General features: G+C 36.8%; 3 protein-coding genes across 8 annotated transcripts; all 3 read right to left on the bottom strand.

Moving 5' to 3' along the window:
- Positions 1–18,533: 18,533 nt before the first annotated feature.
- LOC104247289 (large ribosomal subunit protein uL4z-like) lies at positions 18,534–21,360 on the bottom strand. The gene is made up of 2 exons (XM_009803247.2): positions 20,102–21,360; positions 18,534–18,982 (listed from the first exon to the last, which is right to left on the bottom strand). Exons 1-2 carry the CDS (start codon positions 21,203–21,205, stop codon positions 18,869–18,871), a joined length of 1,218 nt encoding a protein of 405 aa, XP_009801549.1. The 5' UTR covers positions 21,206–21,360; the 3' UTR covers positions 18,534–18,868.
- A 1,143-nt stretch (positions 21,361–22,503) lies between these two features.
- Positions 22,504–29,331, bottom strand: LOC104247290 (protein REVEILLE 8). Of its 6 annotated transcripts, none has more exons than XM_009803249.2 (9): positions 29,076–29,330; positions 28,281–28,338; positions 27,560–27,683; positions 27,310–27,465; positions 27,087–27,203; positions 25,727–25,836; positions 25,027–25,086; positions 23,023–23,138; positions 22,504–22,941 (listed from the first exon to the last, which is right to left on the bottom strand). In XM_009803249.2, the coding sequence occupies exons 1-8, from the start codon at positions 29,222–29,224 to the stop codon at positions 23,037–23,039; spliced, it is 876 nt and encodes a 291-aa protein (XP_009801551.1). In that variant the 5' UTR covers positions 29,225–29,330; the 3' UTR covers positions 22,504–22,941; positions 23,023–23,036. The 6 variants fall into 6 exon arrangements, 3 of the variants coding, with proteins under 3 accessions (XP_009801551.1, XP_009801552.1, XP_009801553.1); XR_011404210.1 differs by lacking the exons at positions 22,504–22,941; positions 23,023–23,138 and adding exons at positions 25,213–25,255; positions 25,480–25,545; XR_011404209.1 differs by lacking the exons at positions 22,504–22,941; positions 23,023–23,138 and adding an exon at positions 25,213–25,545.
- A 10,328-nt stretch (positions 29,332–39,659) lies between these two features.
- On the bottom strand, positions 39,660–42,859 carry LOC104247291 (zinc finger CCCH domain-containing protein 11-like). The gene is given in 10 exon segments (XM_070165121.1): positions 39,660–40,146; positions 40,429–40,525; positions 40,646–40,776; positions 40,894–41,082; positions 41,303–41,403; positions 41,606–41,746; positions 42,418–42,471; positions 42,474–42,501; positions 42,581–42,651; positions 42,654–42,859. Coding segments are annotated over 10 exon segments (1,095 nt in total). The 5' UTR covers positions 42,742–42,859; the 3' UTR covers positions 39,660–39,951.
- Positions 42,860–72,089: the final 29,230 nt, after the last annotated feature.

Here is a 72,089-nt window from a genome sequence, read left to right on the forward strand (position 1 = left end):
ATACCATGCACACGAACAATCACCTGGTACACACAGGAATGAAGTATTCAAATTCTTGAACCGCTCCGAAGAATAAGTGGTACACACAGGAATGAAGTGCGCGGATTGGTCAGCCAATCCACAATCACCCAAATGGCATTGAACTTCCTCAATGTCCGTAGGAGTCCAACTACAAAGTCCATGGTGATCTGCTCCCACTTCCACTTCGGAATATCTATCTACTGAAGCAAACCACCCAGTCTCTAGTGCTCATACTTCAACTGCTGACAATTGAGGCACCGAGCTACAAACCCAACTATATCTTTCATCATCCGCCTCCACCAATAGTGCTGCCTCAAATCCTGATACATCTTCGCGGCACTCTGATGGATGGAATACCGTGAACTGTGGGCCTCCTCTAAAATCAACTCCCTAAGCCCATCAACATTGGATACACATATCCGATCCTGCATCCTCAATACCTCATTATAACCAATGGTCACATCTCTGGCTTCACCATGCAGAACCTTATCCTTGAGGACAAGCAAATGAGGGTCATCATACTGATGCTCTCTGATATGATCAAACAAGGAAGACCGAGAAATCACACAAACTAGAACCTGGCTAGGCTCCGAAAGATCCAATCTCACAAACTGGTTGGCTTAGGACTGAACATCCATCGCCATAGGCCTCTCCGCTGGTGGTAGATAAGACAAACTTCCCAAACTCTCCGGACTCAAAGTATCGGCCACCACATTGGCCTTGCCCGGGTGATACAAGATAGTGATGTCATAATCCTTAAGCTGCTCTAACCACCTCCTATGATGCAAATTAAGGTCATTCTTCTTGAACAGATGCTGCAAACTCCGGTGATCAGTGTAGATCTCACAAGGAACACCGTACAAATAATGACGTCAGATCTTCAAGGCATGAACAATAGCAGCTAATTCGAGATCATAGACTGGATAATTCTTCTCATGCACCTTCAGTTGTCTGGACACATAGGCAATCTCGCTCCAAGTCCTATCCTCGAGGCGTCACAATAGACAGTATAAGACCCCGAACCTGCAGGCAATATCAATATTGAGGTTATAGTCAAAGCTATCTTGAGCTTTTGAAAGCTCTCCTCACACTCTTCTGTCCACCTGAACGGAGCACCCTTCTGGGTCATCCTGGTCATAGGTGCTGCAATAGATGAAAATCCCTAAACAAATCAACGGTAGTAACCCGCCAAGCCAAGAAAACTGCGGATCTCTGTAGCTTAGGATGGTCTGGGCCAACTCTGCACTACTTCCACTTTCTTCGGATCCACCTTCATCCCGTCACTCGATACCACGTGACCCAAAAATGCCATGGAATCTAACCAGAGCTCACATTTCGAGAATTTTGCATATAATTTCTTTTTCTCAAGGTCTGAAGCAATGTCCTTAGGTGTTACTCATGATCCTCCCGACTCCGGGAGTATACCAGAATGTCATCAATAAAGACAATGACGAAAGAGTCAAGATATGGTCGGAATACACTGTGCATCAAATGCATAAATGCTGCTAGGGCATTAGTCAGCCCAAATGACATAACAAGGAACTCGTAATGACCATACCGAGTCCTGAAAGCAGTCTTCGGGATATTTGGCTCCCGAATCTTCAACTGATGATAACTTGAATGCAAGTCAATCTTAGAAAACACTCAAACACCATGTAACTAGTCAAACAGATCATCAATACGAGGTAAAGAATACCGGTTCTTCACTGTAACTTTGTTCAACTGACGATAGTCAATGCACGTACGCATAGAACCATCCTTTTTCTTCATAAACAGGACGGGAGCACCCCAAAGTGACACACTGGGCCGAACAAATCCCTTATCAAGCAATTCCAGTAACCGATACTTCAACTCAGGAGGAGCTATACGATAAGGAGGAATAGAAAAGGACTGAGTGCCCAGCAACAAATCACTGCCGAAATCAATATCTCTGTCGGGTGGCATACTTGGAAGATCTACTAGAAACACATCAGGAAAATCCCTCACTACTGGGACTGAATCAACTATAGGGGTATCAATATGGAATCTCTCACTTAGGTTAGATACGCGTCACACCCCTTCTCAAGCATTCACTGAGCTTTAAGAAACGAAATTACTCTACTAGTAGTGTGATATAAAGTACCCCTCCACTCTACTCGTGGTACACCTGGCATAACCAACATCACAGTTTTGGCATGACAATCAAGAATAGCATAATGGGGCGACAACCAATCCATGCCCAAGATAACATCAAAATCTACCATGCTGAGCAATAGTAAATCGACTTTAGTCTCAAAATCACTAAGAGCAATCAAACACGACCGATAAACGTGATCCACAACAAGAGAATCTCCCACAGGAGTAGAAACATAAACAGGGCAACTCAAGGAATCCTGAGATACACCCAAATACGGGGCAAAATAAGAGGACACATAAGAATAAGTGGAGCCTAGATCGAATAGAACCGATGCATCCCTATGACAGACTGGAACAATACCTGTGATGACAGAATCGGAGACAACAACCTCAGTACGGGCAGGAAGGGCATAGTAACTGGCCTGACCTCTCCCTCTAGGATGACCCCTACCACCCCGACCTCCACCTCGGGCTGGCTGAGCAGGTGGGGTGGCAGCTGGTGCTGTAATCATAGCCTGAGGACTTGATAGAGCACGTTGTGGCCGAGAATGCTGTAGAGGTGCACCCCTCCTAAGTCTAAGGCAATCCCTCACTATATAGCGTGTGTCGCCACACTCAAAACAAGCTTTGGGAGGGCATGGCGGCTGTGACTGGCTAGGGCCAAGTGTGAGCACGTGATTTTTGCCCTATGTGAAATACTCCTACAAATTAAAGAAGTAGATTTTTCCCCAATAGTTTGCAACTTTATAAGATTTTTGTAGGGTTTTTGTTAATTGTCTGCATTTCTTTGCATATTTACTTTGATTAAAATCATGAAAAAATACCAAAAATACCATGCATTGCATTTAGATTTTGTGTTCACATTTTAAGATTAATTAATTAATTTCTTTATTAAAAATGAAAATTACAAAAAATGGCTCATTTTTACACTCTTAACTTTTAATTTTGGATTATTAAGTTCTCTTTTAATTTAGGATCAATTAATTTTTATAAATATTATAGTTAGATAATTAGCTTAATTTTATAATTTAAATTAATTTAGAAATTTAATTTAGGTTTTTAATTAATTAAATAAAGAACAGAAAACAAAAAGAAAAGGAAATTGAAAAAGGCTGGTTTTTAAATGCAATTGGGCCAAACATTTTAGAAGCCCAAATTCCACCCCTCCCCCCCAAGACCAGACCGGGTCGACCCGACCCAACACCTAAGATTCGGACCATTCTTCTTCTTAAATTAACCTAAAACCTAATAGACCTAGAGAGCCTAGACCTTAGATCAGCCGAAAAATACAAAAAAAGATCTCTAGACTAAAAAAAGCAGGCACCATTTTTCAGCAAAGAAGAACACCTCCCCGTGAAACTTCATCTTTTTTGAACCCCTTCACCCTAGCCATTACACTCATCAACACACACCATCAGAAACTCAAAACTCACAGACCTTGAAGCAAACAGTCGTTTCCCTGGTCATCCTCTCCAAACAACACCCTTCATCTTCTTCTTCTTCAATCAAGAACCAAAGTCATTGTATTCATCCATTTTGTACCGACTGTATAGCAAAATACATCTCCTTCAAGCTAGAGGACAACGTCGGGGACATTGTGTGTCCTTCTCTGGACTGTAACCAATTTTTTTATCCAATCTATTGTCGGAATCTCGTTGGTCAATAGCTGTTTGTTACATGGTGCGACGTATTGCGTGAGTCTGTTGCGTTAAGGATTGAGCAACTTTGATTCTGGACGTGAGGAGCTGAGGGGTTCAGAGCAGTTTTTTCATTGAAGTTGTGCTATGGAAGTCGCCGATTTGAGGTTCCGTCCACGTCTGTCTGTTATTCGAGCTTCAAAATAGTCTTGTAAAGGTGTCCATATCTCCCACTATTTCTCTGTTAAGATAAATTTCCTGAATATATTATCTTTTCTTATTAACCTTTGTGAAGATTGAAATTATATCTCTGTTAATTGTTAGGCCTCATTAGCTTTTTTGGTTAAATGTGTTACTTTCCTGTTGATTGATGAGAAGGTTAATGTTTCGGGTGTGAATGTGGAAAATATTGATGGTGAGTATTTCGCTAAGCAGGTTGAGAAGCTGGGTTCTAGGCTTCTACTTGTTACTGGACCTTTTAAGCTTAATGGCGTTCCTTTAAGACGTGTGAATCAAGCTTATGTTATTGGTACCTCGACTAAGGTTTGGGTGCACATTTCATGTGACCTAGCCGTAACTTCGAATAATAATAAAATAGACATGTCATAAATCACGGGTGCATTTCATGTAGCACGGTTTGCAACGTGTACCAAAATTGCAAGTATATTCCAATTGTGCCTTGTTCCGAAAATAAATTCCACAAATACTAAGCGGTTAAAAATTTTAAAATTCACAATAGGTTTTAAAATGTGTAATTATCAGATAATAGGCCAGTTATTAATAGTTAAGCGACCGTGCTCGAACCACAGAACCCGAAAATGCCTAACACCTTCTCCCAGGTTAACAGAATTCCTTACCCGAATTTCTGTATTCGCAGACTATAAATAAGAGTCAATTCCTCGATTCGGGATTTTAAACCGGTGACTTGGGACACCATAAATTATCCCAAGTGGCGATTCTGAATCTTAAATAAAATTACTTAAATTGGAAAAACTCCCTTATAGCCCTTTTCGGGGAAGAAAAATGAGGTGTGACAGCTCTGGAGACTCTGCTGGGGGCAAGAACCCACAACTTCTAGTTCAGGGTTCAGAATTCGAGCTTAGAATAATTGGTATAGTTAGTTTTAATTTATTATCTGATTTTTATATGTTTGAGCTTAATGTGCTAATTGCTACTTTTACCGCTTTGATATTGTTTGGACTATATATAAATTGTTACGAAACCCTCTCCTCTCTGAGTGTTCTAAATTATCTGGGAAGTGTGCACTTCGAGTGACTTCTCTTCTGTTAGAGTCATATCCCAATTTTTGAACGAGGTTCGGACAAGTTGCAAAGTCGGTGAAGCTACTGTATTCCCGGTACGATGCCCCCTTGGCTTGAGCTGTCCGCTCGGATAAGCCAGGTCTAGAACAAATAAACCTAGAGTTTTAAACCTAGAATAACATAGCCTCATGCCTGATCCCTAGTAGGAACACTTGTTTGCATCACGTGCATATGACTTTGGGGACTCAACACAGGGGTTGGGTCCGTCTAGGACAGGTGTACCAAAAAAATAAAAGTTTATCCCGTTGCATCTTACGTGCTACATGTTGCAATTTTCAAGGGTAAAAGGGGTCATTTGGCGGACCAATGAGGTTCGAGGATAAATGAAAAAAAAGAGGGTAAAGTGTAAAAAATAAAGCAAGTAAGGCCCAGTTATAATTTTCTTTCACGCTTTTTCAAGAAAAGACCAAAAATTGAAAATGAAAAAAAATCCAAAAAGATTTTTGCACTTTCCCATCATTTTTTTTCAAAAAAAAAATTAAAAAAAAGAGGAAAAAGAAAATTCAAAAAGATTTTACATGTTTCATCATTTTCAAGGAAAAGACAAAATTTTCTCTAAATTAGTTGTTTTTTTTTATTTCTCACCCGTATCCAATCTGGCCGAACTACGCATACATGATTCTCGTCTTTCGGGGCGTGATACGTTGGCAACCCACATAGGGTCCGGTCTTCCTAGTGAGTCTTAGGTTATTGGCTTCGCGGGGTCGTAGCCAAATCTTGCATTTTTAGCCACTTTTAGCCACATAGGTTAATTTTAGAAAAATAGTCACAATCATGTCTTGCATGTGTCCAACAGGAAGGCTTATTGTCTCACATAGCGTTCTAGGTCTTCAACATTATTTGGTCTTCATTTTCTCATACAGGTATGGATCTACTTACTGGAGTTTGAGCATGACAGATGCCCCGGAACCATCCAGTAATGATCGCTCATTTAGGAGTTTGCTTAAGGAGATTTTCTTTTTTTTATTATTTTTTTTATTTTAATGATTTGAGTTTGTTTTTCTTTTTATGTTATCTTTTACCTTCTAGTTTTGTACAGTAACATCGAGTCTTTTGTTAAGGTGCTTTCTATTTTGTATTTGAAAAGGTGTGTTATAACTCTAAAATCCAAAAAAAAAATTGCATTTTATATTTCCGTTAGAAGTTTTCTTTAGAATACTAATTCTAGAATTTAAAAAAAAAACTTTTGAGGTGGTTCTCCTTAGAAAGTTAATATCTAGAACTCAAAATAAAAAAATTGTTTTTATATTTCCTATAGTATATTAAGACTAAAAATTCAAAAAAAAAGAATTTTCTTTTAATACCTCATTAGAAGTTTTCTTTAAGAAATTAATTCCAAAAATTCAAAAAGATTTTCTCTTAAGGTTCTTCATTGGAGAAATATATATAAAAAACAAAAAAATGTATTCTTTTATTTTCACTAGAACTTTAGGATATTATAGATAGAAGAAAAAAAACATGCTTCATCTTGTGTTTATCTTCAGAGTTTCTCCCTTAGGTAATCAAAAACTAAAATCCAAAAATATTTTGTATTTTCCATTTCTTGTTTCGAAATCTTTCTTCGGGATATCAAATGAAAATTCAAAATATTTTTCTTTGGTTCATTCTTTAAATTTCCTTCCTAAAAAAAGAATCAAAAAATATTTTTCTCTTCTAGGATTTTTGCCTTAATAATTTCCCATAGAGTATTTGTTTCAAAAAGAAAAAAGAAAAGGAAAAATAATATGCTCGTTTAAGCTTGAGTTTAGAATAGGATATATAACATTAAGTCTAGAAAATTAAAAAAAAAATTCTGCTTCTTTTATTTCTCTGTTGTCATAAGAATAGTCCTTAAGGTAAAAAAAGAAAAAAAAAAGAACGTTAGTTTGTTTACTTTATTCCCGATCTTCCCGAACTACGCAAAGATCTGATTCATGCGGCGTCATGATACGTAAGCAACATACATAGGGTTCGATTGAATCATTTTTTTAAAAATTAAAAAAAAAGGAAAAAAACAAAAAAAAAAAGAGAAAAGGAAAAAAGAAGATGAAATTATGGGATGTGAGAAATGAGAGGAAAGAAAAGAGCGATAATTAGAAAAAAAAGGGAGGAAGGAAAATGAGCAAGCCAAGAAGTGCTAGAAAAGAAAAGAAAAGAGAAGAATGAAATGAACAAATTGGGATGATGCCAAGTGACCTTGTGATCTTTGAAGTCATTCGTTGGACCGTTAATTAGTGCTAGGTGCATTGCACACAATGTGATATTTTTAGTTGTTAAATGCCCTAACGCTAACATGATGACTTCATTTTGTTCCTCTTTGTTATCCTCATTATAGCAGAAGGGTGGTTGGTTTGTAGTTCTTAAACTGGTAACTTTTCCATACAACACAAGGTCAAAAAGCAAGGTTGTCATGGCTAGCAAAGACTTGGACACAAGAGTTGTTGACCCGTCGAGGGAGTTTGTCGAGTTGGAGTCTGAATTGAAAGAGGGGGTCCAAAGGGTGAAACAACAGATGGCAGAAATGTATCAGTCTTGGATCAGGGGGCATCCTCCACCTTCATTCCCCACTAACTACATTGAAAACCCTGCAACTATCCCACTACTATCACAAGCCCAGGTTCCCACTGCTGTTAATATCTCCCCACAACCTTTTCACACTCCACTACTCAAAAGCACATTATATCCCGTTGTTTTGGCCACTCATGCTCTTGTAGCTCCTCCTCCAGCTACTTTTCCTCGATCCTCTAACGAGACTGTGTTCAAAGTCCTCGATGCCCAACACTATGCTCCAGAACCAACTTTCAAAGTCTCGGATCCATACTCTCACGCTCCTCATTTTGAGGCTCCTGGTGAAACTGAAAATCCTGCTAAGATAGTAGAGCAAGATGAGATATCCAGGAAGGTGAAAATCTTAGAGCAATCTTTAAGAAACATGCAATGGATAGGGAGCCGGAAGAGCGTGGATTACAAAGACTTGTGCTTGTTTCCTGACATCCAACTGCATGTTGGGTTTAAGATGCCAAAGTTTGATTTGTATGATGGACATGGAGATACCGTGGCCCATTTGAGAGGCTACTGCAGTAAGATGCAAGGCACCGGTGGGAAGGATAAATTATTGATGGCGTATTTTAGTCAGAGTCTGAGTGGGGAAGCTCTGGTGTGGTACACCCGCCAAGATGCTGGCAGGTGGTACACATTGGACGATATGGCTCAGGCCTTTGCCAGGCACTTTCAGTACAATATATAAATTGTCCCGGATCGCATGTCCCTCGCCAAGATGGAAAAGAAGCCTAATGAAAGCTTTAGGGAATACGGGCTCAGATGGAGAGAGCAAGTTGGCAGAGTCAATTCCCCGATGGAAGAAAAGGTCGAGTAATTTCTTCAAGCTCAAGAGCTAACTTACTTTGGGAATTTGATCTCGGTTGTGGGTAGGCCTTTTAATGATGTGGTAAAAATGGGAGAAATGGTAGAAGATGGGCTGAAGTCGAGCAAGATCATGAGCTATTCTGCTTTAAAAGCCACAACACAAGCAATTCAAAATGACACATGAAGCTTGCTGGGTCAGAAGAAACATGATGATGTTGCCATAGTTGTCTCAGGATCACGACATGGTCCAACGGATCCGCCTCACCAATATACTCAGTCTCAACCCCAACCCCAAACCTATCCCCAAGCTCCACATAATCCACCTCAGTATTATACTCCGAACAATGTCCGGTCATCTGTCCAACCACCATGTCACTCCCTATGGCGAGCTCCAACATCGCATAATGCATTCTTGCCTTCACAACATTTTCGAGCACCCAACAACCCTAGAAAATAGGGGCAGGGAGGGGAACAAAGGCAAAGAAATAGTTTCACGCCAATCCGGGAGTCCTACACAAGCTTGTTTGAAAAGTTAAAGCATTCTGGCCTGATTGAGCCGCTCCTCGGCTATACTCCATAACCATATGCAAAAGTTTTTTATCCTACTGTACGATGCATGTACCACTCTAATGTCCAAGGGCATAACATTGAAGATTGTCGTGCTTTGAAAAGGGAAATTAAAAGAATGATTCAAGAAGGGATAATTGTGATCAAGGACAGTGACAGGGAGTATGCGAATCCTCTAGGGAACTTGCTGACTGAAGCTAATGATATTGAAGTTGGTAATGGTCTTGATAATATTGATGTGGAACTCAGTGGCTAAGATGTCGTGCTTGGTAATTGGAAAGACGCTCCATCTCTTGGTTGGGGAGGAGTCTTGGTGGTTTATTTTGTTGTCATTTCTGTTGTCCGGGTTATTTTCAGGGTTGTAATCCGGATATTGTCTTGTGACTCAAACCCTTCTATTCTTTTATTTTGCCTAGTTTGTTTAGTCGTAGTAGCTCATTTAGTGTTGTCTGGTTTTGTTCCAGGGTTGTAACCCATCTTATTTTACTTGTTTTGTTGTTCAAACCCTTTCACCATCTGTCTAATGCAATTTCCTATTTTATGTTATTTTTAGTCAGTATTTGTTTAGTTCTTTTTTCCTTTTATAGTTCTTTTCCTGATGACTCTAGTGACATGACATGCACGCGTAATTCTCAGCCTGGTCTTAAAAGTTAGTTTAGTTATGAAGCAATGAAACAGTTTTGAAGATGATAGGAACATTTGAGGGAAATAAGTGAAGGCATTTTTAGATCACTTAAAGCCCGAATTGTGTGAAACTAGGGTAGATAGAACATAAAGAAGATACTTCGAAAGATGGTACAAGGTTCTAGGCAATGGCATGAAAAGTTGCCTTTTGCTTTGCTGGTTTACCGCACTACTGTCCGCACTTCAGTAGGTGCAACTCCTTATTTGTTGGTATATGGTACTGAAGCAGTGACACCCGCGAAAGTTGAAATTCCATCCCTTCGGATTGTTTTTGAAGCTGAAATTGATGATGATGAGTGGGTCAAATCCCGTTTGGAGCAATTAAGTTTGATTAATGAAAAAAGACTGGTGGCAGTGTGTCATGGTCAATTGTATCATAAGAGAATGGAAAGAGCACACAACAAGAAGGTGCGTCCCCAGAAATTTGAAGTGGGTCAGCAAGTATTGAAACGCATCCTGCCGCATCAGGCTGAAGCTAAAGGCAAGTTTGCCCCAAATTGGCAGGGGTCGTTCGTAGTAACGAGAGTGTTGTCCAGTGGTGTTTTGTATCTAACAGATGTAGAAGGAAAATGTGTTGATATGACTATCAATTCTGATGCAGTCAAAAGATATTATGTATGATTTCTTTGATTTGTTTAATTGTGTTGTTTATATTTGGCATGCTTTAAAGATTGGAATGACGAAGGCATTTTATTCTGCTATCTAAACACTTTATCCTTAGTTACCCCTTTGAGCCTTATTTGTTTTCTTTCATATTCCTCTTTTGGAATCAAAAGCAGAGTTTAGAAATACAGATACAGAATAAAAAAAGAGAAAAGAGGAAAAAGAGAAGAAAAGAAAAGAAAAGAAATTGAGAAAAAACAAGTAAAGCAAAAGAAACAGAAGAAAAGAAGAAGAAAAAAAGATTAAAGAAAAAGAAGAAGAGAAGAAAAGAAAAGAAAACAGGAAAAGAAAAGAGAAAGAAAAAGAAAAGACAAGTAACAAAAACAAAGCAATTCTTATGCCATGAACTACGTTTGGCCTGATTTCTTTTAAGGATAGGTAGGCAGCCTCACGGTTCGTTCCCATCAAAATAAAAAATCAAAAGTCCCCAAGCAAAGAAACTGGGACAGAAGTTGTGGTTGTTGTAAGAGATCTAATTCCAAAAGTTGTAATTTGGAGCCCTTTTAAGCTATTTTTGAGCTTTTATGATACCCTTTCTTTCTAATCCTATCTAAAAGTCTACATTACAGTCCAAAAAAAGACCTTCCGATCAATCTTTGAGTAGTGCCAAGTCAAGCGAGTTAGAGGTATGATTCACATCAGGGGCAACACTCCGTTCTACACAAGGAAAACAAAAATGAGATAGCCTTATCGGTGAAAACCTTCACAGGCACCATAAGGTGACGGTAAGTTGAGAGAAAGAACAAAATGAGAGAGGCTTAATGATGAAAACCCTTCGGGCACTACAAGTCGAATAAGGATCGTGAAGCAGATGGGATAATCGGAGCATTGAAGCCCAGTTTCACGACTCAGAGGTACAACAAGAGTTGAGCACTAGACTTGCTTGACAGATTAGGCCACTTAATCAAAAGGTGCATGTCATGGTCATTAGAGTTGTTGTCCACATCTGATAGGTTTCTACTTTGTAATTTTCTTGTTAGGTATCATTTCTTTCCATTGTCCCTTACTCTATTCCTTTTGTCTTGTTTACTTCCTCTTCTTGAGTCTGTTTGGTCAAAACAAATGAGAAATGACTTCAAAATTTGCTACCATCTTTCCAAATGCATAAAACGGAATCTGTCTTGCACGTCAAAGTGGCATAAGTCAGGAAAGAATAGTAAGCGCACTAAGTTGACAACAAATAACGTAAATGAAGCAATACAATATTTGAGGAAGATTAGAGGTGATTTGGACTATTTTGGAGTCAAAATTTTTCGTTGAAATCGAGTTTAAAAATTTCGGACACGTGTGTCTAACATGTATCTCACACGTAGATTTATATGGATATACACAAGAAATATACATTTGATAAATAAGGAATACACAAATGGTACATGGGGATATAGATCTCATCTTCTTCCATGTTCATCTTTTAAATCGAATATGGCTCAAATTTCAATTCAAACCACCTCAAATACCCATCAAAGCGTCCCAATACTGAGATTCAAACTCCTTGAGACTTATCCAATCAATTCCAACAACATTCACTCAAAATAAATCAAATTTCGAAAACACAAATTTCCAAATTCAAGCTTAAACGAGGTTTAATTGCTTTCAATGAACTTCTACCCATATTTACTTTTCAAGTAACCAAACAATCAAATAAAAATAAATAGAATTCAAGGAGATTAGAGATATATATATATATATATATATATATATATATATATATATATATATATATATGCTTTTTACATATATGATTCATGCATTTGTACCATAAGGCCTTCACATATTATACTTTTCTAAGCAAGGGCAGATATATAGGCTAAAATATGATGCACGTAAACCCGTGATCTCTCCACTAAATTAGGTATATTACATACTTATTTTCTAAAAAAGTCTAATAGTATCTGTTGGCGGCCTGAACCCATGCTCTAAAAGGGTTGAACGGTATACTTGGTTGGATCCTGAATTATTTGCTCCAAAGAAACAAAGATCAATTCTCACTTACTATATTTTTTTTCCTTTCTTTAGGCATGACATTCGAAGCACCCTCTAATCGAAGGAACTTTTGATGTCTTTGTTGCTGGGCATGCAAAATGGACTCACCAAAAAACAAAAAAACTAAGATGACGAAAAGGAACAAATTTGTTGACAAATCGTCATTATTGAATTCTATATATCTTGATAATTGTATTATAACTTGCTTTACTACTGCCTCGAACGAGTTTAATAGTTCTAATATGAAGATTTCACAAATTCTTCTACTCCATGATCTTAAATAACTTTGTTTGATTACTCGAACTCTGCAATAAGGTTGTATTCTGGGCCGGGCCCGGACCTAAATGGGCTAAACGGGCCGGGCCAAACGGTCCCGGGCTTTGGCGGGCCGGTCTTTAGCGGGGCCAAACGGTCCTGATGGGTAGAACCGGCATAAAAATAGCACGGTATAACTAGTTTTCGGACTGGTCATTCAAAAATAGCCAGCGTTTACGAAGTCAATGAAAAATAGCCACTATTTTGCTGCAACAGAGACCGGTCCAGCATAATATACTGGAGTTTGGTGCACCTGTGTATGAACTCCAGCATATTATGCTGGACCAGTATACTTTACTGACTCCAGTATAATATACTAGAATGGAGCACCGGTGCTCCAAACTCCAGTATATTATACTGGACAATTATACTTGCTGGAACTCCAGTATATTATGCTGGAGTTCTAGTGTACTTATGCTGGAACTCCATCATATTAGGCTGGAGTTCCAGCATACTTATCCTGGAACCCCAGTATAATATGCTGGAGTTCAAGCATACTTATGATGGAACTCCAGTATAATATACTGGCGTATTTTCTGGGTTTTGAACAGTATTTTCGCTCAAAGTTATCTTTACATGAAAAGTGGTTAAATTTCGATTACTTTTGAAACTGGGCTATTTTTGAATGATCAGTTGTAAATCTGGTTATTTTTGAATTTCTCCCAGAATCGGCCCACTGTGGGCCTAAGCCCACATGGTCCCGGGCTAAATGGGCCGGGCCCACGGGCCTAAATGTTTCGGGCTATTTTTTTAAAAAAAAAATTTATCTAAGGCAATTTCTTGTAAACTATATATATATACTAATATAAATTGCTTATATATATATATATATATATATATATATATATATATATTGCCTTATATATAGCTTAAATATATTATATATAATATATCTATATTTATATCTATAATATATATATACTATATCAAATTTAAACACAAAATAAATTGCAAAGAAATATTCAAGGGAATGTCTTATAATTTTTATTATTACGACATTAACAAAATGGCAATATCTTTCTTAGTCTTCCTCTCCCCAATGGAAAGAGCAAAACAAGGTACTAATATCACCATTAAAAGGAAAAAAACTAAGGAAGATGTGCCAAAATACAAGTTACATATTAGTCTATGTATTATCTCTAACAAATTTCATAAATCCTTCAAGGTCCGGAGGAATTTCCGTTGGTGGTGGCGAAAAAGAAGCTTGTTCATCACCGCTTCCGGGCGAAGCAGCATCCTGCGCAAGTTCCGCTAGCATTTCTTCATAAGCTTCGTCTATCTCCGGTTGTGATTCTGCAAGTCCAAAATTTCTTCTTTCCGAACGGATCCAATCTATGAAAAGTACTGATTTTTCCAAGCCCTCCCTCATAGACGCTCTATGATCACCGATTTGAAGTCTCGCTTGACTGAAAGCGCTCTCTGATGCCATTATTAAAGCTTGAACACTTAAAATATCTCGAGTCATCCTTGAAAGAACTGGATAGTGTTTTTGTTTGTCCTTCCACCATTCCAAGACATCAAAGGAGCCGTCGGGATTCTCTGATTCAAGTCCCTGCAATAAATAAACTTGAAGCTCATTTAGTTGTGAACTATCACCAATATTATCACCTTGAGAACCCCTAAACTCCGTCCAAGAACTAAGTGTTTTTAGGCCCGCAGTTCTTTTAGATGATTACGAACTAGACGAACTAGGAGTTGGAACATTTGGTCTAGCATGATCTAAGACAAGTTGATAAGCATTATAAATTGTTCGAGCATTTATTTTGATTGAGGCTTTTGCATCTCCAAGTGTAGCAAATTCCTCATCTGAAAGTGATAAAGCCTTATAAATTTTTGTGTACTAAAAGTGAGGACCTCCTGATTTCATGGTAGGATTTAACATGGCAGCAACACCAAAAATAGGGGGGATAGGAAAAAAATATTTTTTTAAAGTTATCTTTCATAGAATTAATAGCAAGTTGATAAATTACTCCACCCTCTGAAAATTGAGTAAATAAATCTGCAAGTATTGCAATATAAACTAAATAGTTAGAAATAGTAGGATAATATTGCCCAAATAATTCATTTATAGCAACATGAAATTGTTCTAAAAAATCTACAAGCATTTTAACATTAGTCCAATCTTGATTTGTAAGGTGCCCATCATCATCATCATCACCACCACCAACACGAGTATTAAACGTTGCGTTTATTTGGTTTCTATATTCATATGCAACAACTAAACTTTCATACATGCAATTCCATCTAGTCGGACAAGGTTTAGGAACCTTTCTTTCTCTAAGGCCAAATTCATCACATTTTTTAAAATATTCTCTAAGTCTACTTTTACGGTTTGAATAAAAAAGCCAATTAAGAGCCATTTTAACCTTTTCAATTTTCACATTTAAAATTTTCATACCATCACCGACGATAAATGGTAAATATGACAAAGACATATAACATGGAAAATATTACTAAATGCAGGATTTAGTGTAGTTGTAAGCAAGCCTATAGCATTAGTGTTACTAGAAGCATTATCCATTGAAACTGACATTATTTTATCTCTAATGCAAAAATATCTACAAATATCTGCAATTATGTTAGCAATAAACTTACCTGTGTGGCGTGAATTAATTATTCTATAAGCAATAATGTGCTTTTGCATTATCCATTCCTTATCAATCCGATGACTTGTAACAGTTAGATAATCATAGTCATTACCACTTCTACCAATATCAGTAGTAATAGCAATGCGACAATCTATATGAGTAAATAAATAGCGCAAATATTGTTCATATTCATGTTTATATTTATAAATATCGCTCTTTACGGTTGCGCGAGGCCATCCTTTATAAGTAGGATTAAAAACTCTTCTAATATAATGCACAAAGTGAGGGTTAGAAGGAAACTATAGGGTAAGCACATAACAGTAACCATATTTGCCAATTCTTCACGATCTTTATTTGGATCATAATATAAAATGTCACTGGTAACAGTGTTAATTCCCGGTTGAACTAGATTTGACCCTGTACTAGGTTTAACCTCAGTATCTACACTCCTCCCCTCTTGCGCATCTTTCATTTGTAAATATCTAGCTTTATCTCTAGGGTGTTTCTTTATGTGTCTAGTCAAAGTACCCGTACCGCTACGGTTTTCAGTATATTTATGAGCCATCAAATATCCACAAGTTTTACACTTAGCCTTATTTTGTTCTCTTAGTTGAATAAAAAAGTGTCAAACAAGAGATGTTTCGGTCCGTTTAGAAGGTTGTCTATTAAAAGTAGGAGTTGTTATAGAAGGGTCAGGCGATGCATCATTTGGATTATTATCAGTTGGGTTATTAACATGACTAGTAGGTGTATCATCTAAATCTGGTTGCGTTTCATCTAAATCATCATTTTCCTCATCATTTTCAAAGATAGTTTGATTAGGATAAAGAGCATTCATAACTTCATCTTTTAATTGTTGACCTAGTGCAATATCATGGCAAAATTGACTATCGGAAAATTAGAAACAAGGGTTATCACTATCAAGAATAACGGGTGGAGGAGGACGGGTAACATGTCTGGGTCGGGGAGCCGGGGGAGGAGTAGTAGCTTGGCGACTAGATTCACTAATTTTAGATTTTTCCTTCCCACCAAACATTTTTTTCAAAGAAAAGACCATATTAATTATAATTATACAAACTAAAATAAACAAAATTATAATATTAAAACTTAAGAGCTGGAACGAGTTTACCGAATTGACGAACAACTTCTTGAAAATTGTATATCGTTGAAGACTTGAATACTTCAATTCACCAACTTCACCATTTTTCACAAAATTGCAATAATAAAGTAAGTAATTATAGAAGAAAATTAGAGAGAGATTGATGAATTTGTGAGTAAAAATGAAAGAATGAGAGGGTATTTATAGTTGAGAATAGGGAAAAGTGTAATTATAAAAAGTTTGGGGTTAAAACAAAGTTTGGGAGCCAAATGGCTATTTTTTTAAAAAGCCAAACGGCTAAAATTGCAGGCCAACGGCTAGTTTTTAAACTTCTAACCGTTGGCCTTTTTTAAAAAAAAAATAAAAAATAGCCGTTGGGCCCGGTTGAACTGGCTCAGACCCGCCTACCGGTCTCGGGCTAAACGGTCCCGGGCTCGCGGTCTATTTGGGGAGGATCGGCCCATAGTGGGCTTTTAGGGTTGTTAGGGACCGGCCCATTTGCTAGCGGTCCCGTGGTGAGCCCGGCCCACAATACACCCTTACTCTACAAAGAGAAAAAGAAGGGAGGGGGAGGGTAGACTAAAGAGAGGGAGAAACATACAAATAGCCAACTGGACTAATATTGATAGCATTTTATGAATTGGCTAATATTGATAGCATTTTTCCTCTGAAAGGTCAAACTAGATAGTTTTCTTTTCTTCTTTGTTTTTTGGAAAATTGATTAGGAAAGAATTGGGCCAATCCTGCTGTTAAATGTCTGTCTTAGTCCGGTCCCCAATCTATGTAGGGATCTTTACATAAATAGCCGGTCAAATTCATTATTTACCTTTTTTAGCCGATATACATAAATTATACACTAATTACACACAATTATATACATATTATATATAAATTATATTTATATTATACATCCCTTGACTATTTATAGTTTAAGTATTTGGATGACGGTTATTTGGGTTAATTCTTCATCTATTCTATTGTAAGATATGGAAGGCCCAACGCTTACCTTATTGACTGGGCAATACCAGGCCGGTTAACTTGTGCCACTGGACTCACTTTGATTAGGTTGGCCTGCTTGGTTCTAGGCACACCTGACCCAGATTGACATGGATAATAGGGTGATTTGTCTAAAAATGACACCAGGTAGTCATTCTAAAAGGCCGTTATTTAAGAATTAACCAGTACGTCACGAATTTCAATTTTTCAGTTTAAATTTTCGGGACGAAAATATCCTGAATTGTCCTGCAGTAAAAATTTCAAATTTAAAATTTCAGGATAAAAGAATGCTATCTATGCACTTGCCCCATGATTTGCAATATCTTTTAATGACAATGTTAATGTTTTGACCACGTTCTAAAAGTTGTGCAAAAATAGCTTTGCGGCAAAACTTGGCAGCAAAATCCTAACAAAAGTTAAAATTTCTGATTGATTGGCAAAACTTGCCTTGTTACAAGTCCTGGTGATCCGTCAACAGTCAACTGATAGTTATCTAATAATTCACATATTAGTCTTAAGTGATAGTTAAATTTTAAATCACATGACATTTACTTCTTGATGTTAAATTCGTCAACTATAAGATTGCTTTAACCAATTTGCTTATTTCATTGAGGTAGTACATTTTGATTCGATCGTAAAAACAAGAACAGTGAGAGCCACATTTATGTAGCACAAGGAATATATTCTTCTGCCACACTTATCTCCAAGAGTTGTAACAACAAAGTTGCAAGAATTGCAACAATGCAACATTGCTTAAACACTGGCCAAAATAAGGATAATAACAGCCTTTGCTACAGTTAGTTACCAGAATGATGCCAGGCAGAGAGGAGGTTATGACAACATTGATTTGAAACCAAGAACATTCAAAACACACATTTAATGTAGCAGGAGGAGCATATTCTTCATTTGTATTCAACAATTATAGCATCAAAGTTGCAACAATGCAACATTGCTACCACTGGCCAATCAGGATAACAATAGCCATATCCTACAATTTGTGACCAGACGACTGCCATCCTTATGTTTTCTTATATTTTTTTGGCTACAAAAAGTAAGGTTATGTTCTGGCACATAACAGTGAAAACCACTTTTCTTGTAGCATGATTACTATCTGCCCATCAAAGTTTTCTTTCCTTTTTTTGGAGAAAAGGTTATGTTTGCCGTCATGTTTGTTAGCTTTAGATAGACAAAACCAACAAAAACCAAATACTAACAAACATCTTATTATCATCTTCAAGTGAACTGCAGCATCAGCATGAGAAGGCGAACAAACCATACCGATTGATCAGACAAGCAGTGTAGAAATATCATCAATAACAAGCTATTCTATAAAATATTCAATACCATGCCTCAGCAAAATTCTCCAACTGAAAAGAAAACTGACACCAACTGTGGGCACTGAGAAGCTTCTCAGAGTAACCTAAGGTAACTTGAGCATGCAATTTCCTCCCACTTACCGTTTCTTGTCTTGAACAACCAAAGTTACAAATGTAAAAAGAACAGAAGCTTGTGTTGAAAACAAAAAAGATCCCTTCACTGAGAAACTCCAAGCCACTTTGTGAAAACATCAAACTCTGTGTAGTCGGAATCTGAAATCATGGTCTTGTACCAAGCTGTGCTTGCAGACCTGATAGCAGATGCCTCCTCCTGTGATAAATAAAGCAGAGTTAGTAATACAGTACAGCTATTCTCAAGTATACAACTATTCTCAAGTATAAGATAATCAGAAATAAGTGCATACAAGTTTGTCCACTTAATCTTTTTTGTTTTCTGAACACAAAAATTATGAAAGAGTCGGGATCTTTTTACCATCATTGAAGACATTTTCACCTACGGTGAAATAACTAAAGTGAGAGTTCCTAACACTAATCCTGTTTTTATCAAAAAAACACAATGTTATCCACAAGTCATCAATAGGGCCAAATGTCCTCAAGTGACATGGTTCACATCTCAGGATAAGACCAAAACATATCCCTACTCTATCATATTAATCAGGACACCATTTCTCATCACCACAACTTAAGAACTTCTTGCCAACTGACCCATCACGCTGTAATTCACAACCACTCCCTCTGTTTCACTTTATGTGACAATTACCATTGGAGAGCTAAAGAAGATTCCTTGACCACATTTTTCATAAATATTTTCTATATATACTTAATCACTAACTATTTGCGACTTAGCGTATCTTTTACGTAGTTTCTAAATATGTAGATTTTATTTCAAAATTGGAAATTCTACGTCCGAATTTCACACCAAAAATTATTCAGCTTGACTCTTGTACTCCGATCACATAAAGTGGAACAGAGGGAGCAACTCATTTCCTGAAGTTATTTGCTTCACTAGTGGTTACCAGACACAATTTAGTTTATATTTGTGATATAAAATCTGAGGGAGGGAAAAGGATTGGATTTTAATGGCATAACAAAACACTCAACATAAGTAGATTATATAGAAGCAGTCAAACCAACCATCAACTATAGCAGGTGTCAAAAGCATCATTATTTCCAGCACACCACATTAGGTTAAGAAAATTAAGATTGCAAGCAGTAAGGAGATAACAAATATCAGACTCTATCCCAATAAATGAAACCCCATCATGCGGCAAAATACAGACACATTTTTACCTTTCTTCGTATATGACTAGACTTTCTTTACTATTTACTAGCTAATCATGAGTTAAAAGCAATCATTTTCTTCTACTATCACGAAAACATTTATCAGGTAAATCAAAGATTAAAACTACACAGATCTTGAAGAATATACCTTAGTAACTTGATGTCTCTTCTTGTCAAGTTTCTCCTTCTTAGCCTTCACCCTTTGGGCCTCAGCCAAAAGGGACATTCTCCTAGCAGTTTTCGCATACGGATTAAGCTTCAGCAACACATTCAGATTCTTCAATGGATTCTTCTTCAATGTGGCCCTCTTCACATCCTTCTTAATAGGCCTCACAACAGACTGCACCTCATCAGAATTAATAATCCTAGCAATATCGGCATTCGCCATTTTCGCCCTAGGCAACACGTATCCCTTCTTCTTCTCAGATGGCTTGTCAAACGAACCATAAATCTCATCCAATTTCTCATAGGCTGATTTAGTCCACACAACAAACCTTCCTAAATGACCTCCAGGAGCAAGCTTTAGTAAATTCAATCGTTCCACATGGCAAATTTCAACACCAGGAATGTTACGAAATGCTTTTACTAACTTAGCCCCTTCAGTACCATACACAATGAGTGGTCCTTTACGAGAAACGTACCTACGGTTACGCATTTTACCCTTTCCGGGGCGAATAGCGTGACTTTCCTTAGCTTTTTCAGCATCAGGATAAGCGCCGATTTGCTTTAAAGCTTTGATAGCATTAGAAGTTTTTTCAATGCTCTCAACTGAATCTGAAACAACAAGAGGGAGCTCAGGAACTGACTCGATACGATGGCCACGCGCAAGGACCAGCGAGGGTACTGCAGACGCAGCAATAGCTGAAGCAACAGCGTAACGCTTTTGGTTAACGGGGATCTTTCGGTGCCAACGGCGCCAGATTTTGGTCGGGGCGAACATTCGACCGCCACGGCACATGTTACCGAAAGCAGCTTGACCAGCACGATGGGTTCCACCACCGGAAACACGTGGGATACGTGAAACGGCCCGACCGGTACCCCATGACTCGGCGGAGGTTTGGTGACCGGCTTTTTTGGAGACGGCGTAAGGTTGTCTGGAGTTTTTGGAGATGTTGGCGTGGACGTAAGTGACCACATCGGGACGGATCGGAGCTTTCATCACGGCGGGGAGAGGAACGGCACTGCCGTCAGTGGCCATGTCATTTTCAAATGATTGAACGGTGGTGGTCGGAATGGCGGCTGCGGTGGCCATTGGTGATTTTGGGGGTTGAGGGGAAGGGGAGAGGATGCTAGGGTTTCTGGAAAGGAGTAGAGCAGAGTGAAGCTTAGAAGGAGCTAAGTTTTAAGGAGCTGGGTTGGAAATGGGCCAGTCAGCCCTCCAAGCCGAACACAGAGCGTTATTGGGCTTAAGCCCATTATTTCTTGTTCACCTATACACACATGTATAAGGATTGAGTAGTAGGAAAGATTCAATTTACAACAGACAACAGTAATATAAGTGTAACATGATATGTGTCTTTTAGCATGCTATTTTATAATGTAATTATAGTTAATTAATATGTAGTTTTATCTCATTTGTTACTTAAGCATGGTAAAGTATATTTTTAGTGTAAACATTAGACGTGAATAGAAAATGCACAAATGTACAATTTTGTTTAGGGAAAACAGCACAATATAACGGCTCTATAAAATAATAGCCAGTAAATATATGTTTTTGATATATTAATGTATAATATACATATTTATATATTATCAGTGTCTGATTTGTATATGAGAATGAGACTACTGGATGTTATTACCAGCCAAATAGCTTGCCCTATTTTCACACCAGACGCATGGTTTTGGATTGAAGACCAACTCTTGTGAATTTAAGATTATCTTAGTTCTCTTCTTAGACCTCCATTGGATTACTCATAGTTAAGTATTCTTGTATGAGTTCTTTTCCGTTACTCCTTGGATTATCTTATGTAATTGAATGTTAATTTGTTTTTTCAGTTAATATAGGTACTAGGGGTTTATGAATTACAGTAAGAACTTAATTTGATCCTTCCTTATTGATTATCTTTGATTAGTGTTTATTATTGGCATTTCAACGGTTAGCCAGTTCATAGCAAAGTTTTTGTTATTTCCCATATTTTAAACCCTAATTCCCTATCTTTAATTGCTTTCTATGCCAATTTCATGGTGCTCTTGTGGAATTGACTAATTCATAACCAATTCACATAGTCATTGATTTCGCGCGACCAAGTGATAGATATTCACTATGCAAATATAACGCATAAATTATCATTGTTGCACAACGTCCACAAGAGAATCTGATGGACACAAAGCAAGTATATCAAGAATTATTAGCAGCTGAAACAGACTACAACAACAACAACAGTCCAGCGAGGTCCCACGAGTGGGGTTTGGGGAGAGTAGTGTGTACGCAGATCTTACCCCTACTCCGGAGGAGTAAAGAGGCTGTTTTCGGTAGACCCTCAGCACAAGAGGAAAGAGACAGTGTAAAACAGACTATCAATACTAAACACAACAAATTTACAACAAATAGAAAGACGAACTGCTGCTTTAACTTTAATCTGCAACAAGGCCAACTAAAGCACGGCCCGAGTGTATTTCCTAAATCCATACTTCAACAGGCAATGCGGTACAAGAACTTTTTCCTCCTTATTATTGCTCTAAAAGCTACAAGTTTTACACCACCTCCAAATATTAAGCTGCACAAAATTGAGGGAATATACATTTTAGGGGTAAAAACACATGATATCAAGGCTTGGGCACGCTTCTCACTAGGAGAAGCTCAACTTCTAAAAGGAACATTCTCCTTGACCACTGAGCATCAAGGAGAAACCAGGGGAAGATGCTGTAACGCTGTTATCCATGACACGACTCTTGAGACTTTTCCAGTGATGAACATTTTTTCAAGCTCTTAGAAAGCAAGAGCGCATAGACTCACCGTTGTTGGAGAAAGTCTCACCGACGAATATACTGATAAAAGAGGATTAACTCTTAGTATGACATAGGAATAAAAAGAAATTTTTGGAAAGTGAAGTAGGAAAAGATACTAACAATAACTGTTTTTATCATATTGTCTGACATGATAAATCATTGTGGTTCTTGACAGCACCACCTGTAGGAAGGCCCGCGACTTTTGTACTGAGATCATATGTTGACAATACATTTTTCTGCACAAAAAATGGCAACAGAAGGCGCGTTATGAAGGACTTAAAAGGTAGAGAATGTAAATTGGTGTAAACTGCACAATTCATCCAGAAAAAAGGTCCATGACTATGCTCCGGCATTCATGTTAATGTAATCACAAACTTGAAATAACTTCCGTGAGGGAACCTCTAGAAAAAAGGTTAGGGACCAGAACAATATCTACGGCTCCTGGTACTTCAGCCAAATGATGCCGATGGAGGAGATGAAAAGAGGTATACCCTTAGGACTAACTAGAATGCAAAATTCAACAAATTTGTGAACCATTTACAATCTAGTGGACCTCGTATTTCAAGGCCACTGTTCTCCTTGAATAACATAAAGAAAAGGCTGGTGAATATCCAAGGAGGAGTCGACAGAGCCTGTCACATTAACAGGCTGAGGCACCCTGAAATCATCATTAGTTATTACCTTTCTACGGTGATCTTTCATCACCTGTCTCTCTTGTTGTACATTAGGTTGAAAACAATATCCTTTTGAGCCTTTTCTCTTTTGAAGCGTGTGGACAGAGCATGCTGATTTTCAAAACGTGGAGGTGCATGGAACTTGCCCTCAATTTCGATTTGAATGAGGATCGGTACATAAACCAAAAATGCTAAGAGTTCAAGTATAGTTTCTCTGGGGGTACGTCTAAAAAGATAAGCAGAATTCTTACTAAGCTTACTGTACCCTGAACCTATCATCAAAAGCATCATGATTTCCTTGATGGTTGAAAAAGAAACCGATTTAGGGATATATCCAATAGGAGATTTTCTGGAATAGATGAAATATATTTCTCGAAGTATTCCAAATGCACCATGGTACAACATTTCTTTTAAATGAAGCATATTCTTTCATTGATACAGAGTGGGAGGAGGAAGGCAATGGGCAAAAGGGGGAGTGTATGGTACTTCTAAGCTTTGATGCCTCCACCTACATCTTGGAGGTAAGCATGTTCACCAAGTGAGCTGGCCCTCAACCCCAATATTGCTATAGGATTGTTTGGCTACAAAACGAGATTATAGAGAAAGAATTTACAAGTACTACTCAATACGCTGTGATTCATTTATCAAAAGCTTTCCATCCATTTGAACTACCTCCACTAGTTCTTTCAGTAGCTTAATAGCTGTAGAACAGCAATAAGATACTTGCACAAAGTCAGAATCCAAATCAAACTTTGTTTATGGGAAGATAAAAATCTTTAGCCTCTCAAATTTAACAGGAGGCGGCCTAATAATTCAATGTTGAAAACTAATGGACAATGGTGCAAAGCAAGATTGCTGCAGAATCATGTGAAGGGAAAATTTCAAAGTTCTCTCACAGCCAAGGTAACTGGTGCTGACGCATAAATTTAGTATTGGATACAAGCTGACAGATAATGACAGCAATTTCCTTATAAGACCAATGCTTTTGCCTAAGTTAATAAAGCTGTGAAATGCATATAGGGCCTCAACAGCCCAGGACCCAATGAATTTCAAGTGCTTTACTAACATTAAGAAGACTGCAAGCAAATCAATATAATGTAATAGTGAATGATATATTTAGGTTTGGGACTTATAAACCAGGAAGTGAACTGAGGCATGATAGCCGCCTTATTGGACAAATAATCTGGTTAACACCTAAGCAAGACCAAGGAAGACAACTGGTTGAGATATACTCTATTCTCGTCTTGCCTTTCCCATCACAAATTAAAGTATTAAACACTTAATTCAATGTTGAACAGGTAGACCTGTTCATTTTCGCTTTATGAAAATGAATAAAGCGTCTCGTCTTCATGTAAAAGCTTGCCTTTAGAGGAAAGCTTGCCTTTAGAGGAAACAAGAAATCTAGCATAAAAAGTAGCTATTCAGCGTATAGTGAAAGGAGCACACTCACAATGGGCTCAAAGTCAGGGCTCGACAAGTTCATTGTAAGATTTCGCATCAACAACAAAACCTGCAAGTCCAGAGAAAACAGATGAACATGATTTGCAAATCCACCAATTTAGATTTCTTCAAGGCAAGATAGAAGAAATTAAAATAGGGAAGGTGGGAGGGGAAAGGAGACCCAGATGAAATTTACATTGACCCCCATCTAAAACTCCCCAGCTGAAACTTTCAAATCCCTGCAAGTGCAGATAAATGCAGTGTCTTGACATATGCCTCTAGATTTTGAAACGGATATCTGGCTGAACATAATTGACATAAAAACTTCCCTAACGAGAATTTACATGTATTCTTCAGAGAGATCAACATTTTTCTACTTCTTTGATTCTTTCAGCTCCTTTAGAAAAGGGTTTCAATTAAAAAAAATGAAATTCATCCAAACTAAATTCTGTGACGATCTTACCCTTTGCCATTTGTTCCCTCTATTGCTTGGAGGCGAGTTAAATTAAAGAGTTCCACCCAATAATAACTAGGGAATACAGAAAATGGAATCAATTAACACAGAAAAAATAATATTACAAACTTCACCTAGCATAAACATTGAATAAACCTGACTCAGTAAGTTACAGTTAGCTGCAGGAAAGCTGAAGAGTTCTCAGGAAGCAGAAGCAAATGTAAAATGCATAATTTACCATGCATCCAAAACTCACAGTTTCAAAGTTAATAGGGTCCATCTCCTTCAGCTTCTGTACATGACCTTTAGTGTCTGGGTCAAAGACACTCCCAATAAAGCTATAGACTTCTGCAAAGTCTGGTATGCCTGTAATGGAAGTACCAATACACACTTTATACACTTCCATTTGATCCAGACGAAACATTTAAAACCAAAAGAAGTACGACCGCTATCGACCTAGAGAAACAAAAGTTCCCTCCATGATGAAGATGCAAAAGAGAGAAATGAAAAGAAAGACATAAAATATATAAGGAAGAAAAAAAAACCATTAGCGCAATATCTCCATAACCCCACCCCATCCTTTTCCTTTCTGCAAAGTAGGTGGAATCAATAAATATGGTAGAAAAAAAATCAAATAACACGAATTCATTTCCAATAGACTCCAGGGACATTCAAAATCATTGATTTCTCACATAATCAAGCAATATAAAAGTGATACAATGATTTCATGATCTGAAAATGATGAAAGCTTCTCAAATACAATTTCTTTCATCATTGGCACTCAAAACTGGAAATTCTACTGTTATATTGAATTTGACATTTCATTGGCACTCAAAACTTAATATAGAGCAAATAAACATCAACATGGAAATTATACTGATAAAATGAACTTTGTCCTGATGTTTGGCATTCAGAAATTTATATGAGCAAGAGAAGACACATTAACTTATATTTCTAGCTACCCCTAAACTACCTAATTTCTTATAAGATAAATTACATAACTTTGTTTCTTAGTGTCTAAAGTTATCTTTTAATTTAGAAAGTTAGTGATGTTTTTCTCAATACCAAAAGCGAACTGACAAAAGAAAACAGAAATACCATTTTAACCTAGAAAGTTTGTCCCCCTTTGGCAAGCTTTGTACAAGCAACCTTAAAGGAACTTTTCCTTTTCTTGAAAACCATCCCTTCTATTATTTCACCTTAAGTATGAAATTTGCATGATGAAAAGTTTATTTCCAAAGTTGGACAAGCCGAGGCCAAAATTATGGAATTGCACCAAGCGGTGGGATCAAAGTTGCAAGTTTCCTTTGGAACTAGGATTTGGCATGTGGATGGAAAATTGTTCTTTTCTGGGTTGAGCTGGCGACACATCAAAGACAAGTAATGTTTCAGGCATGAGCAAGAAAATAAGCCATGACAAGATTAGCTGTGCATACTACTGGGAAATGATGTGTGGTACCAAATAAAAGCTAAGAAAGAAAAGGCTATATACTGCAGATATTGAATAGAGAAGCCTAACATGACGGAAGAGCCTAAATGTATGGAAACCATACAGTGTTTCCCTCAAACAATGAGTTGTAGGGCTAAGTTCAAAATAATATTCTAGAGAACCTTACCATGAGGAACAGAACCTAGTTTGCTCTGCTCTGGTAGTTCAGAACTCGGCGCCGTTCTGCTGGAACTTCTAATGCCGCTGTTACTAATCAATGTAGCTCCCTTTGATCCAATATCAGCTGAATCAGTAATGTGTACATTGAAATAAGTGCAGAAAATTCAATCAGGAAGAAGATTTATAATGTATGCAGAAAAAAAATACCATGTTTACAGACAATTACACACCCTGAATTCTTTGAAAATGGTATTCATCTTGTGATGGCATTGTTCCGCCAGATGGAGAATTTAAGAGTACGGAAGTGTCATCCCATGATGGATATCCAGGTGGAAGGGAATTCATTGAAGAAGGGTAACCCATAGAGGCTTGCAATGGTACTAAAACTACTCAAAGTAGTTCAAAGAAAAAAGCAAGAGACTATATGAGACAGAGATATACCAAATGAGCCGTAAGACAACTTTGTAAGTGCAAACCAACCATTTTTTGGTGCCTTCTGGGGATAAGGATGAGCTGCTTTACGCTTGGGCCGAGGTGGTGGCACGTGTGCTGTTGTACCATTCTTCTGGACCTTCAAGAAGTACTTTTGAGCATGACTGCGAATCTGCAACCAAGAAATTAGGCAAATGTCTTGTATAGATGAAAGCAATTCATAAAAAGTTATCTTTTTCTGGCAGTTGTTGGTAACTTTACTAATAAAACTTTACCTTATCAAAAAAAAAAAAGATTTGTGAAAAATTCTCTAAATCGAACAAAAGAAAGGGCCTAAAAAAATAGTACTTAAATTTCGCACATTAGCACATGCTCAAATAAATTCCCATGGAATAGAGGATCTAAACAGGATTAAATTAAGCCAGCCCTACATTTTACACCAGGTACCTGCGAACGCATGTCATACACCAAGAATTAACTCCAAAAGCGAAAGGTTGCAAATGCACCAGGCATCATACAATACACATTAAGTATATTCAAAAGCCTGACTAGCATTTTCATGATAGCAGATCCAAAGAGAATTGGTACTCGTCCGGCGTGTACATGATTAGGAATAAGTCAATCACAGAAAATTACTACAAATAATTAATTGGAGAAATACAGCATACTCCACCATGATGTCTCAGCAGAACAAACAAAATACAAACAGAATAAAACTAACTATTTCTCTCTGTGAACTTCATCAGAAAGATGAAATCGAAGTGAGCACCTGAATTACTGTCTTTGAGCCTACAAAATCCTCAATTTTCTTCCAATCACGGTCAAACCTGAATAACCCAAATGAAGAAGAAACACCAAAGCTTCAGAAAAAAAAAATTCTAATGCAGCTTTAAGATTCAGTACACACATGTCACAAAGGCAACACAAAGGAGCTAACTGACCATAAAATATCCAAATTAGTACTACAAAAATGGAACTTTCAAAATAAAATTCAAAATCAATACTAGAACAGGCCAATTATACAGCTTTCTAGTTTCTTCCCGTATAGCAGAAAAGAAAAGAAAAAAGATGAAAAAATACTTGCCTCATGTTGAGAACAAAATTAAATAAAATAAAAATGTGCTCTTTCTAACAACTCAAGCTTTTTGTAACACCGGAATAACATCCAAACATCTACCCAGCAAATTCTTCAATTGAGCACAAACCTCTGATACTGCCAACATAGAGACTGATCCAAAATTATGAATTACTATTAGATGCAGAGTACCACTGCATCAACTAATATTCCATTACAAAATTGTTCCACCGTAAATACAATTCAGAAACCAACAACAACAACATACTAAGTGTAATCCCACATACTGTATATATAATTCAGAAACCAACATACTAAGTGTAATCCCACATACTGTAAATACAATTCAGAAACCAACAACAACAACATACTAAGTGTAATCCCACATACTGTATATATAATTCAGAAACCAACAAATATCTCAATTATATGTACAAACACACATTTCTTCACAATTAAAACAACTAAAAAAGGGAGAAGAGACATAACAGTTGAAGAGCTTCAAGGAACTTGTCGTGTTCTTCTTCAGTCCAGCTTTCTCTAGACTTAGTTATGGTGTAAGGTTTCCGAACCTTTTTGCCAGAAGAGTCGGTAGGTGTTGAGTTGTTGTTAGCCATGGAAGGAGAGCTTGAGTTCATGGTTTCAAACGATTCAAAAGAGTTTTTGTGGAGGAAATATAGAGAGTACAGAGTGGGTGGGTAATTTTTGGGCGGGGAGTGGGGACTACTGTCTCCTGGCCAAATCAATTGAAGCCGATCAATTAATCGCTAGATCCAAGACTATTTGTATTTGCCGATTTATAGCCTGTTTGGCAAAAAATATTTTTTTCAAAGTTGAAGTATTTGGCCAGGCTTTTAGAGAAAAAAAGTTCTTTTGAGTAGATGCAATTTTGGAGAAGTATAAAAATGTAGTTTCTCTCTGAAAACACTTTTTTTTAAAGTACTTTTATGAAAAATAAATGTAGAAGCCAAACATTAATTGTTGTTCAGGAGTACTTTTTAAATTAATTAGCCAAACACTAACTGCTTCTCATTAAAAGTATTTTTTTTTTAAAAAACAATAAGCTGATTTTTTAAACTAGGCCGAACAAACTATCAATCGGATGTTGGTGGGTCTTTTAGACTTTGAAATAGACTTCAAAAAGGCACTCTTTATTTTTGACACCTTTTCAAGCTTAATTTAGTAGTCTTATTTGTTTGGTACCATAATTACAAGATATTTCTTTCTCCTAGGAAATTTGATTGATCATTGTACACAATAACAATAATATATTCAGTGTGATTTCATAAGTGAAGTTTAAGAATAGTAGTATATACGAAATCTTGCATCTACCTTGTGTGAGGTAGAGAGACCTTCCACTCGAGAAAAGCATTTTCAAAATAGGATTAAAAATATAAAAGTACACAATATATGTTGAAATATCGAAGAAAAAAAATTTTGACAGCAAAAACAGTAAAGATAAAAAAACAAATACCGATAAAGAATAGTGAACAAGATGTTTCAAAATAATATTTTTTAAAATTTATAGTCTAAAATTATTTATAAATAATTTTTGTTTTATAAATAACTTCATTAATAATAAAAATTAAAGTTTAATATTAAATTATTTTAAATATAAAAATATTTTTTGTGAATTTTGTAAATGAGTTTCATTTTATAGACGAGTGTTACCCAGAGACAGAGAAACGTAAGCAGCGATTAATTCAAAATTTTGGCGAGGAATCGGGAGCAATGAAAGTAAGATGGGACCCACAATTAATTTTCCGTGACGCTACGTAAGTGTCGTTTGGTGTCCACTAGTTTTAAGGTAGCCTTTATGCTTTCAAAATGGGGTGTCATTTCCTACTTGCAGTTGCAGATAAAGATTGTGTTTTTCTTAATGCCCTCTGATGTGTCATTTGTTAGATTTGAATCAATACCTGCCACTACTTGTGTGGTAAACAATGAAATGCTTTTTGGCGACACTTGTCAACAGATCATCCATTCAATTCTCAACATGGCCAAACATTGTTTTGTTGTCTGAGAAAGTTTTATTTTGTGTTTCGTACAACTTACAATAGTTTGTATGAGACTCCTTTTTGTCTTACAAATTTGTGGACCTCAATCTTACACTTGTGGGTCCACAGAAATCTAGGTCCACAAAACTATAAGACAAGAAAGTTGTCTCATATAACTAGTGTGAATTGTATGAGACACAATAAAATTTTCCCTCCTCCTTTGTTGCTTATCCCTTCTTGCCTGCCAACCACATGCAAAAACATATATTATTTTTAATGAATTTTCGACATACGAAAAATAACTGCAATCACAAAATAAGAGAAATATATTTTTACTAATCAATTGTGAGTATAATTTTGTTTTTCCCTTGATTTTTCTTTCCTGATTATTTCCGTGATTCAAGCTTGAAGCAGCGTATTTCTCGAATGTAAGATGATGCTGGGAATGTATTTGATCTCCATCTTCTTGAACTATTTGATTGTCAAGAAGTATCAGGCCATATTTTGATCTCTTAGTAAATATTCCAAAGAGTTTATGAGATTTTCGAGACGATCTCAATTTTTGAAATATTTTTTAAGGGATCACGTCCTGGAAACAGCCTCTCTACCCTTTGGGGTAGGGGTAAGGTCTGCGTACATATTACTCTCCCCAGACCCCATTTGTGGGATTATACTGGGTCGTTGTTGTTGTTGTTGTTGGATCATGTAACCCTTGTTATAGGAGTGACCTAGGGTTAGGGTAGAGTAGCCTCCAAGTTGGTGTTTTGTTAGAGTAGCTTTTAAGCAATCCTGATAGACTCCTAGAATTCCAAGAGTTGTATTGTAATATTTCGAATTTTGGATTTAGCTTGATCTGTTAAAATTTCGATTTATATATCCTCTTAATTTCTTTGAATATTTACTTCTTTATATTTTGATACTCTTTAGTGAAATTTCTGATTTCATTATTGGGGTCACCGGTGGTGTTCTAATATGCCTCAATATGACCTCAGCAAAGCTAGCTTAAATCAACAATACAACAATAACAACAACAATAAATCCAGTGTAATTCCAGCTTAAATCGACAGTATGTGATTCTCTAATTTTAGCCTCTTCTTTTGGATGACAAGATATGTAGGCTTGCTTGTTAATTTTGAACTTGTCAGATTGTCCACTTTTACTAGTTCATCGGATAATTTGTCTAGCCCACAAGCACGGATCATCAAGGTGTTTATTCCAAAGATTGGAGTAGATGACTCACATCAAATTTTGTAGCCGAAGTCAAATGTGTTTCTAAATCATATTTCACTCACCAAATATTTGTCCATTGTGTTTCTTCTTACCAAGATGTCGACTTTTTAAGTCAAATGATGGTGGCTAATCAAACATATGTGTCAGTGTGGGATACAATCAGTTTACCAGGAGGATCGTCCTCTCAATTCGATGGTTTTTTCAAGAAATTCTTACCTTACTAACTATGATAACAATAGCGACTCTAAATAAACTTAGATAAAGAATCCACCCTCTAAAAGCTAATATTCTTTTTATCTAAATGCAGTTAGGGAGAGTCATGTAATTCATTTGGAAGAAGCAATTCGGACATCCACTTGAATCTTCCGTTTCAATTTACATGAGATATAGTTTAACTCGGCACAGAGTTTTAAAAAAAAAAAACTTTTAAAACATGTGGTTTTAAAAGCTTAAGGGGTAAAGCTTTGTGAAGTCATAACATTTGTTTGGTTATAAAAGTTTCTCATTAAGAGTAAAACTAGTATTAGTATCAGCGCGATGCGCGGACAAATCATTTTAAATTGCGATGTATGTTATTTGAATCATGTACAAATAACCTTAAAATATATATCTCTCAGATAAAAATTATATAACATGAGAATTTAATTAAGAAGATGATATGAAATTATTGATCAAATCTCGTAGTAGACAACCAATCTTTTTAACATATATTTGTAGCAACCTAACCCCTTGATTTTAGTACTTGCATTTCGTTTCGTTGTCGATATTAAAAAATTCTAAACATGTCATATTTTGATCTGTCTTGTTCGAGCACATTATATCATATTATTTTAACAAAATTCTTACGATCACTTTATTTTTATCAGGAAGTCAAATATGTCTTATTCATCACATCATTTTTTACGTAAATTCTTTTTTTTTGTTCTTCTATTATAGTTATTGTATTATTTAATATTTCACATTATTATACCATCATATAATTTTTTGTTAGCTTATAATTAAATTAATGTCTTGCTTATTATCCTTTTAATAGTATGTGATAAAAATAAATGTTTTATTCTCGAAATTTGATATATTTTTATGTCTTTATCCTCTTATTCATAATATTTTAATCATTTAAATTTGTCAGTAATATTTTTAAATATAATTAATTATTTTATTTTATCTATGTTAAAATTAATTTAAAGTATAAGTATCCTCACACTACCTCTATATTCTTTTTAGTATACATTCTCTTTCCTACTATAAATATTAATTAGTTTTATATTAATATTTTACCTATAACCAAAATTATATCATATTTTGTTTTAAATTGTAACTTTTAATTAGTCTAAAATATTAATACATAAGTTATTTGATTATCATGTTCCAAATGTATTGAGTTCTCTTATAATTAATTTTGTATTAGATGTAGTTAAAGTTTTTTATTAGATGTAGTTAAATTTTCTTTCTTTTTTAGCTATAAGATAAAATTTAATTTTGATTATTAAGATTACCAATATTAGAAATTTATTTTGTATTTTTAAAAATTTATTTAATCATAGAAAAAAATTCTTAATTTTATGAACACATTATTTCTAAATATTGTAATAATATTTTTACTATCATTTTAATTCTTTAAATAATATTTTTTTTAAAAAAAAAATCATCTCAAACTCAAATAATTCTTATCATTTTATTTTCTAAACAGGACCACATTTTCAAAAAATTATGCTATGCATTCAAATTCAAACTAACTGCACTCGATTCAGATATTAATCATAAGTTTAAAATATTAATACATAAGTTATTTGATTATCATTTCCAAATGTATTGAGTTCTCTTATAATTAATTTTGTATTAGATGCAGTTAAATTTTGTTCTTTTTTAGCTACAAGATAAAATTTAATTTTTAATTTTCATTATTAAAATTACCAATATTAGAAATTTATTTTGTATTTTTAAAAATTTATTTAATCATAGAAAAAAAATTCTTAATTTTTTATCACATTATTTCTAAATATTGTAATAATATTTTTACTGTCATTTTAATTCTTTACTTAATATTTTCAAAGAAAAATCTCATCTCAAACTCAAATATTCTTATCATTTTATTTTCTAAACTGAACCGCATTTTCAAATAATTATGATATGCATTCAAACTCAAATTAACTACACTCGATTCAGACACTAATCACAGAAAAATATTTTCTTAATTGTTTGAACATATTATATCTAAATCTTGTAGTAATATTTTCACTGTCATTTTACTTCTTTACATAATTTTTTTTCTTTCTTAGTTTTAAGATACAAATTTAATTTTTGTAAAATTACCTATATTAGAAATTTCTTTTGTAATTTAAAATTTTATTTTTTATTATTATTTTATTTTTCATAAATAAGACTTCAATTTCGTGGTATTATTCATAATTTGAGCATTCGCATCATAGTTTTAAGAACTTTCTAATCTTAAATTCAAATAGTCTTTTCTTTTCATTTCTAATTTCTAATAAGTTAACATAATTTTCCTATTTTTTTAATCTAATATATAGTCTTATTACGTTTTACGTGGTTTTTCATTAACTCGTAACTTTATTTAATATCATTCTCAACTACTTTTCTTTAATCATATAAGATAAATATATAATTTTTTAATTATAAATAAATATTTATTTTGTTTCAAAAATATTGCTCGAAAATTTTAAATTATTTAAAATTTAATAATATTTTTAAGTATTGTATATTTACTTTATTTTATTTTCTAAACTTATGATTTATAAATGTCCTTACATTATCTCTAATTTATTTTTATTGTTCAATATTTTTAGTTTTTTATTTTACTATTAGACTTGAGTAATGTGGACTTATATTATGACTTTTCTTATCATAATATAAAAAAACTTTCTCATCTCAAATTTAAATAAATTTTACACTTTTTCTATGATAAAAAATCTTAGTTTTTTTTTCTATTTATTCTTCATTATTGATTTTATATTATTCAATACCTAATATTATTACATTGTCATGTGAATTTTTATTAGCTTGTTTGAATTTAATATCTATTTTTACCACACTCATTCTAATATAATATAGATAAAAATTAAAATACTTTCTCATTTCAAATTCAAATAATTTCTATCATTCTATTTTCTTAATTGGACCATATTTTCAAAAAATTATGGTATGCTTTCACACTTAAACTAACTAAACTCAATTCAAATATTAATCATAGAAAAATATTTTCTTAATTGTTTGAACACATTATATCTAAATGTTGTAGTATATTTACGTATAAAATATCCGTTTGTACGATTTATCAATATTAATATGAATTTATTTTTCTTGTTATTAAAATATCTTTTGTTGATTATTTAATTTTTCTCTTACCTTATAATTAATTTGTATACTTTATGTAAGATCTTATTTTGCTGCTTGAATTTATTTAGTTTTTAAACTCAATAAATCTTTAATATCTTAAGTAATTTTTAGTTTTATTTTATATTTTAACTTACTCCAAAGTATAAATAGTCATAGGTTATCTCAATTTACGTCTTTATATATATTTTTTTCTATTATAATTTTTAATTAATTTTTCACCTCCATATTTCTAGCTAACATAGAAGAAAATCTACGAGTGGATCAATATATAGATATAGATATAGATATAGATACAAATATACATATAAATTTAATTATAAATATATAGATTAGATTTGTCTAAGATCTAGTTAGATTATATATAAGATTCATTAAACTACTTCCATTAATTATGTTTCTATATATAATTTGTAGTTATTAATGTTGTCCTAAAATTGCCAAGTGGCTTCATTTTAGCTTGCCACTTGGCTTAATCACAATGCATACTACTCTCCTTTTAATATAATATAGATAGATAATTTGTATACTTTATGTAAGATTTTATTTTGCTGCTTGAAATTATTTAATTTTTAAACTCAATAAATCCTTAATATCTTAAGTAAATTTTAGTTTTATTTTATATTTTAACTTACTCCAAAGTATAAATAGTTATAGGTTATCTCAATTTACGTCTTTATATATTTTTATTTTTCCTATTATAGTTTTTAATTAATTTTTCACTCCATATTTCTAGCTAATATAGAAAAAAATCTATGAGTAGATCAATATATAAATATAAGTATAGATATAGATATAGATACAAATATACACATATATTTAATTATAAATATATAGATTAGATTTGTCTAAGATCTATTTAGATTATGTATAAGATTCATTAAACTACTTCCATTAATTATTTTTCCATATATAATTTCTAGTTATTAATGTTGTCCTAAAATTGCCAAGTGGCTTCATTTTAGCTTGCCACTTAGCTTAACCACAATGCATACTGTAGACAATAAATTTGCATCGAGAAAATAAGATCAAGATCGAAAAATATTGCAACAATCGTAGTATTTTATTTCGAATATTTGAGTGTACAATCTCTATGAATCCTCTGATTCTTCCTTCCAATAGTAAATAAATTCAAGGGCCTTTGAGCTTGATCTTGAATATGTATTTGTTGCCACGAACGATGATCTTGTTCTTGAGCTTGATTGTTTAAATTGATCTTGATTCGTTCTTGAGCTTGATTTGTTCCTTTTGAACTTGACTGCTTGAAGTTTGAAACTTGTAGAGAAATTTGCGGCGTTTGATCCACGAGCTCTCTCTTGCTTCTTGTTATAACTTCTGGTCTCTTTTCTCAGTTATGAAGACCCCTCTTTATAGTTGTGGAAGGGAAGAGTTGTGATAAGAACAATCTCTTTCCGACCAATCAAATTGAAGTATGACATGGCCACATTTGATTGGCCAGAACAGGTCACTTGCACACGTGGCGCGATTTCATTGGCCTTTTAGCGTGATTGGACATGCCTTGTCATTTTGACACTTGGCATGGTCCTATTGGCTCTTCCGCCTGACTTGGCGCGCCACGTCATTTGACACGTGGCACCAAACTGGGCCTCTACGAAGATGACATCTTGAGCTTAGTAAAGTGGGTTCATCACTTTAGCCCAATTAAATGGGCTAGCCCAATGGATTAAGACTTATTTATTTAATCCATATATATTGGACTTATATAACTAATTCAATTATATTAGCCCAATAATATTTATTTGGACTAGCATATTAAAATATAGTCCATATTATTTTATCGATTTAAATTTGATAAAATTTTAATGCTTACACATACTCTCTCCTTTTAATATAATATAGATATAGATAGGTAGTAAAATAAAAAGTTTAAAGTTGAATTATTTCCAATTGTAAAAATGTGTTATTTTTTATGGAACGGACCAATAAAAAAAATGTGTAATCTAAATTAAAACAGATAGAGTAAAAAACAGGCATTGCCATCAACTTGACTAGAAGATCCAAATTAAAAAAGTAAACTAAACTTCTCCTAGCGCCCAAGCTAAATAGAATATATACTCGCATGCCTCAAACACGAGTCCGAAGGAGGTTAAATATAACTAAGTACTACTTTATGGTAATGACTAATGAGTAATGTTAGTGTTGTTGTGGTGGTGGTTAACATCAAGGTTTTAAAGGTTAATATTTAATTCCAAGCGTCTCTTTTTTAATCTAGCTTAATGCATAAATTCTCGATTAGGAAAGCGGCACATACTAGCGAATATTAAAAAAAAAAAAAACTCTACCAGGTGGTAAGGGTGTATTGTGGGTCGGGTTCAGTCCGGAACCGGCCCGTGACCGTGGGCCAAACGGGCCGGTCTCTAATGGTGCATAAACCCGTAGCGGGCCGATCCAACCCAAATAGCCCGTGAGCCCGGGACCGTTAAGCCCGGGACAGGCAGGCGGGCCCGGTTCAACCGGGCCTAACGGTCCCCAACGGCTATTTTTAAAACAGGAAAAAAAATTAAAAATGACCAACGGTCAGATTTTTAAAATCTAGCCGTTGGTCTTCAATTTCCAACCGTTTGAGAGTTTAAAAAATAGTCATTTGGCCCCCAAACTTTATTTTAACCCCAAACTTTTTATAATTACACTTTTTCCCAATTTTTAACTATAAATACTCCCTCATTCTTTCATTTTTACTCACAAATTCATCAATCTCTCTCTAATTTTCTTCTATAATTGCTTACTTTATTATTGCAATTTCGTGAAAATTGTGAAGTTGGTGAATTGAAGTATTCAAGTCTTCAACGATATTCAATTTTCAAGAAGTTGTTCGTCAATTCGGTAAAGTCGTTCCAACTCTTAAGTTTTAATATTATAGTTTTGTTTGTTTTATTTAGTATAATTATAATTAATATGGACTTTTCTTTGAAAAAAATATTTGGTGGTAAGGGTAAGGAAAAATCTAAAATTGGTGAATCTATTCGCCAAGCTACTACTCTTCCCCCGGCTCCCCGACCCAAACCTGTTACCCGTCCTCCTCCACCTATTAGTCTTGATAGTGATAACCCTTATTTTCAATTTTTCGATAGTCAATTTTGCCATGATGTTGCACCATGTCAACAATTAAATGAAGAAGTTATGAATGTTCTTTATCCTAGTCAAACTATCTTTGAAAATGATGAGGAAAATGATGATTTAGATGAAACACAACCGGATTTAGATGATACACCTACTAGTCCTGTTAATAACCCAACTGATGCCTCGCCTGACCCTCCTGTAGTAACCCCTACTTTTAATAGACAACCTTCTAAACGGCCCGAAATATCTCTTGTTTGGCACTTTTTTACTCAACTAAGAGAACAAAATAAGGCTAAGTGTAAAACTTGTGGGTTTTTGTTGGTTCATAAATTTATTGGAGACCGTAGCGGTACGAGTAGTTTGACTAGACACATAAAGACACACCCTAGAGATAAAGCTAGATATTTGCAAATGAAAGCTGCGCAAGAGGGAACAAGTGTAGATAGTACAGGTTCAAATCTAGTTCAACCAGGAATTAACACTGTTATACGTGACATTTTATATTATGATCCAAATAAAGATCGTGAAGAATTAGCAAAAATGATTATTATTATGTGTTTACCCTATAGTTTTCCTTCTAACCCTCATCAGTACTCTTCAGATATTGGATCCGTTCGAAAAGAAGAAATTTTGGACTTGCAAAATCACAACCGGAGATAGATGAAGCTTATGAAGAAATGCTAGTGAAACTTGCGCAGGATGCTACTTCGCCCGGAAGCGGTGATGAACAAGCTTCTTTTCCACCACCACCAACGAAAATTCCTCCGAACCTTGAAGGATTTATGAGATTTGTTAGAGATAATACATAGACTAATATGTAACTTGTATTTTGGCACATCTTCCTTAGTTATTTTTCCTTTTAATTGTGGTATTAATACCTTGTTGTGCTCATTCCATTGGGAGGAGAAAGACTAAGAAAGATATTGCCATTCTTTGTTAATGTCGTAATAATAAAAATTATAAGACATTCCCTTGAATATTTCTTTGCAATTTATTTTGTGTTTAAATTTGATATAGTATATATATACATACATATATATATATATAAGGCAATATATAATTATATATACACACAATACACCCTTATATATACATACTATATATATTTATATAGCTATATATAAACAATTTATATTAGTATATACATATATAGTTTACAAGAAATTGCATTAGATAAAAAAAAAAAAGCCCGAAACAAAAAATGCCCGTTATGCCCGTGGGCCCGACCCATTTAGCCCGGGACCATGTGGGCTTAGGACCACCGTGGGCCGGTTCCACCCATTGGGACCGTGAAGACCGGGAGCGTTTGGCCCGGCCCGTTTGGTCCGGACCCGGCCCACAATACAGCCTTACCAGGTGGTAGCGCGAGGTACAAAATTTAACTCCATTCCGACTGAAACGTAAGAAAAACTGTAATAAGCTTATCACAAAGCCTTAGTAAGCAGCGATAATAACTCTAATTGTTCTAAATTTGTTAACGCCCAAAAAAAAAACAGAGTCAACAGTACAACTCGTTGCACTACCAGCAAGCCTAACAACAACATAGTGATTTACTATGAATAGCATCGTGACACATGCAATTGTATTTTGCCTCGGCCTTTTGAATGTGGTAATAAGACTGGTATTCTGCATTATGCAGAGAATGAAAGAGCATGCACCTAAGAGTTATGCGCATAGACTTTTAAGCCACTTCTTACCCAGGATCAATCAATACCAGCAGGTTCATTGATTTGCAATGATGTCTTTGAAAGGCTTGCTTCCAGTTCATTTAACTCGTCTACATCCAGGTCATCATCATCGTCATCCATCTCATCATTATCGGGAATGTCTTTACCATCATAAATGTCCTTGGATGTTGTTAAGGTGCTCGGCTGGACTTTAGCAGAATTTTGATCCGTCTGGAAAAGATCAACGTAAGTACAAAGAAATTAATGAACATGCTGTAGAATGGAAAGGTTGGCCTAATAACTTCAGCTGAACACAAAAAAATTGCTCAAATTCCTTAAACATACAGAAAATAACTGCGAAATTCCACTCATTTCATCCTATCCTATGCAAGGTGGTATCCTGCCCAGATCTATGACAGTCACGGGTGGATTAGAAGAGGCCATGATGCCTCCAAAGGATCCCTGAATCATATTAAAATAGAATTGAAAAAATGCTATAGAAAACATATTCACCTTTGCCTCATCAGACTCCTCTTCCCTTTCATACTTGTCATAGGCCCCAACATCATCCACAAACCAGCTAGAATCCGACATAAACAGTTCACGACCACTGCGAGAAAAGAGATAACAGGTTAATCTAACAATTACATGCACCCCGTTGAAGTGCTATTCTCGGAAAATTAGCACACATGATAAGCTCAACTAGGATGAGGAATGCAACATATAATACCTCATGCGATCATTTTTGGCTCTATCTGCCCTCAGTTTAGCCAAATTGGCCTCCCGTTCTTCCATCTTCTTTTTTTTCCATTTCATAAACAACTCAGGGGTCAAAGGAGTTGAAGAAGTTAATTTCGCAAGCTGCAAGCAAAGTAGAAAACATGAGTCACTGAAGTAAGTGCATTCATGAAAATGTTATCATAAAAGTGCTATTAGCTATCAGTAGTAGAAAAATGATTACTTAGATACAACAATAACCTGTTCTTCAATCTCTTCCTCAACAGGCATTTTTTCAGTTTCCTCTTCTAGGAGAGCCTTCATCTGTGATTTTAGAATATATCCAGGGGGAAGAGCATGCCTATAGTGGCAATCTTTACCACCGTTAGGACAGACCCAAAACCAACCATATTGCTTCTTTTCCACAGCTTCCAAAAAGTATTTACATACCTGCAAGTAGTTAAACATTATATCACACAATAGCTACTAGCTAAATATAGCCTTAAATTGCAGAGGAAAAAAGAAGAAGCTTTAAATCCAAATGAAAAAGGACTAACTGAACGAGTTACAGAGAACTGAGCCAACAAGTTAAATCATGTCCTGACTATGACTTTTGCAAAGTTAAGACCACAATGCAAGTAAACGTGAAACGAGAAAGGGAGGTACTTACTATGTCAGTAGGTTTGTTTTTGTTATACTCCTGACTTTTTGACGCCACAACCTTCTCCAAAGTCTCCTGATCCCAGTCCTCCATTGTCCCCTTCTCTTTTTCTTTTTTTGTGACAAACAAATTAAACAAGATAATTAAAACCGTAGTCAAGATAATCATGAGGTTGGGACATTCGAGTCACCAAGGAGCGGAAAAGTGGGAAAAGCCAGTATTGGTCGCTAGAAGGGAGGGGTTTTAGGGGTGATTTTATCATATAAAAAAGAATCACTGTAAATATCAAAGAGTAAGATCCAGCTTAACCACCTTCATCACGTTTATCACTGCAAATGTCAATCTTCTCTCCTTTTGTCTGAACATTCAAATCGTGGGAGAACTTGCACTTAAAACCCTTAGCACATTGTCCCGCCTTAAAGAACTCGCACAAGATAGATTTTGGATCAACACCTGAAGATAAAACACCCATCTTTCTTTACTTCGATACAATAAGTTCTGCAGCTATATTTGCACAGCTAAAGATTACAACTTAACAAAGAGAGATAATATAGCAGCAGTTGACACAAAACCAAAAAAATTTATGATCCTTAAAGAGATAACAATAATCAACAAACAAATGACTTTTTTTCACTAAACTGATAGGCAGCATCAGATAAGATGCCTGCAGAATAGAATTAGAATTCGTCAAAGCCAATTTATTCCGAGCATTTATGCTATAAATAAAACTAGACATTTTTTGAAAATAACAGAGAAAAAACTATATCAATGAAGTTTCTCAGTACTATAAATGCATGAGTTTAAGTTTTATGCCCCGGATGATATAAAGACAAGTATCATATTTAATATAGCTTTAATTGGTAAACTACAAAAAAATGTTGAGTAATGTGCTACAACAGGTTAAAATTCCCTTTTGATGGTGTAACAAAACCTTTACACCAACTTAAACCCTATAAATGCATAACCTTTTGCGTCTACATTCTCCACCTTCCGACCCCAAAAGAAAGAAAAAATATTAATACTAACAATAAACCAAAGAGAGTGTGACTCATATTGATCCAATTAATATCAATTGGGCACAAAAAAGATTATGTTAAATCGGTCACAAAGGGAAAAGAAGTTACCAATAGGTACTTTGGGCTGACTAATAGCAACCTTAAACAATTCATTCAGCTCTTTTCTTTAGCTTTCTCTTCCTCCTTCTTTTTCTGTCAACTTAATAACTGTCAGTAACTATCTAAAAAAATTACACAAAAATAATACTATAGAAAAGGATAAAATTGGAACCTTGGAATCTGCTTTTTTAGGATCAGCTTTAGGCTGAACAGATTGTTTGAGGGATTGAACGTATTTTTGGATTTATTTTTATTCTTAAGACCGAAGGTCTTGTCTTCGATTATCTTCTGCTTCGTTGCTAAATCGGCTTTTGATTGCTGCTTCGGAGGCATCTTCGATTTTCATTCAATCGCTAATCACCCTTGATAGACTGATTATGGTTTTCGTCGGAACTGGGGATTGAAACTCGCTGGTGGCCGTAGCCGGAGGTGAAGGCCTGGGTTTGCTTTGGCTTCGAGAAGGTGCTTGAAATGTCAAAGTGGCGGTTATGAAATATAAGTCAAAGTACCAATATGGAATAAAGATAAAAATAATTTAGTAAAACACGAACAAGAAATAGAAATAGAGAAAGAAGAGATTTTCTTCTTCAATTGTGTGTGTTTTTTTATTTATTACAAGACCTTTATATAGGCATGAAAAGTGAAGAAAATATGTCATATAATATTTCATTAAACATAGAAAATATGTCATTGAATATGTCATTAAGCATTTGACATGAAGATCATGGAGGAAGAGTAGACATCCACCATAATATGATATTTATCATAACACTCTCCCTTGGATGTCCATAAATAATGTGCCTTGTTAAAACCTTATTAGGAAAAAACCCTATGGGAAAAAAATCCTAATGAAGGAAAAAGAATACACATATTTAGAAATACGCCTTTTGGTTGCCTCGTTAAAAACCTTGCAAGGAAAACCCGGTGGGACAAAACCTTGTAAGGAAAAAAGAGTACACCGCGTATTAACTCCTCCTGATGAGAGCATCAGTTCACATCCTTCAGCCTTCGCATCCCAATCTTGTACACCAGTTTCTTGAAGGTTGACGTCAGTAGAGATTTGGTGAACAAATCAACCATATTATCACTTGAACGAATCTGTTGCACATTGATATCACCATTCTTTTGAAGATCATGTGTGAAAAATAACTTTGGTGAAATGTGTTTTGTCTTATCTCCTTTTATGAATCACCCCTTCAATTGGGCTATGCATGCCGCATTGTCTTCATACAAAATTATGGGTAGTTTGTCACACTTCAAACCACATTTGTCTCGGATAAGATATATTATAGACCTCAACCAAATACATTCTCGACTTGCTTCATGAATAGAAATTATCTCAGCATGATTAGAAGAAGTAGCCACGATTGATTGCTTAGTCGATCGCCAAGATATGGCAGTGCCTCCACATGTAAACACATAGCATGTTTGAGATCAAGCCTTATGTGTGTCAGATAAATACTCTACATCGGCATAACCAACAAGATCGGGATTGCAATCATTGTCATAAAATAAGCCCACATTGGTAGTCCCTTTTAGATAACATAATATGTGTTTGATTTCACTCCAATATCTCCTTGTAGGAGCAGAGCTATATCTTGTTAAGACATTAACTGAAAATGTTATGCCACGCCTTTTAGTGTTAGCAAGATACATTAGTGCATCAATTGCACTAAGATATGATACTTCAGGACCAACAAGTTCTTCATTATTTTCATGAGGTCGGAATGGATCTTTATTTATATCGAGTGATCTCACAACCATCGGGGTACTAAATGCATGTGCTTTATCCATATAAAATCACTTTAAAATCTTTTCAGTGTATGCTGATTGATTGATAAAAATTTCATCTTTCATATACTCAATTTGTAGACAAAGACAAAATTTTGTCTTTCAAAGATCTTTCATTTCAAATTCTTTCTTTAAACAGTTTACTGCTTTAGGAAGCTGCCTGGGAGTTGTAATGATATTTGAATCAACAACATACACAAAGATTATAACAAATTCAAATATTTTTATAAATATACAAGGACAAATTGAATAATTCTTGTACCCTTCTTTCAACAGGTACTCACACAGACGATTATACCACATGCGCCTTGATTGTTTCAATCCATATAAGGATTTTTGAAGCTTTATTTAATAAATTTCTTGGAAACATTAATATGCTTCAGAACAATTTTAATCCTTCAATGATTTCCATTATACGCATATCAAGTTTTCATGTATTGCCAGATTAAAACCTGAAATAATTATATCCACCATAAGAGAACATGTCTCCATATAATCAATGTGACGATATTTACTAATTTTCTTGTGTCACAAGTCGTCTTTATGTCTATCGACATAAACTTTTTGCACAAGAACACATTTATACCTCCATTGGCTTTATACTTTCAGGTGTTGGGACTATCCGCCCAACTTCACATTTTTTCAAGTGAAGTCAATTTTCATTGTGTATTTTTCATTTGGCCAATCATTTATCTGTCCAAATTTTATGACAGATTTGAGCTTAAGATCCTCGTCAATATTAATAATATTGAGCTCTATAATGTTAACAATATCGTCGACGATCATTTTATATCGGTTCAATTATTGCACAATAAAGACATAACTTATTGAGATCTCTTTATCTCATTATTTTCAGGCACCTGAGCCTCTCGCATGAGGTCTTATGAAGTGTTATGTCGTGGTGCTCTTCTAGAGCACTTGCCTCCTTATTATGACCATCTTGAACATTTGCCCCTCTCCTTCTTCAAGGAGTTTTATCTTTGGAACCGATTGGTCTGTTACGCTTCATGCGTGCCATAGACTTTGTCCCTTAAGGACTTTATTCTATTTGGAGCATTAACAGCTGAAATATGACATTTAGCTTTGGGTCAGCAAATGCGTCTGGCAATAATTTATAAATTAATTATCACTTGAACTTCAAGTTCATATTTTCTTGTACGAGGATCTATATGTATTCATAATAATTCATTTCACGTATCACTTTCTCAGCTATCCATTTTCTCCCCCTAATGTTGGGATCACCAACACATTTCTCAACCTTCTTTGGGAACCCATCTTTGTGCATTGTGGTTGCATAATTAAATAATATATCACATTCATATTTCTATATAGAAATTATTTATTTCCTGACCCTGAACCGATTGTGATAGAGAGAAATTTTCATAACTTGGCTAGATGCATACAAGTGCTGGTGTACATTAAATAATACATCTCATACCAAATTTCATTTTTGGGAGTTTTGTTCTCATAACCAATGATTTAGCTATAATTAGAGGCATACAATTTTCGCTAAACCAACTTGGATTTAAACCAGTATTATCAAGATAAATCATCATAATTTATATTCTGGAACTGTGCTCTAATAATTTGAGCAAGCAATCTTGCAAAAGTCAAATTGCAAGTTGATAACAAATGCACATGTGACCATAGAATAGATGCATCTATTAAAATCATATAATAGTAAACGGTCCACATGGCAGGTGACTGGGCCCATATATTTATCATCTTTTATTCGTTCCAGAAATCAAGGGATTCAATCCCAACCTTAACTGGTATATCATGAGAATAAGCAGCACAAGAGAATTCTTGAAGAATCTTCTATTCTTCAATATATGTCAATGTAATTCTTAATTAATTTTTCGCATCATAATTGAACCGGGATGGTCAACCGGTCATGCCCACTAATATTTATTTTAGTAAACCTCTAGTTTACTTGTGGCATATAATTCCAGCATCATGCTTATATTTGTGTAGTACAAATAGAAAGAAAATCGGGTAATCTTTCATATTTACCCGGTATGATTATAGAAATATGAAGATATTCAATCTTCCTTTCATTCATAGTCTCAATATGCCAATCACTTTGACTTATACATTTGAAATTCAAAAAGTTTCTTTTGAAACTTTACAATATTAATGTCATGAATAATTTTATTCATCCGGATAGTAACAAAGTAGTTTTTCCGGAGCTCTTAACAACTTTTGTACTACAAGATCTTTTATGATACCATTCATATGGTAAATATCTCCTTCACTGAGAAAATTATATCATAATAAATTGTCATGGTCAAAATTATCATAAGCAAAATCATTTCTTGCTTTAATTTTGCCTTTAATAATTTTTTATAAGGCATGCCAAAATATTTTGGCGTATCACATATACGAGACCAATGACATATTCATGTAACCGCAAAATAATATTTATTCTCTTTATTTCACTCAAACCTCCCTTAAAGGTGAGTTGTGTGCTATTCATCCCAACATGCCTTGCATGTCTTTATTTATTACTTTTATCACATATTACCACATTCACCTTTAGGAATGGGTCAGCATTCTCAATGCTTATCGCAAGTCACATTCTCTTCAAGGAATGGATCATAATGAGCGATGTGCTTCATACCAATTTGATGGCAAACGTTGCCTTCACATTTTGAAGGACTATTTTGAGAACCCTTATTGTTCTCCTTTTATAATCATTGTGATGATTATTATTATTTGGAACTCTCACGTTCATTGTTCAATCACTTATCTTCATTTAGACTTATTATGCACTGCTACCACATTCACTTCAAGAATAAAGCTAATCAAGTGGGACAATCTTCATGCCTTTTCATGAAAAATATATTATTTTTCTTTAGTCATCATTATATCATCAATATGGTACATTGGGACTCAAACCCAATGTCTTACCAATATAAAGACATGTTAGGCCATAATAAATTGGGACTCAAACCCAACTCTTATCATTATGGAGCATCAGGACTTGATCTCGATGTCTTACCCTCAATCAATGGCATAATAGGCTAAACAATATTGAGATTCATTCTCAAGCCTTAATTTCAATCACATGCCAATAAAATTGTATGCAACTAATTTGCAACTTAACAAATCAAATTTGTTTTCTTAAATAAGTGTACAAATCTCAAATCAGCGTAAAACTTTATCAATTATTTGTAGCATCTATATGAAGTACAACCATTTGTAGTCAGAATATTCCTTCTAAATTCTATTAGAATTTAATTGGATCATAAAATCATTGTCATAATATTTATTGAGCTTCTCTCGAAAATATTATTGTTTTCGGGGTATACCCTACCTATTGGATTTGATTTAACGCCATGACTTTCCTTCACTCAATTCAACCAAACAATTAGTGAATAAATTTATCAAAAGTACAACATATAGGTAACAACACATATATAGTACTAATATATAAATTCAGCATTTATATTACCTGAAAAGTGACATTATAGGTAACAACTTACCAGTTGTAGCTTATGCATCATTCATATAAAATACTTAAAAATGGTAAGTCAGTAGCGAGCATCAAGTAGATCATGGATACTCGAAAATACCTCTTCTAGTAGTTTAAATTTTAGACGACTAAAACTTCAGAAAAATACTGTTTCATTGAGTTCTTTTGCTAATTTCTGAAATTTTCCTGGTGATGCAACAAGTCCTGACTAGCTGACTGTTACAACCCATATCCACATGTGTTAGTTCATGCCATATATTAGTTAACATAAATCTAAGAAGGAATTATCTTTGAGATGATAAGAAGTCAATCCTATTGGTCTTAAGTGATACAAGAGTGTATAAGGGTGATTAACCAATATTAGAAGTTAAACGAATCAAGGATGTTGTAACTCGTCTTGGTAGTAATGTTATTGTTTTGTGGACTGTTTTGCGTTGTTGTTGGGCTGCGTATTTTACTACTATCTTGTGGAGTTTTGGAGGAGGAAGGGTGTGGAGAAACACCATATATATGTAGGTTTATGGGCTGATAGTTATTCGTAACATTTCCAGGTTGTTTGACACGACTACGGTGGTCGTCGTATGTATGGAGTGATTAGGCTGTGTGTGGACTATTTCGGGAGGCTCAATATGTTTATTATTGATGATGTTTGGGCTGTTTGGTGATTGTTTTGAATGGTGTGAGGTCATATATATAGGGGAGGTGCTGTCCGTTTCATCGTAAAATAGGTTGTGGTTGATACATAATAGTTATGACGCTTAAATGATAACGATAGTATCGTTTCTCTTATTGTAGACTAAGGAGTTTTGACAATTGCATAGCTTGAGATTGGGGCAGTATATACAAGGTATGTGAGGCTATCCCTTTCCTTCTTTTGCACGACTCCGATTGTACATAATGTAATGAACGAGCTTCCAAAGATACTCTACTCTTAGAAGCTAGCAGTACTTACATTGTTTTCCCTCTTATGGAACGATTGATGTTAATGTTGCTTCTCTTATTCTTATGTTATCAATGTTATTGGTACTTCCTGATTCTTATAAGGTTCATAGTGAAGAGTTAGTCCTAATAACGTGTACAGAGGATACCGACCTTACGTCACTCCGAAAGGTTTAGAATGTGATTCCATGAGTCGAGCATGCATTATATATATGTATCTATTTTACTCTACCGAGCCACGCTATAGTTGGCCGGGTACGGCACCTATTGTGCAACCACTGATCAGTTGGGTTTTACCGAGCTCCACGTGGCCGGGTACGATTCTACCGAGCCTATTATGGCCGGGTACGATATGATGATGATGATGCCCACAGAGGCGAATGCTTTAAAGGTTTATGTATTTATACATATGTATCATGCATTTCATGTAAGTAGCCCTCAGAGGTACTAAGATGTTACAGGTTGAATATTCTCTATCCTTGCTTACATTACTGATCGTATTTATGGTTCCTTGCCTTACATACTCAGTACTTTATTCGTACTGACGTCCTTTTATTTGTGGACGCTGCATGTCGTGCTGCAGGTCCTGATAGACAGGCAGGTACAGCTCCCCCACCACAGTAGATCAGCGGTGATTGGCGAGATCCCTTCTCCGGACTTGCCTTGGTCTTGGTATGCAATTTTTGTTATAGACATTATGGGTATGTCGGGGCCCTGTTCCGGCTATGTTGCAACACTTATGTTCTTTTAGAGGCTCATAGACAGGTGTCGGCTCATGTATAGTTTGGTATGCCTTGTCGGCTAGTTTTTGTTGTATAGTCTTTCATAGTAGCGTGGTAGCTCATACCTTATACGTAGTTTCTTGATTGTCTGGTCATCCCCTGCTATGTATTTTCATGCCGTCATATTTTATTGCTGGTTGTCCATGATCTAGGTCTACCATTTATATTGATCTCGTCAGCCTTAAAAGATAATAATGAAGGTTAGATGAAATGTACGTTGGTGCTCGGCAAGTGTGGTCGGGTGCTAGTCATGGCCCTTCAGTTTGGGTCGTGACAAACTTGGTATCAGAGCAAGTCTGTCCTAGGGGTTGTCTATGAGCCGTGTCTAGTAGAGTCTTGATTATGGATGTGTAGCGCGCCACATTTATAATCAGGAGGCTACATGACATCTAGGGTTGTTACCTTCTTCCTGAATCTAGATCGTGCGTAGAGTTGAGTCGTAAGTGTTTGTCTCTAATATTCACCTTGTTTTTTTCAGTGATGCCTTCGACTAGGAAGCAAACGATTAGTAGGCGGCTTGATACAGCAGCGGGAGAGGGTACCAGTCAGGTGCCCCAAGTCAGAGCAGGACAAAGTGAGGCTCAAAGTGAGATGCCCTCTCATACCTCATCTACTCCATCTCCTCCAGAGGATATTAGAAGGCACCCAGCGCCTCCAGTTCCTTCGTCTGACACTCCAGACCAGGATATGCGGAGTGCTTTGCAGTTATTGACTAGCTTGGTAGCTGCTCAGGCTCAGAGGCAGAATACAGGTGCTGCTGAGAAACCAGTTAGTACAAGAGTTCGTGATTTTATTAATTTAGACCCTCCAGTGTTTACCGGATCAGACCCCAAGGAGGACCCACAGACGTTTATTGACCAGGTTCATCGTACACTTCGTGTTATGCATGTTAGTGATACAGAGACAGTAGAGTTGGCTTCTTATCGGCTACGGGATTTAGCGGTTCTCTGGTATGATAGTTGGGAGAGATCCAGGGGTCCGAACCCTCCTCCAGCTGTGTGGAAGGAATTTTCTGAGGCCTTTCTTCGTCACTACTTGCCAGTTGAGATACGACGAGCTAGAGCTGATAAGTTCTTGAACCTTAGACAAGGTAATATGAGTGTACGAGAGTACAGTATGCAGTTTGATTCTTTGGCAAGGTATGCTCCCCATATGGTGGCCGAGATGAGTGATAGGGTGCATATGTTCGTGAATGGGTTGGGACCACATCTGATAAATGAGTGTACGACAGCCTCCTTGGTGGAGGGCATGGATATTTCCCGTATTCAAGCTTATGCCCAGACCCTAGAGGATCGTAAGCGCCAGCAGAGGGCAGTTAGGGAGCAGGATAGAGGCCAGCATAAGAGGGCAAGATTTGCAGGGTATTCTGATGACTTCAGAGGCCGCATCAGGCCACAGTTTTCGAGGAGTTCGGCGCCACCTGTAGCTAGTGCTCCTCCACAGTTTCAGAGGCCTCGATATGATCGATCCTATTCTGGTCCAGGTCAGAGTTCGCGGGCATCTGGCTCGCAACATCACAGGGATACTAGTCAGATGAGACCCCCAACACCACATTGTGATCAGTGCGGCAAGGCCCACTTTGGACTGTGTCGTCGAGGTTCTGATGCATGCTATTCGTGCGGGCAGCCTGGCCATATGATGCGGGATTGTCCTAATAGAGGAGGTGATGGTATGGCTCAGCCGACTGGATCTGTGTCTGGTTCTTCCTCATCAGTTCGACCTCCAGCACGGGGTTTTCAGCAGTCGACAGGTCGTGGTAGGGGTAGAGGTGCAGTGCCGAGTTCGAGTGGTGCTCAAAATCGAACCTATGCTCTAGTAGGTCGACAGGATCTCGAGTCGTCTCCAGATGTTGTTACAGGTATTATATCTGTGTTTTCTTATGATGTATATGCGTTGATTGATCCGGGATCTACATTATCATATGTTACACCCTTTGTGGCTAATAAGTTTGGCATTGAACCTGAATTGATAAGTAAACCCCTCGCGGTATCTACTCCGATAGGAGATTCTGTGATTGCTAGAAGGGTATATAGAGGTTGCACTGTGATGATTTGTAGTCGTCAAACCTCGGCAAATTTATTTGAGTTAGAAATGGTTGATTTTGATGTGATAATGGGAATGGACTGGTTGGCCTCATGCTATGCAAATGTTGACTGTCGTACGAAGATGGTTAGGTTCCAATTTCCGGGTGAACCCGTCATTGAATGGAAAGGGAACATTGCTACACCGAAAGGTAGGTTTATTTCCTATCTTAAGGCAAGGAAAATGATCTCAAAAGGTTACATTTATCATCTCGTTCGCGTTAGGGATGTGGAGGCAAAACCGCCTACTTTACAATCAATCCCTGTGGTCAACGAATTCCCAGATGTTTTCCCAGATGAACTCCCAGGCCTTCCTCCTGAAAGGGAGATTGAGTTTAGCATTGATGTGTTACCTGACACTCAACCGATCTCTATTCCTCCATACAGAATGGCCCCGGCAGAGTTGCGAGAGTTGAAGGTGCAGTTGAAGGACTTGCTGGATAAGGGCTTTATTAGGCCTAGCACTTCACCTTGGGGTGCACCAGTCCTATTCGTGCGGAAGAAAGACGGGTCGTTACGGATGTGTATCGACTATCGACAGTTGAATAAGTCTACTATAAAGAACAAGTATCCACTTCCAAGAATTGATGACCTGTTTGACCAACTCCAGGGTGCCAAGTATTTCTCCAAGATTGATTTACGTTCAGGGTATCATCAGGTAAGGGTTAGGGAGAAAGATATTCCAAAGACGGCCTTCCGGACAAGATATGGGCACTTTGAGTTCTTGGTGATGTCGTTCGGGCTAACAAATGCCCCAGCAGCTTTTATGGATCTCATGAATACTATATTCAGGCCCTATCTTGATGTGTTCGTGATTGTATTCATTGATGACATTCTAGTGTATTCTCGTTCGGAGGCGGAACACGCGGGCCACTTGCGGATAGTATTACAGACGCTTCAGGATCGTAAGTTATATGCTAAGCTCTCCAAATGTGAATTCTGGCTGAACTCAGTAGCATTCCTTGGCCATGTGATATCTGATGAGGGTATTAGTGTCGACACTCAGAAGATCGATGCAGTAAAGAATTGGCCGAGACCTACAACACCATCAGAAGTCCGCAGCTTCCTAGGACTAGCAGGATATTATAGGCGGTTTGTAGAAGGATTTTCCTCTATATCATCACCATTGACTAAGTTAACACAAAAAGCTACCAAATTCCAGTGGTCTGACACTTGTGAACGTAGTTTTCAGGAGCTGAAGAATCGATTGACATCTGCACCAGTGCTCACTCTTCCTGAAGGAACAGAAGATTATGTGGTATATTGTGATGCCTCAGGTATAGGTTTGGGGTGCGTATTGATGCAGCGTGGGAATGTGATTGCTTATGCATCAAGACAATTGAAGAAGCATGAAAAGAATTATCCAACCCATGATTTGGAATTGGCTGCAGTAATATATGCTTTGAAGATATGGCGGCACTACTTATACGGCGTCCATGTTGACATCTACACAGATCACAAGAGTTTACAATACATCTTCAAGCAGAAAGAGTTGAATTTGAGGCAGCGTAGGTGGCTTGAATTATTGAAAGACTACGACGTCGAGATATTGTATCATCCCGGTAAAGCCAATGTTGTGGCAGATGCTCTCAGCCGTAAATCAATGGGAAGCTTAGTACATATTGAGGCAGGTAGATGGGGGTTGATTAAAGAGCTTCATCAGCTAGCCAATATGAGAATCAGATTGTTAGACTCTGATGACGGAGGTGTTACTGTACAGAATACATCAGAATCATCTTTGGTAGCCGAGGTAAAAGCACGACAATATGAAGATCCTATCTTAGTACGATTAAGAGAAAGCATTCAACAGTGTAAAAGTATGGCTTTTGGGATCGGAAAAGATGGGGCACTGAGATACCAGAGCCGATTGTGTGTGCCTAATGTGGCAGGGTTGCGAGAGAAGATTATGAATGAGATTCATCAATCCCGATATTCCATCCATCCCGGCTCGACAAAGATGTATCATGATGTCAAGGAGCAGTATTGGTGGGATAATATGAAGAAGTCTATTGCAGAATTTGTGGCCCAGTGTCCCAATTGTCAACAAGTAAAGATAGAACATCAGAAACCCGGTGGATTGCTTCAAAATATAGAGATTCCGACCTGGAAGTGGGAGGTGATTAATATGGACTTCATTATTGGATTACCTCGCTCTTATCATAAGTTTGACTCCATCTGGGTGATAATTGATCGACTTACAAAATGTGCCCATTTTCTGCCAGTGAAGACAACTTACACGGCTGAAGATTATGCGAAGTTGTATATCAAGGAGATTGTTAGGCTTCATGGTGTGCCCATATCTATTATATCAGACCGAGGAGCTCAATTTACGGCTAACTTTTGGAGGTCTTTCCAGAAGGGTTTAGGCACACAAGTAAATCTCAGCACTGCATTTCATCCGCAGACTGACGGACAGGCTGAACGTACCATTCAGACACTGGAAGATATGCTACGAGCATGTGTTCTAGATTTTAAGGGGAATTGGGATGATCATCTTCCACTCATAGAATTCGCCTATAACAATAGCTACCATTCCAGTATTAAAATGGCCCCATATGAGGCACTATACGGGAGGAGATGTAGATCACCAATTGGATGGTTCGAAGTTGGTGAAACAGAATTATATGGGCCAGATTTGATTCACCAAGCTATTGAGAAGGTGAAAGTGATACAGGAGCGATTGAGGACGGCACAAAGCAGGCAAAAATCTTATTCTGATGTCCGACGTCGTGATCTAGAGTTTGAGGTTGGTGATTGGGTTTTCCTGAGGATCTCACCAATGAAGGGTATTATGCGTTTTGGGAAGAAAGGTAAGCTGAGTCCAAGGTATATCGGGCCGTATAAAATTCTTCGACGGATTGGACAGGTTGCTTATGAGTTAGAATTGCCATCCGAATTGGAATTTGTTCACCCGGTATTCCATGTATCTATGTTGAGAAAATGTATTGGAGACCCTTCTCGAGTCATCCCTATCAAAGATGTACAAGTTACAGAGGACCTATCATATGAAGAAGTGCCAGTGGCGATATTAGATCGGCAAGTCCGCAAGCTGAGAACAAAAGATGTAGCTTCCGTCAAAGTATTGTGGAGGAACAAAAATATGGAAGAAATGACATGGGAAGCAGAAGAGGAGATGAAGTCTAAATACCCTTACTTATTCCAGAATGAAGATAACAAGGATGCTGGTGGAAGACAGGATACATTGGAAGAAGAAACGGCTTTATGAGGTAAGCAATAATTTGAGAATACTCCTCCTTAATACAAAATGGTGATATGTAGATAATGTAAATACGCATAATGCTTTGTGTAGCCTTGTGAAGCCATATGTTGGGCTTAATTACATGCAAGTTTTGCTAGTGACCATTTTATAGGGGAAAATTGATCGGAAATTTCCATTGGAATCCACGGTGATTTAAACTCCCCCTAAACCCTTACATTCGAGGACGAATGTTCCTAAGGGGGGGAGGGTGTTACAACCCATATCCACATGTGTTAGTTCATGCCATATATTAGTTAACATAAATCCAAGAAGGAATTATCTTTGAGATGATAAGAAGTCAATCCTATTGGTCTTAAGTGATACAAGAGTGTATAAGGGTGATTAACCAATATTAGAAGTTAAACGAATCAAGGATGTTGTAACTCGTATTTTTAGGTAATCTAGCGGTGCTTAATACACTCAAGAGGTCATTTATTAAGGTATTTTAATCATATAATATCCGTATCATAAGTCTTGAAGTCAAACGAGTTATGAAACAAAAGTCGACAAAAGTTGTCGCAACTTAGGTTCATAATTTTACTTAAACATTAGGTCAAATGTTTCTAATCTTTTATCATAATTTACAAGGAATTACGGGGTGATCTACCCACCAAATTAAAGATCTATGAGTCTAGTTTCCAACGCATTAAACCGTTCATCGATACGATCTCAGAGTAGAGAGATATTCGCGTTTTCGCGAGACTGCGCCAAGCACCTCTCTATGGGGCCCACTAAGTCGGTTTAAGATATTTGGACCTATATAGGATGACTCCAACCCGTTTTAAGTCATTTCTTTTCACTATTTTCAGACCTTAGAACCCTAGGAACATCCTCTCAAGGTTCTCTCAAGATTCAAGACCCAAAAAAGGGCAAACAACACAAATCAAGTGTCGGGAATTCCGTGGCGCTAGTAAGTCTCTTGTTCTTCTTGTTGTTGCTCATTTTTGTGTCGTTCCAACTCGTGTGGGAGGTGGTTTTAAAGGGTTTATGTTCTGTAAATACTCCCTCATGTTCTTAATATCAATCCTAGGTGATTTCAAGCCTTCTAAAGTGATTCTAGTGCCGAAAAACACTAATTGATCGCTAGTTTCATTTTTTTGTTGTTGTGGCAGCATTGGAGGGATATTTCTTGGAAATTTAAGGTCAAATTGGAGTTGTTCTTTCTGTATAAAGGTAAGGAACCTCTTACTCTATATGTATTTAAGATTATCCAAGTTGCGGCTAAGCCATTGAAGCTAGAACTTGTGAGATATATATCGAAAGGTTTGGTAGTAGTGTTATTGTTTTGTGGACTGTTTTGCGTTGTTGTTGGGCTGCGTATTTTACTACTATCTTGTGGAGTTTTGGAGGAGGAAGGGTGTGGAGAAACACCATATATATGTAGGTTTATGGGCTGATAGTTATTCGTAACATTTCCAGGTTGTTTGACACGACTACGGTGGTCGTCGTATGTATGGAGTGATTAGGCTGTGTGTGGACTATTTCGGGAGGCTCAATATGTTTATTATTGATGATGTTTGGGCTGTTTGGTGATTGTTTTGAATGGTGTGAGGTCATATATATAGGGGAGGTGCTGTCCGTTTCATCGTAAAATAGGTTGTGGTCGATACATAATAGTTATGACGCTTAAATGATAACGATAGTATCGTTTCTCTTATTGTAGACTAAGGAGTTTTGACAATTGCATAGCTTGAGATTGGGGCAGTATATACAAGGTATGTGAGGCTATCCCTTTCCTTCTTTTGCACGACTCCGATTGTACATAATGTAATGAACGAGCTTCCAAAGATACTCTACTCTTAGAAGCTAGCAGTACTTACATTGTTTTCCCTCTTATGGAACGATTGATGTTAATGTTGCTTCTCTTATTCTTATGTTATCAATGTTATTGGTACTTCCTGATTCTTATAAGGTTCATAGTGAAGAGTTAGTCCTAATAACGTGTACAGAGGATACCGACCTTACGTCACTCCGAAAGGTTTAGAATGTGATTCCATGAGTCGAGCATGCATTATATATATGTATCTATTTTACTCTACCGAGCCACGCTATAGTTGGCCGGGTACGACACCTATTGTGCAACCACTGATCAGTTGGGTTTTACCGAGCTCCACGTGGCCGGGTACGATTCTACCGAGCCTATTATGGCCGGGTACGATATGATGATGATGATGCCCACAGAGGCGAATGCTTTAAAGGTTTATGTATTTATACATATGTATCATGCATTTCATGTAAGTAGCCCTCAGAGGTACTAAGATGTTACAGGTTGAATATTCTCTATCCTTGCTTACATTACTGATCGTATTTATGGTTCCTTGCCTTACATACTCAGTACTTTATTCGTACTGACGTCCTTTTATTTGTGGACGCTGCATGTCGTGCTGCAGGTCCTGATAGACAGGCAGGTACAGCTCCCCCACCACAGTAGATCAGCGGTGATTGGCGAGATCCCTTCTCCGGACTTGCCTTGGTCTTGGTATGCAATTTTTGTTATAGACATTATGGGTATGTCGGGGCCCTGTTCCGGCTATGTTGCAACACTTATGTTCTTTTAGAGGCTCATAGACAGGTGTCGGCTCATGTATAGTTTGGTATGCCTTGTCGGCTAGTTTTTGTTGTATAGTCTTTCATAGTAGCGTGGTAGCTCATACCTTATACGTAGTTTCTTGATTGTCTGGTCATCCCCTGCTATGTATTTTCATGCCGTCATATTTTATTGCTGGTTGTCCATGATCTAGGTCTACCATTTATATTGATCTCGTCAGCCTTAAAAGATAATAATGAAGGTTAGATGAAATGTACGTTGGTGCTCGGCAAGTGTGGTCGGGTGCTAGTCATGGCCCTTCAGTTTGGGTCGTGACACTGACCTTAGACATGAATTAAAATCAGCTTGGTTGAAGTTTTCCTGGTCCATTGTTTGGATTGGACTGGCTTCTGGTCGTTTACTTCAATTTCTGGGTTTTGAAATTTGATTTTGGAGCTGCTGGTTGGTTCTGTTGATTTGTTTTTGCTGCTGACCCTTGCTCTTGTTACTGCTCGTTATTGATCTTCTTACCCCTCTCTTATCTGTGCTCTCAGGTACATTTTCTTAAGCTTTACTCGATGTAAGTACTATAATGAAGATGGAAATAAAAGCATGACAATCAACCTGGCGTTACTTCATTTGCATTTTTCTTCATGTTATTGTTGTAATTTGGTCATTTGAAGTGTCACGAATTCTGATACTGTTATTTGATGAGATTGATTCATAAAGTTGTAATTATATTGGGACTATGGAACTGTTGTATGAGAAAATTCAGTCGTATTAAATGAACCCTCGACTTGTATGGCTTTAAGTGATTTAGATTTGCCATTATATCCGAATGTTAGCATTTAAAGGGAAGTTAATATGCAATCTATTTTGGTAATAAGCGTGATTATGTATTTAGTGCTCTGTTACATCAACTTTACAATTCCTAATGTGTAAATGGACATCGTATGAGTGTGGTTAGGCCTGGCAGATGGTTTGAATTAGTTATTATTGTAATGTTGATTAATACTTTCCAAAAACAAAAAAGGGAAAGCTGGTTTTGATAAATTGGATTCTCCAGCTGTTACGTGCCAATTCTCAGAAGTTGTTGATATCTCTTTCCATGAGGTTCTGAAGATTAGAGTTGCATGTTATTTAGTTATCCAGAATTTAAAGTTACATGTTATTTAGTTATAGAGGCGTGGTCCTGTTTTGTGTTCCAAAATCAGTGGCATTAACGTTTGGATCTTTCAGGATTAAATCAGTGTAATTTAGGGTGTCTCATGGATTCGATCCAGAGACTTTATTGCTCAACTGCAGGGCCCCTAACTTGGGCTCAATTATGAAGCCCAATCCTAAAGTCCCTTTTGAACGAAGTCTGGGCCATTCCTTATCGGACTATCAGTCCTTTGGCCTGGCTCAAGCCTTTTTGGCGTGATTGGATTAGCTGTATCATGTGGCCCAGTTTAAATGGAACATTGGACTATATTTAGTGTCAGTCGAGCCCATTAATTAGGTTGGAGGTGAGTTATCTCCATAACATAAACAATTGTGTCCCTCCAGATGAATTGAGTTAATCCTTTTAATTTAAGAATTGAGGTGTGCCATTTAGTTGATTTTCTATTGCCCCCCCAAATACTAATTAGACACTAGTGATGAATATTCGTAGAAAGCCTTTAGGGCCATTTAAAATACAATTGTGATTGTGTACACGTTCGCGTGACATGATTACAATTCTAAAAACCAATTCGGAGTATGCGTTCGCGCAACTTCGAACAAACCTTCTTAATAATAAAATGGGTTTTCATAGGCTATTAATTAAATTAGCTCATATAGTCCGAGGTGTGCCATATACCATTTAATCATACAAAATGCCGAATGTTCGTAGTTTGCTTTAGGCACGCCAACTTTGGCAAAACTTTTCTTTTTTTTACAATAATAAAGCGTTATTAATTGTGGACACGTACGCGTGACATGATTTTTGACGCACCAAAACAAATGGGTACACGTACGCGTGACTCGTTTCAAGATAATTTTTTTTATTAAAAAGAGGTAAAGGGTAAATGCACATAGGATCTAAAATTAGTAATTAAATGATTTTAATAAGCCAAGTATGATCAAAGCGATCGTGTTAGAACCACGAAAATCGGAAATGTCTAACACCTTCTCCAGGGTTAACAGAATTCCTTACCCGGATTTCTGTGTTCGCAGACCATGAATAGAGTTAGTTTTCCTCGATTCGGGATTTTAAACCGGTGACTTGGGACACCATAAATTATCCCAAGTGGCGAATCTGAATTGTAAATAATTAATCCCGTTTTGATTGTCCTTTAATTGGAAAAACTCCCTTATATTTATACCCTTTACGGGATGTAGTAAATAAGGAGGTGTGACAGTAGTCATACTAATCACTGTTTACTTTCAAATGATACGACTATAAATTATGAAGTATACTTTCTCAGTAGCTGATTTGTTTTCCAAATTTCAAAGAAATAATTAATCAACCTAGATAAAGATGTGAAGTATTTCTTGTTTTCTTCAAGATGATTTATACTTCTAATCAGTATGACATTTTTTTTGTTCTCACCTTTTTTTGGTATTATATGCAAGTGCAAAAATCCAAAAGGAAAAAATATTCATCCAAGTAAAAGAAAATGTTAAAAGCAGTAGGACAAATTTAAGATAGTTAACACACAAATATGCATAAGACAACTTATATAACATATCCTTGGTTACCATGACATGCCTCATATCAACAATTAACTGCTACTATGATTTTCACATATACAACTTCGAAAATTTTATTCCATTCATGTGATATGAAAGATGTAATATTAATATGTGCTTATGTAATACATGTATGGTATGAAGTTGTGTGCATACGAGACATTAGAGGAATGACAAGTATAAGATAATCATACCTTCTTATGTTTCATTACTTACCATATGTAGTTTCTCTTTACTTTCAACCATGAAATGATATGTATGGCTTCTGATTGCAATCTTTTCGGATGTAGGACAAGTTAATAGATATATATAGAATTGGTTAGAGACTCGTGCTGATAACGTGTTATGAAATATAACTCAAAGTAGCAATATGAAACAAGGAAATTAAAGCAATTTAGTAAAACATGAACAAGAAATGGAGATAGAGAGAAGGAAGAGATTTTCTTCTTCAATTGCGTGTATTTTCCTATCTATTACAAGGCCTTTATATATGCATGGAAAGTGAAGAAAATACATCATGGAATATGTCATTGAACATAGAAAATATGTCATTGAATATGTCATTAAGCATTTGATATGAAGATCATGGAGGAAGAGTAGACATCCACCATAATATGATATTTATCATAACAATGGCGGCAATTTCAACCCATATTTACTTGGCCCGTGATAAACCCATATTCGACCCGCCTACTTTAAATATGTGTAAGTATGTGCTAACTCATTTTCGACCCGCAATAAAATGGGTAAAAACGGGTTGGATGTGATGAATTAGGAATTACATGAGGTATTAGTGTACAACACTAGGATATCATTATCTCAACTTGTTAATAGCACTGTTGTGAAGAGCGTTAAGCGAGAAAAAGCGACAACCCCCATTTCACGAGAAGCGAGAAGCGAAACGCTCGCTTTTTTTAAGTGAAGCGAAATTCTTAATTTTTTTTTAAAAATAAATACTGCATAGATACACATATAATTGTAAGCAAGTTTTCAATACTTCAATTAAAAAACTAAAGAGTAGCATCAATTGGGAAGAAAATTGGGCAGAAACTGGAAAAATTGGGCAGAAATTTTCTGAAAAAAATTCGCCAGCATTTCACCGCTTTTTGGACGTTTAGAAAGAAAAAGAAGAAGAAGAAGACTGAAAATCAAAAGTGCATAAGCAGAACATACCTGTACTGTTGAAGAAGAAGAAGAACAACCCTAGTTGATGCTTTGAAATTATTTCAGAAATCAGAAGTTGATGAAGAAGAGAAGAAGAAATCGCTGCTGTTGTTGAAGAAAAACCCTAGTCTCGCTGATGTTGAAGAAGTCCAAACAGTGTTTACGGTTTAGAAACCTCGTTTTTTAATAAAATAGGGCTTGGGTTAATTTTAAACATAGAAGCGGACGCTTCTAACGCTTCTTCTTGCTTCACCACTTCTCGCTTTTTACAGAGAAACAATCGCTTTTTCGTACCATAGTCGCTTCTATTACCTGAAGCGCTTCCCTTCACGCCTCGCTTAGCTTCTCGCTTAAAGCGAGGAAGCGAGCCCTTTTTTAATCACTGGTTAATAGTATGTATGAATTATGTATGTATACGCATGGCAGTTAGTTAGGAAGTTAGCGAAATAAGTTGTCTATATGTAGGTGGTTAGCTCAATGTAACAGTAGCTTTTTCTTTCTCATTTTTCTGAAATACAGAGCTCAGCTCATTCTCTTCTCTCTCAACTTTGTTATGGCATTATCAAATTAGGATTTCATTATTGATTCACACAACTTCTTCATGGTAACAGAGCGATAGAATCGCGATTGCGAGTTCAATCCGTCGATCCTGTTCAATTCATATCAATCTCAACCTTCGAGTTGCAGTTTGTGAGTAAGGATTAACAATGGCGGTGAAGACAGATCTTGACCACAATCACTCACTATTTTTTCACTCATCATACACAACCGCATCTCCGATCATCTCAATTCAATTGACTGGTTCAGAAAATTATTCCACTTGGAGTCGTGCGAAGGAGATCCAGCTGTTAGGAAAGAACAAGCTAGGGTTAATCGACAGTACTCTAAAAGAAGGGAATTTTGATACAGAACTAGGTCATCAATGGGATAGATACAATGTTATTGTCCTAGGGTGGATTATGAGCTCAGTATCGAAGGAATTGATTACTGGAATACTATATGCAAGAGATGCGAGAAAATTGTGGAAAGATCTGAAAGAACAAATTGATAAAGTAAATACATCACGAGTGTATCAATTACAAAGGCCATAGCGATAATAACTCAGGGAATAGACAGTGTTTCCGTTTATTTTTCTAAACTCAAATATTTGTGGGATGAGTTTGGCAGCATAGTTCCTCTTCCATGTGACTGTGCGAAATCAAAGAACTTCATTCATGCAAAAATAGAAGGTATTGAAATTTCTAATGGGCTTAAATGACAACTATGAGCAGGCTTGTAGCCAAATTCTTATGACTAGTCCAACACCATGTATCGGCAAATCATATGCAATGCTTATTGAAAGGGAAAGTCAAAGGTCAGTGGCTAATACCTCTATTGTTGGTGAAGGAATTGACTTAGCTGCCTTGCTATCTGGTAAAGGAGAAAATTACCAGAACTATCAGAAACCAAAGAGAAATTGGAATGTGCAATGTGATTTCTGTCACATGAAGGGCCATACAAAAGAGGGATGTTACAAGATAATTGGTTACCCTCAAGACTTCAAGAACAAGAAGAAAGGGAACACAAACACTACATATAATATTCATGTTAAGATTCTTAATCTTAATTTTGCAAGTGTTGATGATAGAAGAGGAGAAATACCATAGGCAATAAAAGAAGGAAACTAGCAAAGAACACCTCAACTCATAGCAGATCAATATGATCAGATCATGAAGCTACTCACAAAGATCCTCCAAAGGAAGTAATGGCTAATATGGCAGGTACAACTTACTCTTTTATGGCTAAGATAGCAAATGGAAATTGGATAGTCGATACAGGGGCAACCAACCATATGGTAGCTGATTTAGGAATGTTAACAAATGTTAAGAACATTAGCCCTACTAGAGACAAAAGAGTTCACTTGCCTAATGGAAAATGTGCCATTGTATCACATGTTGGTAATTGTAAAATCACAGAAACAGGAGAAATGCAAGATGTACTGTATGTTCCTGAGTTTGCATACGACCTACTTTCAATATCAAAGATAACAAGAGACTTACATTTTTTTATCTCTTTTTATCCTGATTTTTACCTATTCTAGGACCTCTCAAATGGGAAAGTGATGGGATTGGTAGAGAGAAATATGGACTTTACTTGCTAGTCCCAAAGGTTTCTCTTAAAGCTGACAGTAATACACCAACAGTCAAAGGGTTAAACGTACAGACAACAAAGAAGGACATATCTCTATGGCACAAAAGATTAGGACATGCATCTAGAGGATCTACGAAGGAACTTCTGGGATATAAATTGGAGGATTGCAAATCAGTAATAGATAGTTGTGATGTATGTCCAATGGCTAGACATGTGAGACAACCTTTTTCATTAAGCAGTACTAAAACTACTAAAAATTTTCAACTGTTGCACTTAGATGTATGGGGACCTTACAATATACTAACAATTGATGGTAATAAGTTCTTCCTCACAATTGTAGATGATTACTCTCGTGTGACTTAGATCTTTCTCTTGCAATTTAAAAGTGATATTATGATTGTTTTTAAGTCATTTCTTAAGCTGATCCAAACACAGTTTAATAGAATAGTGCATACAATTAGGTCTGACAATGGTGAAGAGTTTGTAAATTCAGCAATGCAAGATCTATGTCAGTCTATGGGAATAGTTCACCAGAAAATATTTGTTTATACACCACAGCAAAATGGTGTAGCTGAGAGAAAACACAGACACTTGCTTGAAGTTTCAAGAGCTTTCAAGTTTCAAGGCCATATCCCAATGGAATTCTGGGGATATTGTGTTCTGGTTGCGTGATGGCCCAAAATGTCATCTTTAAATTAAATAATCATCTCGGTATTTTAAGATCTTAAAAAGTGCTATCAATAATTCCTCGACTTGCGTGCACAGTATGTATAATTTTGTTATAAGGTTGTTATGTGAAAAATGGATTAAATTGTGAATTAGAGCTTTAAAACTCAACTGAGTTGACTTCGCTCAACATTTTGAGAAAACGAACCCGGATATAAGTTTTGACCATTCTGATAATTCCATATCATGATTTGGAACTTGGTCATATGCCCGAAATCGAATTCGGAGGTCCCTAGATCAAATTATCGGCATTTAACAGAATGTAGAAATCTAAGGCTAAAGATTTCTTAAGTTTAACCGGAGATTTGACTTTTGAGAAAACGACCCTAGATTAGATTTTTGATGATTCCAATAGCTTCGTATGGTAATTTTGGACTTAGGCGCATATTCAGATTTGGATTTGGAAGTCTGTAGGATAATTTAGCGCATTTTGGCAAAAGTTGGAAAATAAAAGGTTTTTTTGGAAAGTTTGACCGAGGGTTGACTTTTTGATATCGTGGTCGGAATCTAGTTTTGAAAATTTTCATAGCTTCATTATGTCATTTATGACTTGTGTGCAAAAATTGAGGTCAATCAGACCTGATTTGATAGGTTTCGGCATCGAATTTTGAAGTTGGAAGTTCTTAATTTCATTAAGCTTGAATTGGGGTGTGATTCACGGTTTTAGCATTGTTTGATGTAATTTGAGGCATCGACTAAGTTTGTGTCATATCATGGGATTTGTTAGTATACTTGATTGGGGTCCCATGAGGCTCGAATAAATTTTGGAAGAGTTTTTGGAAGATTTTGGCGTTTTGAGCATAAGCATGTAATGATCCAAAGGTCCATTTTCAGTTATAGAGATCGAAATTTGATTTCGAGACTTCTGAAATTTTGATAATGAATTATAGGAGTGATCTGGAAAGTTTGGCCTAATTTCATCAAGTCACGATTGAGTTTTTAACGCGAAACATGAGTTAATTGTTTAACGAGCGAAATGGGAATCTCACTAAGCAAATGAGCTCCAAATTGAGTTTCGATTGAAGGACTATGTTCGTATTATTATTTGTGACTCGTAGGAATAAGAATCATCGAATTCCGAGTTCGTATGATGGAGTTAGAGCCTTTTTAGTGAAATTAAAGACTATTGGTGCAACAGATCTGGTGTGCACCTTTAGCAACCAGATTTGACCATTTTTAGCAGAATCGGGTTTTTAATGTTGTTTCTGTTTTTAAGCTCATCTTGACTTTTTTTGGTGAAAGAAGATGGCTTGGGGCGATATTTGAGCAAGAAATCATGGAAAATCTTGAGGTAAGTCACTTGTGATCATTTCTACTCCATGATATTGAAATATCAACGAATAATCCGACTAGATTACATGTTTTTGAGGTGTAAATTGGGGATTTAGACCTAGGGATTTGAAAATAAGATTTGATAATTTGGAGGCCGAATTGTTGTCGAATTTTGGTAAAATTTGTATGGTTGGACTCGTGATTGGATGGGGGTTCATATTCTGTGATTTTTGTCGGGTTCCGAGACGTGGACCCCACGAGCAAATTTTTAGTGCAATTTCGGATTTTTAATGGAAAATGTAGAATTTCATATGGAATTAATTCCTATAAGTTTTATTGACTGAATCGAATTATTGTGGCAAGATTTGAGGCATTCGGAGGTCGATTTGAGCGGAAAAGGGCATTGCGGAGCAAGATTTTACTCGGATTGAGGTAAGTAATGGTTATAAATCTCGTCATGAGGGTATGAAACCCCGTACATTGTGTCGTATGACTATTTTGGAGGTGACGCACATTCTAGGTGACGGGCGTGTGGGCGTGCACCGTAGGGATTGTGACTTGGTCCGTCCCGCGAGACTGTGAAATTAATTGGCCCACTGTTTAATACATGTTCCCTCTGTTTTCATAGAAATTGACTATACGTCATATTAGAAATCATGTTTAGGCCTTATGTGATCACTGTTGAGATCTGCGAGGTCGTGTACTTGCTGAATTAGCTGCTAATTGCTGTTTTATACTCAGTCATAGCTTTTCTTGCTTATTATGCCTCCGTCTCTTGCTACACATTGTTGATACATGACATTACCTATGTTTGGGTTGTTTATATGATTTTTGAGAGTCCGAGAGACTGGAGAGATTGATAACTGAGTGAGGCCGAGGGCCTAGTTGTGAGGTTATTGATATTATAGCACGTGAGTTGTCCGTGCATCACGTGAGTTGTCCGTGCGGATCCAGATATTATATTATAGCACGTGAGTTATCCGTGCAACACGTGAGTTGTCCGTGCAGATTGATAAGTTAGGATTTTAACGTGTTATTGCCCCTGCTTGCGTATGCTTTTAATATAAATTGCTACAAATTAGTTCCTAAATGCTCACAAGTTGTGCTTGATTGCAGGTTTGATCGACAAAGTGACAAAATGTCAAAGATCGGCTCAAAAAGGAGTGAAACCTGCTCAAGTACGAAAGACCAAGAGAATTGAAGAAGAAAGGGCCTAGTGCGGACCGCACAACAGTGACCACAGCCGCACTAGGAGCTTCAGAGACTTTACATATTCAGGCTAAAAGGCACGCGGCCGCGGTAGGATCTTCGCGGTCCGCGGTGGAGCTTCGCGGCCGCACTCCTGCGCTGTGTGGTCTGCGTTCATAAGGTTCAGGGAAGGGCATTTTTGATCACGCGGTCCGCGGTCACGACTGCGCAGACCGCGCCAGTTGCCATCACGGCCGCAGTACACTACCACGCGGTCCGCGTCCCCCAGCTCTAGTCATCAAACAGTTGAAGTTCAAGAGCCAGTGCGGCCGCGGTCTATTTTGTGCGGCCCGCACTGACCCTGTAAGGGTATTTTTGTCCAAATTTTCCAGCCTATTATAAATAGAACATTTTACTATTTTTTTAGGGATCGATTTACCTGGGAACTAGAGACAAAAGCTGGGCTTGGTGTTGTAGCCATTTTTGGCATATTTTGCTTTCCATTAAATATAGATTACTGTAGTTTCTTCTTAGTAATTAATTAATATGTTTAGTTCTTCATCTATTTCTTCAATTTTTGTATCTAGCATGAGTGGCTAAACCCATTAGCTAGGGTTGTGACTCAATCCTAGTGTGGGTAATTGATGGGTGTTGCCATCTAAGGTTAGATTGACTATGGGTGTTTGTTATTTGGGTTGAATTTATGATTTAATTTACAATTGGTGGTTGCAAACACTGATTCAAGCTTTGTGGGTTTAACTCTTTTTGAAAAAGAGAGTCTATGACCCCAAAATTGACCCAATAAGGAATTGGGATAAACTCATGAGAAATGATAGTCCTAATTAACGGGTTAAATCTCGAGAGAGTAATCACTCTACTTGAACCCCAGTTGCTTGGTCTAATTTGCCTACCCATTTGGTCTCGAGAGAGTCAATTGAGCAAAAAAATCACTCTCTCTACCGAGAGGTGTGAGAGTGGGTAAGATTGTGCAACGGTTATAGCATAAGCCCCAAATATGTCAATCGAACCTAAGTAACATGTACCCGTCAATTAGCCACCTAGGTAGTGTCACGACTCTAGTGCCCTTCTTCCCATTAGATACAACTTAGCAATATTCTTGTAGTATAATTTAGTGTTATTCAATAGTCTTATAAAAATAGTTATAAATCAAAAACCCAAAAATGTTTGAAGTGACATTAGAAGCACAACCGCAACTCTAGGCTAAACAGAAAATACAACTCCACGACTAGCTCCTTGTGGAAATTCGATCCCGGACCTCTATTCGAGTAAAAGCTATTGCGACCTGCTCTTCCTACCACAACGTAGTGTCAAGTCGGCAGCGATCACTTTTTGGCGCCGTTGCCGGGGAGCTTACGGTGTTGACTATCTGTTTAGTTAGTTTTGTGTTTTGCTTCTCTTTCCTTTTTGTTTACTAATTTTGTTTGTGTCGATTAATCAGGTACCATGGCTCTTAATGCAAATGACCCTCTCGACAATGTGATGGAGGGGGAGGAGGTAGAGGATCTAGAACAAGATGAGGTCTTACCTCAAGTTCCACGGAGAGGCCGAAATGCTAATGTAAATGCAAATGAGAACAACAATATTCCAGATCCTCCTCCGCCACCGCCGAGAGTGGCTCCCAGAGTTCTACCAAATCAAGGATATGCCAGTGCTATTGTTCCTCCCCGAATCCGGGCAGGGAACTTTCAAATAACAAATGTTATGTTGACCTTGCTCGAGCAAAGAGGGTATTTCACGGGTGCCTTCAATCAAAATGCCTACAAGCACTTGAAAGGGTTCGTGGATACATGCTGGGGTAGCAAGCAGACAAATGTGTCCGAGGATGCATTGAGGTTGAGGCTTTTCCCGTTCTCTCTTTGGGGTAAAGCATTGGATTGGTTAGAAAGGCTCCCCAATCATTCTATTACAACATGGGATGAATTGGCGGACAAATTTATTTCCAAGTTCTTTTCTCTAAGTCATATGGCAGCTCTTCGGGATGAATTATAGCTTTCAAGCAAGAGCCAACGGAACCTTTGCACGAGATATGGGAAAAATATAGAAAAATGGTGAAAGAGTGCCCTAATAACGACATAACCGAGGCTATGATTCAACAAACCTTTTATCGGGGCATCAACACCACGAATCAATGCTTTGTGAACCAATTGGCTGGAGGGAACTTTATGAAACTTTCTTACCAAGAGGCATGCGATGTACTTGATGAAATGGCCGACACCTCTTCGGCATGGAAAAGCCGAGAAAATGTGCCCCAAGGTGATCCCACGGTCATCCATTTGCACAAGGAATTGCATGATTATGGCCAAGCCATCGCCGAGCTTACAACAACTATGAATCAATTGGCAAAGGCGCAATTGCAACAAGTCCAAAACCCGCGCCAAGTCAATGCAATGGAAGGTGTTTCTATGTTGAAAAGGAGGCAAAGAGGACAACAACCTCAAGGTAATTGTGAACAATATGACAACAACAATGATGGTGGTGGTTATTCAAACGAGTGCTATGATGATCAGAGCGAAGAGGTCCAATATGTCAGCAACTACCAAGGGAATAGAGGTACCTCTTCGAATCAACAATGGCGTCCTCAAGGAAATTGGGGCAATCAACAACAAGGCGACAGTAATTGGAATAACAACAATCAACAATAAGGCGGAGGTAATTAGAATAACAACAACCAAAAAAACAATTGGGATAATCATAGCAACCAAGGAAATTAGAATGGTAGTAACAATAACTGGGGCAACAACAACAATCAAGGAGGGTGGAACAATAGCGGGAACCAAGGCAACTGGGGGCAAGGCTTTCAAAGGCCCCCCATGTATCAACAATCGAACAATCCACCCCCCTTTCCTTCTCAAGGTCCGAGTTCATCCGGAAGTGATATGGGGAGAATTGAAAGCATGTTCGAGCAAATGATGAAAAAGAACCAAGATTCCGAGGCCCAATTAGCTTCGCATAACACATTTCTGGGACTTGGAGGTGGAGAAGAGACCGTTTGACGTCAAGGTCAAGCCTGTGGCTCCGTTCTCTTGGTACAGTTTGAAGGGGTCAGACAACCCCAAGGACAAAAACTACAAGCCGCCTGTTTCTATCCCAGTTGGCCAGTCTGAGGAGCCAGTTGTGGTAGAGTCTTCTGTTGAGCCCTCCACAGAGCCTTCTACCATGCCTGCTGCCACCATTGTTGATGATTTGCCTCCAGGACCCTCCTCTTCTACTGTCCCCAGTACTTCAGCTGACCCGGGGGTTCTTTCTTCCCGGACTCATCCTTTCATAGCCCATCAATTGAGCCGGACACTAGCCAGTTTGAACAACTGGATGTCAGCTGCGACATCCAAGTTGTCTACATTGTCTGCTACATTTGAGGCCCACTCAGCACCTTCCACTGTTCAGATTCCTCAGTCCATTGAAGATACACTGAAGAAGCTCCTGGACAATCAGGAAAAGATTATGAGGACTCAGGACGCCTTGACTAAAGCGGTGGATTCACATGGCAAGGCTTTAAGGGAGCTTGCCAAGGAGCACAAGAAGATGAGGAAGTCAAGGGCTTCCAAGGAGTCAGTAAGAGTGCTAAGGACTGACGTGGACAAGCTATTAGCGGACCAGATGCCTTTAGACTTGCTATTCGGGGATCCAGCCCCAGCAGCAGCACCAGTGCTGTAGCCACAGCAGGAGCAGGAGCAGGAACCCAGGCCTCCAAGGAAGAAGAGGAAGCTCCCCAGTTCAGTTGGTGTTATTGATCTAGCAGACCCACACGAGACCCCTCCAGTGATGCACCTATCATCCAGCCGGTCCAGGAGCAGGCCCCAGTCCCAGCAGCTGAGCAGCAGGAGATCGGGAACCAGTCTGAGGTTCCCGTACATACAAAGGACTTGGGGACCACTGATGATCCCATGCAGACGGACCAGGCCTAGGGAGCTCCTATATTTACTTTGTTTTTGATGCTTATTTGATAGTTGGCATTGAGGACAATGCCAGCTTTTATTCGTGGGGGTGCGCCCTACTTTTATTTGGATGACTGTATATATAGATTCTTAGTTTATGCTTTTGTTGATATTTTTTTTTATTTTGGGCTATATATAACTTTACATTTTTGTATGTATTCATCCTCGTTGTATATTCTACTCCCCTATTGTATATATTCATTCTATTTTCTATTTTCGCAAAATATTTTCGTTTTTAGCTTTGTAGTTAGGCTCACAGCCTCTTGTTTTGTTTTTGACGCCTCCAATAAGCCCTTGGTTTTCTTAATTCCACGGTTCTTTCTAAGGGTGGAGTATTGTGCGAACCGGGTGGCTCTTCCCAATGATAGATGGCGTGACTACCTTCTTAAGGGTTTGAGTCTGTTTCTTCAATTTTTCTTTTGTTTTTCATAGTTGTAGTTAAATGTACCTCAAGCAAAGCTTCACTTGGGCCTATCATATTTGTCTTTGATCCCATGGTCAAAGACATAATGTTGTGTTCAGGATGGTGAAAGTCGTGGTTTTGAGACTCTTGCGTTGACCAAACAATCATCATGTGGTCTTTTTGGACCATTATGTGCTTAAATCATAACTAAGGTTGTTGTGGGCCCTCGACTCGATGTCTTTAGCAATTCCCTAGCGTGTGTGGTGAGGAATCGAAATATGAGTCCAAGTCCCGAGCCAATGGTTTAGAACTTGACCTGAATGTTTGTTGAGGCAAAATCCTAGGTGAAATTTGACTTGAGAAATGATTATAGGCTTTCCTTGATCCAAATGTTAAATTGAACAATTCCATAGCCTACAAATGAGATGATCCCTAGTTAACCCTTTTGAGCCTTAAACCTTTTTCTTTCAAGAACCAACACTACAAGCCTATACCCGTTCTAAATGATTACCCTCTCTTGGCACCCAAATCTTCCCTTGAGTAATGACAAAAATCTAAGTTTGGGGGGAGAGACAAGAAAGGAAGCAAAACAGTAAGGTACAAAAGAAAGAAAATAAGGCAATGAAAAAGTAAGAAAAGAAAAAGGACAAAAAGAAAGTCCCATGTGAACAAGAATAAAAAGGGATTTAAGGAAAACAAAAGTGAAAAAGGTGTGGAAAAAGTAGAAAAAGGAGAAATATTTTGAATTGTACAATAAAGAGTGACAATGTGTCTCTCTAACCCCTTGTGAAGAAGTGAAATACTCAAAAGAGTAAAGAGAGTTGTGCCAAAATGAATCAAAAGAAGTGCTTAAGGGAAGATTGAACCCATTTGAATAAAAATATGTTCTACCCTTACCTAAAAGCCTTCACAATGACTCCACAAAAGCCCTATTTGATCTCAAGTTGAAGGGAGCTTACATTAGTGGACACTTACATAAGGGGCAAGCATATGGTACTCAGAGTCAGACTTGTGACCTTCTTTTTGAGAGAGATGAGTGAAATTCCATTAAACTCGATTTGTATGTCAATACTTAAAAGGTGAGGTTCGCTGAGGGAGAGTTGAAGATGTGAGAGTCTGGGTTCCACAATGACCAAAGTAAGTAAAAAGCTCATTGATGAAACGTGTCAACTCTTGATGCTCTTGTGTCACACTTGATCCATAGTTTTCAAAGTTTTAAATGTGTTAATGATGTATTCGTATTGAGGGCAATGTTAGTCCCAATTGATGCTTGTTG

The sequence above is a fragment of the Nicotiana sylvestris genome, chromosome 12 (assembly GCF_000393655.2).
Source record: "Nicotiana sylvestris chromosome 12, ASM39365v2, whole genome shotgun sequence".
Taxonomy (NCBI): domain Eukaryota; kingdom Viridiplantae; phylum Streptophyta; class Magnoliopsida; order Solanales; family Solanaceae; genus Nicotiana; species Nicotiana sylvestris.

Bases quoted from the DNA above. Each gene is read 5' to 3' on its own strand.
- LOC104247289 (XM_009803247.2), bottom strand. From the start codon at position 21,205: ATGGCCACCGCAGCCGCCATTCCGACCACCACCGTTCAATCATTTGAA. The intron at 18,983-20,101 runs GTATATTCTTCA...TATTTATCACAG, and splicing joins AGAGACATCAAGTTACTAAG to GAGGAGGCATCTGCTATCAG.
- LOC104247290 (XM_009803249.2), bottom strand. From the start codon at position 29,224: ATGAACTCAAGCTCTCCTTCCATGGCTAACAACAACTCAACACCTACC. The intron at 28,339-29,075 runs GTTATGTCTCTT...TGGGTTATTCAG, and splicing joins TTCCTTGAAGCTCTTCAACT to GTTTGACCGTGATTGGAAGA. The intron at 27,466-27,559 runs GTTGGTTTGCAC...TACTTTGAGTAG, and splicing joins CCAGAAGGCACCAAAAAATG to TTTTAGTACCATTGCAAGCC.